This window comes from Hevea brasiliensis, chromosome 5, assembly GCF_030052815.1.
Source record: "Hevea brasiliensis isolate MT/VB/25A 57/8 chromosome 5, ASM3005281v1, whole genome shotgun sequence".
Taxonomy (NCBI): Eukaryota; Viridiplantae; Streptophyta; class Magnoliopsida; order Malpighiales; family Euphorbiaceae; genus Hevea; species Hevea brasiliensis.
Window position 1 is genome coordinate 13,639,660 of NC_079497.1, and position 54,345 is coordinate 13,694,004.

The window sequence follows — 54,345 nt, forward strand, 5'->3', positions numbered from 1 at the left end:
CCTCCTCCGCCCAGTTGACACAGTGACCTCGGTTCAAGTTTATGAGTAAAATATTAATTTTAATTGTAATTTTGATATTATTATATGTTCAAGCATGTCCATGCATCACTTATAAATATGTATCTATGTAGTTAAACACTAGGCACGTTTTATATTGCATTCATAATTGTTGAAGTGCCATGGATGTTGTTTGTAGTAATTTGGAGCAGTTTGTCTGCGTGGCGTGCGTGTGGTATGGTATTGGATATGGACAGGACGGGTAGACACGGTTTGAGAGACACTCGCTAAGACCCCGCATTTGGTTTATTAAGCGAAAGTCCGGCTTGAGAGACACTCGCTGGCAAAGGTTGGATTAAGAGGGCTGTATAGGGGATCAGCTCCTATATATGTATTGATTGACAGTGTTGAGTGTGTGAGTGATCCAAATTGCCTTTTTGCTGTTATGATATGAAAATTATGACGATGTTGCATTTCACTCCACATGGTGCATTAGCTTTAGATAGTTATAGAGATTATGATTAAAATTGATATTTTACTCTCTGAGTTGAACACTCACTCCTGTTTATCTATTTTTCTAGGCTACAGGAGGATTATTTGTTGTGGCTAACTTGCCCTTCTTCTTCGCAGGTCCATTAATAGTATTTAATGTATTTTGTACAATTGAGTTAAATTTTAAACTCTGCATATATTAGAAGCACTTATTTTTATTTTGAACCTGTATTATAAAAGTTATGTTGGACCTGTAAAATTATTAACTGTATGCATTATGAGATTGGATGAAGGAGCTAAGCTCCTATTTAAATTATGACATTTTCATCATGTGGAGTGTGAGCTGAGCTCCCCAATTTATTATATATTGTGTTTACAAATCAAACGAATCAAAAACTCTCCATTGAATTGTCCATTTTGTGATTGAACTCTGTCCGATTGAATTCTTGAAATTGAACCCAAATGGATCTTAGAGTTAAATTGAGAAATAGTTAGACTTACTACGGACCTCGGGAGCTTTAAACTGACCCAGATTCTAGTGCCAGTTCGGTTCATAGGTTGAGTCGTGACATATATTATTATTATTATTTAATTTTAATCCTATTCCCCTAATTACAAAAAAAAATGTTTATCTTATAAAACCCAAATTCTTTCCTCTAAATTTCCATTACCCGTACCAAACGCACAATAACATTTACAGAGCTCACACCCCCTGTGAAGACTTAATTTTACATCACTAAGGATTTCGTCCCACTCAACGGAATGCGAAGAATCGATTCAGACACGAGACCAAAAAAAGCAGCTATCAATTCTCATGCTAACACAAGCCGCTCCCCTTGCTAATGTAGCAAATATTGCTGAAACATATTTACAGAATGATAATCCTAATAATAATAGCAAAATAAAATAAAGAAAAGGAAGGTGGAAGCCAGGGATGGAATACAAGTTGTAAAAAAGCAAACAGAGCGACCATAGAGAGATCAAATAGGAACTTCCAAAATGATATTCACATTGAGAGGACAAAAAGTGAAAACATGCTCCAAAAATACTACGTTCTAATTCTAAAAAATGGCTAACTTTTAAAAGAACTAATCAATCACTACATGGAGGGGAAAAATAATAATAATAATAATAATAATATACATGGTGATTCTATTCCTAATTCTCTTTGATCTGGACAACTATCATTTAGACATAATTTTGGGTCTGATGTAGAAAACTATCCCGAGTGTACCCACCGGATCATAGAACTCACCAGCACAGTTCAAGCTATGAGGTTATAACAAGGTTGTAGCTAATTACACAACATCTCAGTGACCCAGTAGATGATATGCTCACCCAACTAAACCATCACATCATGAGCATCACAAGTCCATCAATGGGTTCTTTTACCTGAACCACTTATAAGTCTTTAACCATAGTGGTCTTTACAAACACTACCACCGCCATCACCTGCGTCGTGCTGAAGCTGTATGCTGGTGAGCTTTGCTATCATTTCTTATCCTATCGGCATACATGGGCAGGCGAATGATCTCATAAATTTCATTCAATAAGATGTCCTCTGTTATATTGTCCTTAATGCTTCGCATCACCTGTTTTAGATCAGCAAGCAGCTTATTTATTCCAACACACTTAAGCAGACAATATATGATGCAATGGGACCTCCCCTTTGCACTGGGGACACCCTTCTTTATATTTATATATATAACAAATGTGATGAGACTAACCTTCCTGTAGGTATTAAAATCATTTGGCGTGGATTTATCTGTCCGGACCCGCATGCAAACCCAAACCTGTTCATCTGAATCCCAAGAACACTCGATGATTTTCCCCGAGTATGAAGAGGGATCTGAACCATCTGCAAGTTTAGGAAGCCAAATAGGACACCAGACAATGAATCACGACAAACTAGATTTCAAAGCCATTACATACTGAAAAGCACTTTACAATAGCCAGACCATGCCCAGACATAGAAATATTATAACACTGAGAAATTACTTGTAATGAAGTATTATTAATTCCTTGTTACAAATGACTTCTTCTAGGGGTGTGCAAACGGTCGGTTCGGTTCCGAACCGAACTGAACCGATAAAACTGAAAATAGAAAATTTTAAAAACCGAACCGAACCGATTGATAAGAGAAAACCGAACCGAATCGAACCGATAAATTTCGGTTCGGTTCGGTTTTAAACCGATCAAACCGAAATTTATAAAATTTCATATTTTTAATATTAAATCTAAATAATAAAAACATAAAAACAAAAAAAAGAAGAAATCAAAACTAAAAAATCTTTAGGTTCGGTTCGGTTTTCTTTGATTTCGGTTCGATTCGATTCAGTTCGATTCAATTTGATTCGATTTTTTTTTATTTCCTATATATACTAATAATTTCGGTTCGGTTCGGTTTTTTTGATTTTTTTATGAAAATAACCGAACCGAACTGATTAACCGAAATTATCAAAATTATAAACCGAACCGAACCGATTAAATTTTAAAACCGAACCGATTGAACCGAATTAATCGGTTCGGTTCGGTTTAAACCGAAAACTGCACACCCCTAACTTCTTCAATAAAAAAACAGTGGAAAGTAATCCATGCCAAAATTACTTCCTGTAACAGGAGATGCAACAATCAACCATCTAAATGGCAAATTACAGCAGCTAGAATCCTAAACAGATTCCCTAGAAAGCTCTCTGCCAACATGATCAGTGAAGGATAGAAGAGAGAAACCAAGCATGCCAATGTGATCAAATTAAACCTACATGTTTTCTCCCTTGACTAAGGTTTGCATAAATGGTAAGTCCAGATTTAAGATTCTCAATTGCATGAATAAATTTTCAACATTCAGGAGTAGAGATGCAAGATAACTGAGAAATTCACAGCAACCTCTGAATACAACTGTATTCCCTTCCATCAGCTTCTTCTTTCCTCGTTCATGCAGATAAAGTAACTGGCGATCATCAGCATCCACCTGTCAACAAAATTAACCACATATCAGGATGAATTGTCAATAGAATTGGAGGTCAATAAAGCAAGGGATAGTAAGGGAAAGGCACCCAAAGCAACAGTTAAGTCTGTGGTTAAGTTGACAGAACCACCTCAAATAGAAAGTCAACTGAATTCATATCTGCATACTTCCACTTCAGAAGCCCTTCATGAGTGCGAGGAACATAGGGATCATCCCAACCCTGGAAAGCAAAAGAACGAGAAATCAGTTCTTCATACCTTAACAACAAAACAAAACTCAATAACATCAAGGTTTTTCTCCCTATGCCGTACGGACAATGCAACACAAGGTCTTTCACCCTGTTTTATGAAGTATGCAACAAACAAAACTATTGAATGATTGTAGATAGGAAACAGAATGGAAGAAAAAAATATTGTGGTGGGATTCTACCTCTTACTAGATTAGCTTTATATAATGACCAAGGACAATACAATAAAGCACCCAATTTTCTTACAGTATGTTTGGATGGAGTGTAGGAAGATTTTTAAAAGTAAGGTAACGGAAGGTAAGGTATCATAACCTCACTAACTTACAAATTTAGTGGGTTGAAAAAGTAAGGGTTTTGAAAATTTTGAAACCTTCAAAAACTTTACCTACATTAAAAAAACCTTTCTCCCAAACAAACTTATTAATTTAAAAACCCTTACTTTACCTCCAAAAACCTCTTTCCAAACATAGTGTTTAGGGGGGGAAAATCAACCATGCATGATTAGTACAAGAAATTCAAAAGTTGGACTAAAATGGTATTTTCTTTGATCCTAATCACCTGGAAAATAAGACCATCTGCATCATGAGAAAGCTTTGGAATAAATTCCTTTAAAAGCTTGGTAACAGTAGAAAGTAACCAGAAATCCTTTCTCCTGACCTGGTAAGCACTTAGAACAAATCATTAGCATAATTGAATACGAGGGGAGAACAAAGGGTCAGATGTGCTGCAGACGGAACATTCCTCATTCACATACCCTGAAGGGTTCCAAGTCATATCTATAATAAGGATTCCTACTCTGATAAATATGCTGCCGTTCATAATTCCGAGGTTCAATCACTTCTTTTTCAAGCATCTTCCATCGTTCATAAAAAGGCCTCTAGCAAATTTTGAATCACGAAACAATCAGCAGATTTGGTAACATAAAATTGAGTTGCATTATTACTTTTAATAACCAAAGACAATACACACTTCATAAATCCAAAAATGGACACAATTTCATCAAGACATCAACTGGATGATCCTAAACACTGAAAATAATATTTAAAAATTGAACACTAACCCACAGGGAAATTCATAGATTCATAGCACAAAAATACTGGTAATTTTGAACAGCATTTAAAACAAATGAAAAATTTTGTGGAACTAATTTTTATTTCCACACTCGCCATGTCTCTAAAAGAAATAAAAAATAATAAAAAAATCATGTAAAACAAAATAATGCCAACTCTATTACCACACCAAAAAAAGAAGATTTGTTGTTTGTACAAAGCAAAATTCACTCTCATAAATAATAGGTTGACAATGTTAGCCTACAACAAAGATGCATGCGTCCTACACTTCCACTTCAAATGACAAATTCATACATCTTTAAAACGTTTTAAAATTAGATATTTTAGACACGTTTTGCACCTGTAGGTGTTTTCAGCTAATCTTAAGAATATTGATTGACCTACAACTTTAAATAAACAGAATAAAGTTGTTCATGCTCACTATATATTAAGGCATAACATGATGCTTTCAGGTGGAAAAATTATAGTGCTAATATACAAAACCAAAAGCATGACATTTTCTTTGGTACAAAAAGCATCATATTTTTCATACAAACTTTACTGTAAATCTAACCTCTATAACAGACATGTGGTTAATTGCCATCACATCATAGATGAGGTATCTTCTCTCCTGCTTCTGCGATTCCGGCATAGTATCAATAATCATCTCCCCATCAAGCAAGGTATAGTGATGCGTCTTATCAGCTAAAACCTTACAAAAAAAAAAAAAGGAGAAAAAGGAATCATATTGGAAATCATCAATGAAAAGCTGCACCACCGGGCACCAAGGTTTCAATATCAGAAACCATTATAGAAAAAACAAATGCTTAGATACATACTTCATTTGTCCCTCTGCAAGGAAACCTCATCTGGACCCTTCGAAAATTAAAACTCCTATCAATCAAATAACAGCCATCCATCATAATTAGCATCATGTATCTTGTTCCATCAGCTTTCCACGTTGCATAATAATATCGCTGCCTTAACAGCTGTAGATTGTCCCTGCACCAAAAAATGGGAAATTCCAAAAATTAAAATTCCTATAAAATGAAAACTGAACAAAAATTGGCCATATTAGCTCCATGACTTTTCTATCATAAATTGGAATAAGCAAAAAGCAAGTTATTAATAAAATCAATCAACTTTTCCATTATAAGACAAAAAAAGGAACAAGATGCATCATCTTTTGTATTGGTTCTCCTATAAATTCAAACTTAGACAATCTCCTTGCAGTCACAACATACAAATTCCACATTTAGATACACAGAAAAGGTTTTTTGGATGGAGAGATTGCTTCACCTTAGTCCAGTCAATATGGCATCCCTCTCCAAATCCCCCCACCCCACCCCCACCACACACACACACACACACAGAGAGAGAGAGAGAGAGAGCATGGATCCCATCCTTTGGCTGTAGAATTTGAATATACATTAGGGAATTGCCTATGCTAATGCGTGTGGCAATCAATAATTTCAATTTATATATTTTTTGTATTTTAATATATAAAAATAACATAATGTTTTAAATTTTTTTACTAATTGTTTTTAATTTTCTTTTTATTACTTTTATCTCTCAAACTTTTTGATAAAGATTTCACAATAAAAATAATTAAAATCTATTTATATAGAATATAGATATAAATATATATAATTAACATATGTTAATATATTGTAAATTACCCTATAATAATGACTACTTATTATAATATTAATAAGGTAATTATTAAATAATTTATAACTTACGTATAATAGAGAATGCTATGTGGTGATACTATAAAAGAGAATGTCACTTGTTAGACAGGAATTACCCATACTAATGCACATGGCTATTAATAATTTTAATTTATATATTTTCTTTTAATTTTAATATATAAAAGTAATGTAATATTTTAAATTTTTTTAATTAATTATTTCAAATTTTATTTTTATTACTTTTATCTCTCAAACTTTTTAGTAAAGATCTCATAATAGAGATAATTAAAATCTATCTACATATAACATAAATACAAATATATGTAATTAACATATATATTAATATATTGTAAGTACTTTATATCAATGGCTACTTATTGTAGTACTAATAGGGTAACTATTAAATAATTTATAACTTACATTTAATAGAGAATACCACGTGGCATTCTCTTGAAAATACTTTTCCGCTTTATACACACACACACACACACACACACACACATCAAACCCTATTGCCACAAAAAGCATTGCTCGAATTAGGTCAACAAAAGAACCATGATTTTGGTGAGTTTATCCATGCTGTTACACAACATTGTCCAAGGTTTATTTGTCCATACTGGTTTTACCACATACCTCATTTCTACCACTTGTTTGCATGTGCCTCATCTCAGATAAAATTTAAATAAAAATCAGAAAAATGTCTCACATCATTTTCATTAAATGTATATGAATGTGTGCGTGTAAAAATGTCATATTTTGCCTACAAGCATATCCAGGGACATAATATGTTATCATATTTTGCCCTTTTTATGTAACTTACACCAGCCATTTTTCGCCCAACTTTTCTCAGAAGTAAATATCATAGGTTGTTTTCAGGGTTCAACAAGTTTTAGGAAATTGGCAGATACCTGAATTTCCTTCCCATTTTCAATGGGTCATCTATTTTTACTTAAAATGATAAAGAAAAGATAATTCATGCTTCTTAATGATAATGAGGTACTAAAGTATTTAAGATTTTCAAGCCGCTCATCCTGTTTGAAATGGTAGAGAAAAAATAAAAATTCAAAAAGCTTGTTTCATTTTGTTATAACAACTAAGCTTTACTCCCAAACTATTTGGAGTCGTCTATATGGATCATTTTTTGCCATTCAACTTTAAAAACAATTCCACATCAATATCTAAAAATTGTAAATCTTTTTATACTACTTCCCTCCACATCATTTTAAGTCTCTTCCTTTCCTTTCTCACTATTTCAACCACTAACTTATCACACCTTTGTATTGGAGCATTCAATATTCTATGTTGGACATAACCAAATCATCTTAATTAGCCCTCTCTCATTTTATTCTGAATGTAAGCTACATGCACTCTCTGACGGATACGGTCATTCCTAATGTTATCCATTATCATGTTATGAGATATTCATCTTAATATCAACATTTTTGCCACACTCCTCTTATGGTTATATTATACCTTAGATACCCAACATTCAGTATTATACAACACAGCTGGCCTGGCCATAGTTCTATAGAACTTACCTTTAGTTCTATAAAACTTACCTTTCACTTTTTCAAGGATCCTATAGTAGCATTGCACACCTGTCACACTCCATTTCATCCATCATACTTTCATCCTATGAGTTACATCCTCATCTATTACTTCATTCTTCTAAATGATAGAATCTAAATGCTTGAATTGATTACATTTTGGCACCAAAATTTCATCCAATCGAATCACCCCTCTATTCTTTCTACAAGAGATTTGCAATGCATATGTTCCATCTTACTTCTAAGCCTAAAAACCTTACTCTCGAGAGTCCTTTTCACAGCTCTTTAACTTTTGGTTAACTCCTTCACTAATTTCATCTAATATGACAACATCATCTGCAAATAACATGCATCACAATACATCGTCTTGAATACGACCGACTAGCTTGTCATAACTAAGGTAATAGGTACAAACTCAAAGCCAATCCCTGATGTCAACTTAATGTTATGGAAAACTCATTCGTATCCTCTCCCACTGTTCTCACACTTGTAACCACACCCCCATACATGTCCTTAATGACATTTATATATTTAAGATGGACCCCTTTCTTACTCCAACACTCATCAAAGAACTTCTCTCGGTACTCAATCATATACCTTTTTTGGATCAATGAACTCCATGTGGAGATCCTTCTTCTCTCCCTATAAATTTCCATTAATCTTCTTAAAATAGTGATAAGCTCTACTGTAAATCCACCAAACATAAAGCCAAACTGGTTTTTTGATACCTTAGTAGTGTCCCTAACTCTACATTCAATCACTCTTTCCCACAAATTGATTGTGTAACTCATCAGTTTAATGCCATTGTAGTTTGTACAACTTTAGATGTCTCCTTTATTCAAAAAGATAGGAAACAAAGTGCTCTTCCTCCACTCATTTGGCATTTTTTTAGAATCTATTATGTCATTGAATAATTAGTTAGCCAAGCTAGTCCAACCTCCATAAGGCACTTCCATACTTCTATAGGGATACCATTACCATCTAGCCCTCAAACTCTCCTTTCGTCATATTCTTCATTATCACTTTAATTTCAACAAATCTAATTCTAAAAGTGTAGTTATTCTCTATCAAAGGAATATCTATGTTACTCGGACTCGGATGCGAGTGTCGAAAATGGGTACATATCCATATGTCAAACTTGTGAACTTTCTAAATAGAAAATACAAGGCATAAATCTAAATTTAGAGACAGATGCTCAGATTATGTAAATAAAATAAAATAAAATTATATAATAATAACTATAGTCTAAATAGATCATCAAATACAACCAAACAAATCATCCCAAAAATAACCATATAACTATTGTCTAAATCGATCATCAAATACAACCAAACAAATCATCCCAAAAATAACCATATAACTATTGTCTAAATAGATCATCCAAAATGCAACCATATAAATTAACTAAATACAACCAAATAACTATTGTCCAGATAGATCATCCAAAATACAACCATGCCCTTCATCTTGAGAGAAAACAATGCTCTATTAACTATGTTTTTCATCTATAGAGATTTCTGTCACTCGAGTGTATGACTACATAAATGTGTCGAACACATATTCCATATTGTGTCGTGTCAACACTGGTACGGCATGGAAAAATGAAGAGTTGAAGTATCAGAGAGGAATATTAAGGATTGTAAAATCATCCTCATGACTCGCATTGAACAATTGATTAAAGTAGCATCTCCATTCTCTTTGATCTCACCATTTCCTAACAAAACATGTTGATTATCAACTTTAATGCACTAGAGCTGAAATAAATCTCTCATCTCTTTTCCTTCAGCCGTGCTAGTTAGTGCATCTTCTCCCCCTCCTATGTCCCCAATTTTTGATACAAATTGGCTAGAGATTTACCACGAGCTTTACTAATTGCTTTCTTAGCTTCCTTACTTACCAACTTATATTTCTCAAAGGCCTTCCATCTTTTGCCTTCGTTAACTTTCTATAACATTCTCTTTTCATCTTAATAGCCTTTTGAACATTCTCACTCCACCAAGGCTCTTGTAGGCATGGTCCTCTACCTTTGGATAAACCTAGTACATCCACTGCTACTTTCTTAATGTAGCTTGCTATCACCCTTCATGCGCTATCAATGTTATCATCTAAATTCCATATGCCTTTGATATAGCTTCTCCGTGAAAGTTATTTGATTTGTGCCTTTTGAGTTTCACCATTGAATTTTAATTTGCATAAATCTCTTTTCTTTCTTCACTTTGCTCTTTATCTTCACATCTAAATATCACTAGCATGTGATGAGTAGTCAAAGCCTCACCAAAAATAATTTGCAATTCTTACATAAAGCTTTGTCCCCTTTTCTTGTGAAGAAGAAGCCTATTTGTCTATAGTTACCTCAACTCTTAAAGATAATCAAGTGTGATTTCTTTTTGCTCAAAAAAGGGTTTGCCAAAACCATATCATAAGCCAAAGTAAATTCTAAAATGGTCTTCCCTTCCTTATTCCTAGTCCCATATTTGAATCCTCCATGAAACCATTCAAAATCGTTGTTACTATTACAAAAATCTTGCAATCATTGAGAATTCCTTGAACCAACACATCCATACCCTCCCTAGAACTTGTTTTTAGCTTCCTCATCAATATCTACTTGAGGAGCATAATAGTCTCCTTTCCCAACACTAATTTCAAAGAGATAATCACATCACTAGTTCTCTTCATTTGCACCACCTTATCTTTTAGTCCTGATTCTACTATGATTCCTACGCAATTTCTCAAAACACGAAGTAGCACAACATATAACCCGTGTAACAATCTCTCGCGCCTTTTCCTTCATCTACTTAGTTTCTTGAACACAAGCAATGACAACCCTCCTCCTCTTCATAGTATCCACAAGCTCATTGATTTTTTAATCAATGATCCTATGTTTTAACTACCGAGACAAATCCTACTCTCCCAGACTAACTTCTTTACCCGCACTCATCCATCAAGATGCTGAAATCGTTACCTCTTTTGCACCATATCTGAGCTTCGATGTGACAGGACTTAACTTCTTTACCTACACCCATCCATGATGTGGAAACCCTTGCCTATGCTCTATCACGCAAGCGGCAATGTGCCGAAACCCCATGCTTTTCAACACTACATATGATTGCCAATATAGAGTGTGTCTAGGTGACCATGTCCCCACTTTTGAATCAAAAGGATCCATACTTAATTATTTATGAGAATGTTCTCTCTTTATTTTCTTCCCTCTTCCAAAAAAGAGAACTGCGAAATATTGATAAATTTTTCATCCTTGGTTTTCTTTCTCCCGTCTCACACCCTTTCTATTATAGTGAAAATGGAAATATGCATTTATATGAAAGCTTGACATTTTTATCCTTTGCTTTCATTTCAAATTGTATGGTATACAACAACTTTGCTTCTAGCATCAACATTATTACATAAACTAAAATGCAATCTTTTGTTACTGTTCTAGTAACAGTGCCTTCTCTTTTTATTTTTATTCTTACTTTTGTGCCTTTTTTTCTTTTTCTAAGATTATTTTTTTTAACATTGTTTATTCCTTTTCACAAAAGTGTTAATCCATTCAACGTTCCAACCCATCTATGACTCCATCATGCACCTAAATAAAATACCCTTTTCCTTTAAAGTATTTTTTTAATTTTTCAACCACTTAAATATAACTTCTATAATGATTTATATTTTTTATATTTATTTAATTGTTTTTTAATTTATTTAACATTCAATTATTAGATTTATATTAATTAAATGACTTTATTTATATTGTAACAGTAATTGTTCCTATGAACTTTTCGTTTTAAACATTGTTAACTCTTTTTCACAAGAGTGTAAGCTCTCGCATTATCTCTTTCCCTCTATGACTACCACCGCCACACCACCCCCCCCCCCCCTCCCCGTTGCGCACCCCATCCCACTTTCAAGCACCCTTTTCATTTAAGTTCTTTAATTTTTTTTATATATAACTAAACCGCGTGCCATTGTTAATGCCACAATAATAGTAACCGTGGCAGTTTTCCTACGATATCAAGCTTTTTTTTAGATTGTTTAACCGTTTTGCACAATAATTCCAATCCATTTAGTGCTCCTCCTTTTCATATAAGCTAAAAAACACATCAGCCTATCATATTACTAAATAGTATTTCACTCTAAATGCTAATTGCTAATCCCTTCAAAATTAAGAATAATGTCTATTTTCAAGAGCACAAAAGTCAAAGATGATATTGACTAAAGTTGGCTCAATTTATTAAAATCAACCACTTTTAAAATCTACAAAAATTATATATATATAAAAAAAACTTTCCGCAAGAAACCTCATAAAAATCTTTTCAATAAATAAGTCATGAATTGACAAAACCACCATAGTGTGTTTTCAACAGAATCTTTCAATAATATATTTTAGAATTTAACATTTATTGTTGATCTTTTGTACTTTTTATTTTAAATACAAAGCTATTAGTAATCGTATATATATATATATATATATATATATATATATATATATATATATATATATATATATTACATACATATTCTCTCTCTCTCTCTCTCTCTCTCTCTCTCTCTCTCCCTCTCTCATAAAGATATGTCTACTTCTATTTTCACATAAATTAAGAAAATAAAGTTATGGTCCGTTAGCATTGTTGTTGGACCTGCTGTTGAGCAAAATATATTTTTTGAAAATTTTAGTTAGAGAGTATTAAAAATTAATTTAAATTTAAATTTGACATGTTTTAGTCATAAAAAATCTAAAACAACTTGACAAACTTTTTCAGACTTTTCTTTTACAAATGCATCTAAATATACCTTTTTTAAACGTGATTTCTTAGCCTCTGAAGTTCAATGCTAAACGGGATCTTAATATTCTAGAAGTAATAAATTTTGCTTAGTCTTTTTCTAATATAAATTCAACTAACATTAGATGACTCTGAATCAATAATAATTACCCTAACTACAATTAACAAATAGTATTATTTATTAATAAAAATGTACATTAAATATGGGCGTAGGTATATACATTACACTTATAATCTTTTACCATTCTCCTCAAACTAAAGCATTAAGATATGATAGATAATCATTTATTTATTTATGTCTTAATACATTAAAAAAGGAAATATATATGTATACATTTTTATTATGTAAAACAATGTAATAAAGATATATTGTTAGTAATAATTATATACATAATCTAATGAAAATAATATAAATATATTTTACTCATAATTTATATATGATTTATTAATGCGAAAAGAAACAGCAATACAGGACCGCTGCAAAGTGCTCCACATTTGCTTGTTTATAACTACCACAAGATACAAAATTATACTTGATAGATTTAATAATAAACAATAGCTACTTGCCATCACAAAGTGCATAGGAATTAGATTTTCTTTTAAATTCTTGCATGTTAATTCCAGGTTACAGCCAGAAAGGAGAGCCCATTCTGTTCCCAAATAGACCAAGCCTATTTCAACAAAGAAAAGAACCACAATTTTGTACATAATAACAAAGCATGTCGGGAACACACTAAAATTAACATTAAAGAGCCACATGGCTTTGCTCAAGTAGTTGGACCGTAGGGTGAGAAAAGATGTAGGGAAGGAAGGGCAGTTCACAAACTATCATAAAAGAAAAAGCATATTGAACCTGTTGAGAGATACTGGATGTGACCCTGGGAATTGTGGGTTTCTTCTTTCCTGAAATTCAAGGTAACAAATCATCACATGCCGCTGACTACCAAAATAGAAAATGGAGGACATAAAGTACAAGAGTTAGGAGCTCCAAATATCTCATATTCCATGCCTCATTCAAACATTCTGTAATGAAATTCAAAACTTTTTTATGCAAAACAATGAAAGACAACACATCATAGGTAGAACATCTAATGAGCCATTTATAAAAAAGAAACAAGAGGAAATATGGGATGTGAGACAAACCTATCCAAGGAGAATACATAATGATACTAGAATAATAAGCCTGTGAATGCGTATACACGCATGCATACACATGCAACTGGCAATACAACGAAACATAACTAATCCTTAATATCAAACTAATTGGAATTGGCTATATAGGTCCATTTCCCCCACTGCACTCGTTTTAGGGCTACAACTACAGAAAGATATAGAGTAGCCAAATCCACAGTGAAGCATAACGGCTACTACAAATCTAAGATGTCACATAATATAAGAAATGCAAGCAAACATCCAAGTGTTAAAAATGGTCATCCTTACAGGCATATTTAGCTTCAGTGTTTGGTAGCAAAACAGTCGCAAAGCATCCAACTGATCAACAGGTATTTCATCTCCCAGAATATCATCATTTGTCATTATAGCATCTGTCTCATGATTGTCCTGAAACAATATGAAGCACAACAACATACTATTATTTTTTGTAGGTACGTTTGAACAATAAATGAGCTACACAATGGGAGGCATCTCTTGCCCAACCCCAACCAATGAGAAGTAAACCTAAAATATCCAGATGGAGTTTCCAAGCCTATTACCAGAAGGTTGTTTCCCTCAGGACACCAGACATTATTTTTTCCTACAGGGAATCGCTAAAAGAGGTAATATTTAAAAGTTTAAAGCCAAATAAAATGGTCAATAATCCGTTAATATATGCTCAAAGCACAAAACAAATGTCATTTCAAATTATTACTAAGGATATATGTTAGCCCTATGAACATTCATGGTCAAACCACAAAAATATATAAATATATGAAATCAGTTAGAAACAGAAGTTCTGATGCACTGCTAGCACCGAATCTAGGTACAAAACCTCAATGCAATGCAATTTTTTCTTGCTCATAATAAATTAATACATACGAATAGTATCTACATAAGAACAGTTAAATAGAGTAACCAATATATCATATTTTTATTTTATTCTTTGTTAATTACTCCTATTAGTAATTCCAACATGCATCAATGGCTATTATTTCTACAAGGATACATCGTAGCGCAAAGTACAGCAAAATGTCCCATTTATCAACTTCAAGTATTTAACTATAAAGTGTACAACCATAATTTATAGGAAAAAAAGCCCACCAACGTATCTGGTATAAAGGGTACCAAACAGAATATGCCATGCAAATTGGTACCGCCAAAATCCCGGATTACAAAACCCTTGTATTTTTTCTCCTACTCCCAACAAAAACAAAAAGAAGAAAACTTCCTAACAAAAGGAAGAAAACAACTTCCTATGCAACTTCATTTTTGGATCTTCTTGTACACCCTCAGAGTAATTTTTTGGTTGTAAAATATTCCTTTTATTTTTCTTTTTCTGTATTAAAGAAATTTTATTAAGATAAACAAGAAATTAGAGTGTAAATAACTTGCCCAATTTCCTCGTACTGACAAGTGCTTCATCCACAATTCTGAAGTTCTTCATCATCACACCTTTCTTTCTGCTTTTTACCCCTTTTGATTTTTAAATAGTTGGTCCAGCACATGAGGCCATTTTTCACTCGTAGAAAGACATTAACCAGCTTCTATGTACCACCACCTCCAGAATTTGCCAGCAAATTTGATTGCATTTTCAATCATGTAGCCATAGCATTTGTTGCAAATGCTTTCTCTTTTTTTTGTCTCATTCCTATGTGTGCTACTTAAATCATCCCAGCATCCATGAATATGATGCAGGGATACCATTTTCTTCTAAATGCCATGATTCAGAAGTAGAGACCACAAGTGGCCTAAACACCTACTAGGTTATTCTATCACAATGGAAAGAGAATGATTTGCCTTACTTAGTATCTTCACCAATGCATTCAAAGCACAAGCCCAAGAAAAACAAAAGCACTTAGCACATATACCAAAGAAAAAAAATGCATTCAGAGCAAACTTTCAGATGGGATCATTGAGTAGATGAGAGGCCAACCACCTGACAATTACAAAAATTAACATTTACTGTTTCGAAAAGGACAAAAAATTCCTCTCAACTCAACTCAATTAAGCCTTGACTCCAAAATAGGGTCATCTCATACATATCCATTTCATCCATTCCACTTGGTTTAAGGCTACATCTTTTAGCAAATTTCCTTAGAGCCAATATTTCCTATATAATAATCAATTCTCCTATAGAATACGAGTCGCAAGAAAGTACACAAACTACTCTTTATCACTTCCACACATAACTAGCATGATGAAGAATATGAATAGCCAAAAGTTTATTTTGCTTCAGAGACAACACATACATGCAAAGGAGCAGTTGAACCTCCATCATCATCATCATCTGGCACTGCTTCACCATTAAGATCTAGATCAGAAGATCTCTTCCACTCTGGGGTTGGTGGGCAAACAACCATTTCTGGTTTTGTTTCATGATAAAATTCATATAATGTCTTAATATAGTCCGGTTTATAGATTCCTGGAGGACGTGCATCAGCAAATAATTTTATTCCCTGCAAAAGCAGCAAGCAAGAAGAAGTTTCGCAGTAAATAGCCTAAGAAGCAACACCTACTTGGTAACACAGAACAATATTGATTGAAAACAAACCTGTGTGACAGACATTGAAAGTGACCGCATTATGTAATGGACAATCATATATCCTGTGCGATTATGCCCATGCGTACAATGAACGAGAATATGCTTCTTAGATTTTTGACGAGCAAGAAATTGCGTAACCTAAAAAAAAAAAAAAAACAAGTTGACACACATCATATTCTTGCACAAACACAGAAATATATAAGCATCTTTTATTCCTATACAATGCACCACCCAAGAAATGATGAATATAATTGTGGTTCAACTCATCAAGAAGTAGATGAAGCCATACCACATCATTCTAAATGCAACATGCCAAGATGGTCGGAAAGGAGGCAGACCAGACATTCTAAGAAATCCACAGGAGAAAAGTCACAAAAGAAGGGTATCATAGAAGAAGCATACCTCATAAACAAAGTTATTTACAGATGCATTATCAGGTACAGAATCACGCCCTTTACATTGAATCTAGGCAAATAAATTAGGAAGTTAATTTTAATCAGTGGATACAGTACACTATCATCCAAAAGCTTAGCCCAAAAAAGAAACATAATATTGCAACTCACCTTAACATACTTAATACCCTCTTTTTTCAAATCTGTTGTTGAATAGTAGCGAGTGGTATTTGTCAAATCAATCACCAAACCAAGCTGAAAAATCAGAAAGTTAAACTTACATTTCATCCAAATATTATTCTCTGTTCAACAGAAAAGAACATGCTAGTTCATTTCTCCTCATTGTAGATTCATACATACATTAGGAAATAGAGAAAAGGCATAAACAAAACTTTCACAGTACTTACTTTTCTTCCTAGTACTCTTTGTTGATGAATCACTTGTTTAAAAGAGTATCTTTTTCCAGGAGGAATACAGTCATTATAGGCTTCACCAAGTGGAACCTTGGAGGGAATGATACCAAAGACTTCCTGACCAGATGCAGGGCAATCCAACCAGCCTACAATTTTTGAGAACAACTTGGTTGAACAACTCATAATATTTGGGATGATGCAATCAAATTCTCCTCAGATAATGGAAAACATAAATGAAAAATTTTCAACCTGGAATAAGCAATCAAATTCTGAGTGTTGTCGAATTATCTCAAAACATGATATGTTGTTTTCTATACATACCATAAACAGATTCATTATTGAGAAACGGCGAAAAATCCTCCACTACATAAGAGAGATCATTAACTGGCTTCCTCCAGGTGATCGCATTAAATTTACATCAACACATTCATCTAAAGCATTCTTACCTGACCAATCTCTGGCCTTAAACCATTTATGTAACAACCAACAATGATCAATAACAAGTGCTAGCCAAACAGTCCCTTGATTTGATCATGCAGCCAAACATTTTAGATTTACAAGTGGTGCATGATTGATTCATTATGCTTCTCACAGCTGGCATCCATAAGATTGGCATAGTGAAATTATATGATTCAGAATTACATAAGTCATCATAATTTAAGAAAATCACTTCACATTTATCATACAGATTCCCAGCCAACCGCCATCATTTTCAATATCAAGATAAAATTACTTTCTGGTTTAACCAAAAGAAAAAAGATAAAATTCAAATTTTAAAAAAGAAAAATTATAAAATGAAGAAAACCCGCTTTGGATCTTTTCCCCAAATGTAAGATCGACCACGAGACAAAAATTTGATAGAAAAATCAAATAATGCATTGATATCAGAAATATAGTGAAAACAAAAGGCTAGCGTCAAATGGCTGTTATAGACTCAATTCCATAGAATGAGAGTATGCAAACATTATCAATAATAATGTGAGTATAGTATTGCTACTCAACTCAACTCAACTCAACTCAACTCAACTAAGCCTTTATCCCAAAAATTTATTAGGGTTGGCTATATGAATTCTCTTTCTCCACTCTAAACGATTTTGGGTTAAATCCTCGGAAATGTGTAATGCTTCTGCTTTAGTAAAACTATTTCAGGTGAAAGCAATTAGACAAGAAACTCACCAGGAGGTAGCTTAGTTTTATCATAAGTTTTAAAGTGTTTGGTTGGATAGTATTGTTCATGCACTGGCTGCCTAGACACATGCACAGGTCTGTCGTCTGAACGCTCATTTCTCAAACGCTTACGTCTTTCTTCACGCTCCTAAACACAGATGCAAACAAGATCAACAGCCATGCATTAGCATAAATACACGTGCACACCCAACAATATCTCAGATATCACATAGAGAGACACATGCACACCCACACATACTGGGACACAAAAGAAATTAAGAGGCAGTAGCTACTACAGCCAGAGAACAAACTGTAATCTCAAAAGTGATTCTATGCACTCTTGCAAAGGCATCCAAAAGATATGTGTGGTTTTCTTTATCATCTTTAACATAGCTGTACAAACTCCTAGAAATTTTGGAATACCACATACATGGCTCAGTTTGATTGAGTACACCAACTAAAGAACCTATGTCAAGCACTAGTATTCTACAGATTAGTTTTCATTTCCCTTTTAGGATACCTGATCACCAGGAAGTCTTTGCAGAAATTTAAAGCTAAAACACTTATGATTTTTCACTTCATCTGCCAAACTAAGCACATATCGATCCATAATGAAACTACATTTTGCACACTTGTGAAGGCTCATTTTTTTAATTTACAGAAAGAGTTAAATTATAAACTGATAGCTTAGAAAGATTCTTAATCCAATCAGTTGGAACTTTTAAAATTTCGCATATAGAAAATAGAAAAGTATCACATTCTAAGGCTATATTTTTTTTTCCCCTCAGAAAATGTATTATGTAGCTCAGAAAAAATCCCCTTTTTCTAGCATATAGATAACATAAAAAAATTGGTTAATGACAACCATTTCCTAATTGAAATGGAAAATGAATTCCCATATTCAAAATAGACAATCATCTCATGCCAACCAAAAATAGGCAAATTAGTTCATCTACTGTTGCCAATCATTGTCATTACCACCAATAACTGTTGAAAATCACAGTTGATCCCCTTTTTTGTTTGATTTCCATATATATAGCCCTCATGCATCGAACTATTTCATGGTTTTCTCTAATGTAAGAAAATTTTCCCCATGTTTCTCCCATCCCAGAAAGAAACAAATAATTCTTGTTGATTTTTTCAGCATTACAACCAAACAACAGAATATCATTCTTTTTTTTTCTTTTTTGCAAGAAAAGACTTTTCAGGGAAAAAAATAACTATATTAGATAAACAAATCAATCTAATTTCTATTAATAAGGTACAACTCATTAAAGACGGGGATCCTTAATTTAATAGAATCTTAAAGGATGACCCTCAGTTATCACTGTAACCATTCCAATTGCAATGAAGTCCACAAACTCATATACAATCTGCACAACTCTCATGTTTTGAAACATAATGATATAATTCAGGCCAACAAATGCATTATTCTACTTCAAATTGCTCAGGGCATCAAAGAACAAAATATAAAAATACCCGTCGTGCAGTTTCAACAGCAGTTTCAAAACGTTCTTCTGGAGCACCTACATGCTCTCCAAAATTCTCTTCATCATCTTCAGGTACAGGTGAAACATTTAAGTCCATGGTAACAACCATTCAACATCCACCACACGGCATTTAACAACATGAAAATCTCAAATATTTTGTGCTCTTTCTTCTAGCACTAGTTGTTAGCTGCACCGAATAAAAAATAAGCAGCACTGTAATTTAAACCATTAGTATGCATAAATCCACTAAAGTTAAGATGTGAGAATAAACAAAAATAAGTGAAATATTGTCATTTCAGTTTCTAATAAAATTGAAAACACATTTACGTCCATTTCAATAAAATGAGCTCTGGGCCAAGAGGGAAAAGACAAAAGACTATAGATAAAGATATCAGAGGTTACCTAGACCTAATTCTATCAAGTCTAACCAAGAATCAGTCACAAATTTTGACTCATTTCATTAATTATTTTGCTTTTCCAAACGCTAACATGTGAAATTGAAAACTTAAATACATAGTCCTCACATTTTTTTTCCGCTCTAGCCCTAAAATGAAAATTAAACAACTAATGGCATGCTCTGGAGCTCTAAAAGAGCAAAAAGGAAAAGAATAGTAGAAAGCAAGCAAGAAAAGAGTCTCCCATGCACCATGCAACAGAAGAAAAATTCTAACCGAAACGAGGAAACACCATGCCTGCAGACTAACAGGGAGAAGCTGATTCTTTGCGTGACAGAGAAATTGAGACGCTTAAGATCAATAGAGACTATAAAGCTTCTTGTACTGCGCTGAGTAGAACCCAGCATCTGAAAATTATGGCACCGGGTCTTCTACGTTGTCGTCAGTTGAAATCCTCTTTGGAAACCCTAGAGCGAGAAAGAGAAGGTGAGAAGGTTTGTTAGTTTAGAGAGAGAAGTAAAGGTTTTATTCAATGATCAATCCATGTCAGGAGAGAGAGAACAGGGGAGGGGAAAATCCGCGAATCGGGGATTTGGAGCTCGACTCAAGTGAATATATGTTTATATTTAATTATTCATATATTTTTTTTAAAAAGTGAGATTATTAAAATGGAAATTTAATAATAATAAAAAAAATCAATTTTAAAAATGCTCTGGGGTGCGGGATGCGAACTTGGTGCGGTAGGATCACAGGGCAATATGGTCATTCAAGGGAAATTAAAAAAAAGGGTTTTAAATATCTTTGTTATTCCCTTATGAAAAATGGCGTATTTTGTCAAAAATTATGAAAAGGGGAAATAAAGATGAAACACACACGTGCATAATTACTTGAATTAAGTTAGATTTACTTTTTCAAACTTTATTTAAATTTCGTTTTGATTTTTTACATTTTGAAATAGTTTATATTTTCACTCTTTATTTGAAATAGTTTTTTTTATATATAATTGATTTCTACGAAAAATTTAATTCAAGACTTTAGAATATTTTTTAAAATTATATATTTTTATATCAACATTTTCTCTTTCTTTAGTTAATTTTTCAAAATTTTCTAATTTAACATGGATTAATTTTGAATTTGAAGTATTATTGCTTATAAATAATTCAAAGGGTTAATTGTTAAAAAAAAAACTGAAGTTTGTTGGTTTTTATAATTAAATTCTGAAATTTATATAATTGATAATTAAACTTTCACGTTTAATTAATGTTTCAAATTGACCATATTATCAATAAACCGTTAATTTACTTTTTCATGTCACTTATCATGTCATCACTGGGAAAATCATATCATAAACTCTAAATTAATATTAAATTAACCCAAACTTCTCCACTATAAAAGGTCATAACATATTTTAATTCTACGAATAAAATCGCTGAGAATACAAATTTGGAAAGTTAGAATCTCTCCACGTAAACAAAATCAGAACAATAATAGAATGCATTTTCAGATCAAACATTGTGACATTAAGATAATCAACTCCAAAAATTTGAATTTCAATCAAATTCTAGTCATACAGAAAAAACCCAAAAATTGAAATTTCGGTATAAATCCTAGATCAGCAAAAATCTTCAATCATAAGTTTCTTTTATATTTGGACAGATTCAAAAACCAAAAAGGAATTTAAAAAAAATTTAAAGTTAAATAAATTAAAAATCAGTAGCAATTAACCCAAAAGAGGAGTCTTGAAATCTTGATTTAGAGAAATATCTTCCCCTTCTTGATTATCTAATTCATTACCACACGCATACAAAAACCCAACAAGCCTTTATTAAATTCTAAATACCTCTGCAAATGTCTAACTTCCTTTTCGTCATCCATCAATTGATCGCAATAACAAAATCTTCATATCACTACAGCTATCCCTCATCGTTTACCTCCTTTTTCCTCTGGTTGCGACAATAAGTGTGGATGCAGAGCTCAAGTGCGCATAGAAGAGGGAAGGAAGCATAGAGGAAAAGGGGAAGAATAGGGGAAAAAGAGGAGAAAGATCTTGGATTCATGAGGCTGAACCTTCACTTTCAGACGTGGTAATCAATGGATGAAAGATTGAATCAGTGAATTAGAAGAAGTTTTGAAAAGAAAAAGCAACTTGCATGCATATTAGGATTGAATCGGTGCATGGAAAGAGTAGTAATCGATTTTGAAGAAAGATTTACTTAGGGATTTCTTATAATGGAGAAGTTAGGGTTAGTTTGGAGTTTCTAATGTAGCTTCCTCAATAATGATATGGCAACTGATATGAAACTTCTTTGAGTATACTAACGGTTTATTGAAAATCGAGTCATTTTGAGATATGAATTAAATATGATGGTTTAATTGATAATTATGCAAACTTCAGAGTTCAATTACAAAAAATGGCAAACTTCAGGATTTTTTTGGCAAGTAACCATAATTCTATTACTATAATTTAAAATTTATTAATTATTTTTAATTTTTAAGTATTATATATTATTTATTTATTTAACTTTTTATTTAGCATTGTCAAATAAATAAAATCGATCAAAAGTAATATTGGGATAATGGGGATGTTTAGTTCACCTATTGAGTGAAGTTGATAGCTGATAGACACTCAAATAAGTGAACTAAAGTGTCTGATAAACTTAAAAAAATAGAACTGATGGCTAATGAGTAACTGATATAATACCCATCAGCTGCAGTTTGTATCAGTTATATTTTTAGAGCTATTTCTCATCAGTTAATAGCTGATTTGATTTCATTTTTTATGTAGACCGTATTATCTTTTTTCATTTAACTAGAAAATTAATATTATTAATACTTTTATTTGTTTCATTTATAATTTCAACATCTTAATTAATTTATTGCAACATTATTAAAATATTTTTTATTAATAACATGAAATATAAAATATTTATTTATAATAAAAAATATGTTTTTTACGTCTAAAAACTTAAAATTAATTATAAGTTTTTTCTTTATCTATAATAATAATTACTTTATTATTTTATAACTATATTTTTAAAGTTATATAATAATTTTTTAAAAGAATTTAATTATTTTCTTATTTCAATGATAAAATAAATGATATAATATAATATAATAAATCAATAACATATATTTATTTTAATAATATAATAAATGATATAATATATTAAATTAATAAATATATATTTAATTTAATAATAAAATAAATAATATAATATAATAAATTTATAATTTTATATTTATTTCAGTAATAAAATAAATTATATGATATATACCCTTATTAGTTATCTTACATATTAATAGCAACAGTTAAATATAATTTTACCAAACACTTAACATAAATCAACTACCAGTTATTAGCTATCAGCTAACAGTAACAATTATTAGCTAATAGTTATCAATTATATTTAACAGTTAAACCAAATAGCCTAATATATTTAGACAAATTAAAAAATAGTTAATATATTATGAGCTTTAGTTATACTGAACTCGTCTTCAACATGTAAAAGTCTTAAATTTGAGTTTCAATAGAAAACATTAATAAATTCTTTGCATAATTAAGTAGCTAAAATGGAGGTCCGAAGACTCTTTTCACCAAAATATGTTAATTCAAACCTTTTTTCCTTTTACCTTTTTTTTAATGGTTTTGTAATCTCTCTCTCTCTTTTTTTTAAGTTAATTGGCAACAAAAAATCCTAAAGTTTGATCTTGTTGATCTCGAGACAGACTCAGGGTCCTTCTCGACCATGCATTCTCATCCCCCCATCGATCATGCAGCCTTACTGTGTTATGACATTTGTTGTTTTTGGGTGTCGCATCTACTCATTTCTCACTTGTCACATTTGCTCGATTCTCATCGTCAACTCTCATATCATGCCACAAGAATAACCTTCTCCATCGCATATCACAAATCGCTGCATCTCATATCAAAACAATAGTCGGTCCTCTTTCGCCTTCTTCATATTCTTCTTCTTCTTCTAAAACTTTGTAACTTGGACTGAGAAATTTTTATGTTTTGATTTTTTTATTTGTTGTATATTGTTTATTGATTGCTAGAGATTTGTGTTCTGATTTCTAATTTGTTTGTATATTGTTTATTGATTGTTAAAGATTTATTATAGAGATTTATTATCATCCCTTCATCCACTATTATTATTGACTCAGTTGTAATTTTGACGTATGGGCTTCATTTTTTTTTATTTATTTTAGTTATTGAGATTTAATTGAAAATATGAAATCTTACAAAATTCATTTTGATCGTTTTAGAATCAAGCTGAACCAACTTTTAGCGATTTGGTTCCCCTTTGGTGATCGATTCAGTTTGGTCTTCAAAATTCTTGATTTTCAGCTATTGATTTTATTAGTTTGGAACCAAAATGATCATTTACATTCTCTAATTTTGGGCATCGTTATTCAATTTCAAAAGGCATTGGGCTTTATTGTTCATTTTTAAAAAATTTAAGGGTCTCAATGGCTCAAAACATTTGACCAAGTTTTAAATGAGTATTTACCTTTTTGGTGTGCTAGCTGTGAAGTAGCTTCCGCAAGTGCACGGGTCACAGTAGTATAGTTTTAAAAATAATATCGTTCCCACAGGGAATTGTGCTTAAATTAGAAATAAAATGATAAGCTAATTAGAACGTTAAAATTTAAAGATATAAAATGAAATTTAAAATTTAAGATTGGTATTTGAGGAATTTAAGCTAAATCAAATAATTAACTAAAATTAATTAAACTAGATTACCAAAATTTAAATTGAAATTGCTATTTATGAAATTTAGAGGATTTAAATCTAAATTCAATAAAAATTAAAGTGATTCTAGAGATAGGATTTTCCATATTGTTTACATGTGGTTTATCCCTAATTTAGCCAAATATATGAGAACTGCAATTTTGAGGGAAATCAATTATTAGTTCTTTGAAACTTTTTTCAAGCATTTCAAAGTTGGTATTCATTAAATCAAACCCTGTTTTCACGGTATTTCAAACCTAACAAAAACCCAATTAAAGCTCTAATTGATTTTGGAAAGTCCCCTTAATCCTCTTAGCTTATCTCTAATACCAAGAAAATTAAGTTTATTGTAAGATTATCTATCCCAAACATTCACTTTTCAGTCCATCTATTAAGGATTAAAACTTAATTTAATGAGGGCCCATTCATCAAGTAAGGCAACAAGCTCACAAGCAATAAATCAAAATGCAACAAATCTCATTTAAATTACTAAATCAGTTCAAAACCACAATACAAAGCAATATTTACAAACCCATCTCTAGAATCTCAAATATCTACTCACAAATCATGATTTCAAGACAAACCCAAGTATAGAAATGAAGAGATATTGAAAAACTAAGCTAAGGAATAGAAAAACTCAGTAGAATGATGAAGTATCAGCTGCTGGAGAGTTGCAGAAATGTCCTCTGCTGCTGCTGCAAAATGATTCACGTGCTCCTCTTCCTCTCCTTCTTTCTTGCCAAAAATCTCTCCCTCCTTCTCCTTTTAGAAAGAAATAGATAAAGGAGCTTTTATATGATTCAGAGATCTGCCCTAGAATGGGTAAAAAGGTGGAAGATTCCAGAGAAAGTGAGGTATTAAATCAGAGGAACGAAAATGCCACATCATCCATTTTCAGTAAAAACGACACAAGCTGAATCGGTTGTGTCGCGAGTTGTGTCGCAGGTTGTGTCGCAGGTTGTGAAACTTACTGCCCGATAAAAATTACATATCTGACAATCGACACAACCTACGACATAAGCTGAATTGGTTGTGTTGCACGTTGTGTCACTTTCGGCCTTTTTTAACTCAACTTCAAAATTTTTGCAATTCATCTCTAATTTCTTCCAAATGGCTGCTCTGATCAAAATACATTAAATTTCTCTAAATTTAACCTACAAAACAAATAAATTCCAAAAATTAAACTAAGAAGTGTAAAATTATAAAATTGACTAAATATATGCTAATATCTATAGTAATAGCTATGAGCAAAGGTAAATTATATGCTAAAATTATACCTAAATAATGATATAAAATGCATGCATCAAATTCCCCCATACTCAAACTCTTGCTTGTCCCCAAGCAAAATTTCATTAAAACTCATTTGGAAGGGAATAGAATCAGTCTTTGAAAACACAAAAATCACTAATCCAAACCACCAACTTACTTCTAGCCATCAACATTCCAAATTCCCACCAGCGAAGCACAAAGAATGAAGCAATCACTCTCAACAATTACAGAATAGCTAAGAATTAACCAATTAACCCAAGCAACAAATACTAACCAGCTACAAGAGTCAATTATGCCAAAACAAACCTAAATGAAATAGATAGCCAATGTGTCTCAAATAGATGGTGAGTAATATATGGAAGATTATATTGCCAAACCCATATGCAAGCATAAAAGATCTAACTCCACTAATGTAACAAGTATTTTTCAAAGAATCATTAGGTATTTTTAAGGGTTGTAATGGGGTCAAATAGGGTAAAATTATGGTTAACAAAGAAAGGGAATAAGGTAAACAAAATATGAGAATAATATTAATTATGAAACTCAAAGTGCATCCAATATTCTTTTTTTATATATATATATATAATTTTTTTTTTAATTCAATAGGAAAGAAATTCACAATGAATCTCAAGTGCTATCACAATGATTATATAAAGGGACTACTTTTTATACCTTTTTTTTTTTATCAACTCTTCACAATTACTCTAGCACTTTTCAAGATGTTTCAATCCTCCAAGTTTTTTTTTATGCACTTAATTGCTGAAATATTATTCTCATAAATAGGTGGTAGTGTTTAGGTTTTATGGCTATGTAAATGATTTGGGTTCCAAAGAAATTAGGGAATTAAGGTTCAAGGGGGTTTGCAATGGTTGAAATGAAATTAAGGTAGGTTAAGGCTAAATGTGAGGTCTAAAATATGAAGGAATGCCTAAATCATATTCTTATTAAATGCAAGTTAAAAATTTCGCTTTGAAAGATCTAAGATGCTTGTTCTAGGAATGGTGAGACGACAAGGACTATTTTCTTCCTTAAAGGCTTATTCAGACACTCAAAACTCAAAATAACTAATCAGAATCTGCATACCTAGATAAATATATTAATTTTCAGCTATTAAGTAAGAGAAAGAATAATGCTTAAGACTTTGTACCCAGCTGTAACTTTCATTCCACTAACCATCTAAATGCAAGTTGGATTGCTTGAATAAGCAGCTTATGGAATTCAAAGACTGGTTTAAAAATTGAAAAATTTTAAATGAATAAATAAAATGCATGAATGTATAAATGTATAATCAACCTATATGTAACTAAGTATATGAAGCTATATGCAGTGTATAAAGTGAATATATATAAGTATAAAGTAATGAATGAGTATGTCACTATATGCAAATGAAAAAGGAAAAATAATTTTTGCAAAAAATTTACCCTCTCCCCCATACTCAGAATGAACATTGTCCTCAATGTTAAAAGATTGCAAGGAATGGAATAATTTGGCTATATGTGCAGAAAATGGGTGGCTCATATGTGTATAAAGAATTATTACCCTGTTTCATAAGTGATAGCACAACTTGGGCTGAAAGTGACACAAGCTGAGATAAGAATTGTTGCCTCATTGAAGGTGCAATCAATTTAATTAAATAAAATTTGGACAGCTGCTGCACTCATTGCAAAAGAAACAGTGGAATGGAATCCATTAAAGCAATTAAACTCAAAAAGTTGAAATAGGGAGGTTAAGCTCAAAAATATAACCATCAAGTGAAATTCCGAAGTGGCATATAAAAGCAAGTGAACAAAGCATTCAAGATTCAAAACAAAAATATACTTATGAGCAACTAAAAAAAAATATTGAATAAGCAAATGTTTCAAATAAAAGAAAAGCAACACAAGCAAAATATTAACTAAACAAGTCGCTAAAAACACTAATTAATTAAGTAACTAAAATAAAGATATGAAATATGTAAACTGAAAATAGAAGCGTGTCAGTCATAAATGATAACTCCTTTGCCCTTGCCATCTTGTGGAAGTGGTGGTGCTTTTGGTGGTTGCTGTGGAGAAATAATGCTCAAAATGAGTGCCTGGTTAGTTTCGATCTGCTCTAGCTTAGCTCGCATGGCTTTCAACTCGTCTTGCATTTCAGCACTTCTATCCAAATATATATCAGCTAAATCCCTTAATGTTTGAAAAGAGACATCCGTCATTTGCCGAAAGGAGTGGATCTCATCACTGATTCTCCATAAATGTCAGAAGGGTTGCCATGGAGGGTCCATAAGCTGTTGATGAAGCAGGTTGTGCAGCTGGTGGAGCCTGGCGTGGAGGTTGTGCATAAGGCTGCTCAGATGCTAAGGAGGAGCTAATTGCAGTAGGGGAGCCTGGTGGTGTTGCTGCTGGTGCCGGAATCTCATAAAGCTGTGTAGCCTCATTTTTAATACAAAATTTTTGGTTGGCCAAATGAGGTCCATCCAAATATAGCAAGCTAGTTGTGACGGCAGCACACCTATGAACTTGAGGGTCAAAACCAAAATAATGTGCAATGGGTGTGACCAAACCTTCAAACACAATCTTACCAGTACCCCTAGTAGTTTGACGGAGCACATGGCGGCAAAAGTAATAACCATGTGAAACCTTTTTACCAGTTTTGGCACACCACAAAAAAAATAAGTCATACTGAGACATTGTGCCAACACTTGTTCCTCTTCCTAAAATTGTATTTGCAATTAATCTTTGAAGCAATCGCAAGGAGTGACTCTCAATTTTAGAGGCCTTACTGTGCTCAGGTTTGAAAACACCTGCTAAGGGAGCTATTTGCTGCCAAAATTCATGCCCATTATAATCCCTTCTACTGGTAGGCATTTTAATCAAACCGTCATTGGGGAACCTGAATATATGATTAAAATCATCCATGGACAGTACCCTATCTTGACCGAGGCATCTAAAGTTGATTGTCAAGTTATTATCCAATTCATATTTATGCTTACTAGTGGACAGGGAGGCCATGAATTCCTGCACTAGAGTGGGGTAAACCAGTTCCTGTTTATGAACAAATCTCACTCAACCTAAAGCATCCAATAAATTTTGCATTTCATCATATATATATTCAAAGATTTAAGTGTAAACACATCCAAATACTGAGTCTGAACCATTTCTCTAGTTTCAATTCTTGTTTTATTTTTCTTCATTTCGGTAGTAGGCAATACCCATTGTCTGGCAGTAGGCATAGATGAAGGAATAGCGAAGTTACCTTTAGATTTCCCTGGGCGCTTTACCGATGATCTCGGGATTCCACGGCGAGTACCAGGTACGGCAGAAGTGGGCGGCTAGACTGGTTGAGGCTGTGTGGGCTGTTTGGATTTCTTTCTCTTGGTACCGCTTGTGGTTTTGTGTGGCTTGATACTCTTTGCTTTCTTCTTCTTGTATGAAGCAATGGGGGCATCACCAGAATGGGTTGCCAGAATTTTTCAATTTCAGGGTTGAACAACAATTCAGTATCACTTGTGCTTTTCGATCGTCTCATAAACAAGAAAAGTACCTGAAAAACACAAGGAACAGCAGTGAAAATAAAATAAAATAAAAATTCTAATCAACTTAAAACAATTAAAATCCAACTTAAAAACAAACAATTCCCCGACAACGGCGCCAAAAACTTGGTGTGCTAGCTGTGAAGTAGCTTCCGCAAGTGCACGAGTCACAATAGTATAGTTTTAAAAATAATATCGTTCCCACAGGAAATTGTGCTTAAATTGGAAATAAAAGGATAAGATAATTAGAATGTTAAATTTTAAAGATATAAAATGAAATTTAAAATTTAAGATTGGTATTTGAGGAATTTAAGCTAAATCAAACAATTAACTAAAATTAATTAAACTAGATTACCAAAATTTAAATTGAAATTGCTATTTATGAAATTTGGAGGATTTAAATCTAAATTCAATAAAAATTAAAGTGATTCTAGAGATAGGATTTTCCATATTGTTTGCATGTGGTTTATCCCTAATTTAGCCAAACATATGAGAATTGCAATTTTGAGGGAAATCAATTATTAGTTCTTTGAAACCTTTTTCAAACATTTCAAAGTTGGTATTCATTAAATCAAACCCTGTTTTCACGGTATTTCAAACCTAACAAAAACTCAATTAAAGCTCTAATTGATTTTGGAAAGTCCCCTTAATCCTCTTAGCTTATCTCTAATACTAAGAAAATTAAGTTTATTGCAAGATTATCTATCCCAAACATTCACTTTTCAGTCCATCTATTAAGGATTAAAACTTAACTTAATGAGGGCCCATTCATCAAGCAAGGCAACAAGCTCACAAGCAATAAATTAAAATGCAACAAATCTCATTTAAATGACTAAATTAGTTCAAAACCACAATACAAAGCAATATTTATAAACTCATCTCTAGAATCTCAAATATCTACTAACAAATCATGGTTTCAAGACAAACCCAAGTATAGAAATGAAGAATTATTGAAAAACTAAGTTAAGGAATAGAAAAACTTAGTAGAATGATGAAGTATCAGCTGCTGGAGAGTTGCAGAAATGTCCTTTGCTGTTGCTGCAAAATGATTCACGTGCTCCTCTTCCTCTCCTTCTTTCTTGCGAAAAATCTCTCCCTCCTTCTCTTTCTGGAAAGAAATAGTTAAAGAAGCTTTTATATGGTTCAGAGATCTGCCCTAGAATAGGTAAAAAGGTGGAAGATTCCAGAGAAAGTGAGGTATTAAATCAGAGAAACGAAAATGCCACGTCAGCCATTTTCAGTAAAAACGACACAAGCTGAATCGGTTGTGTCGCGGGTTGTGTCGCAGGTTGTGTCGCAGGTTGTGAAACCTGCTGCCCGAGAAAAATTGCATATCTGACAATCGATACAACCTACGACATAAGCTGAATTGGTTGTGTTGCGCGTTGTGTCACTTTCGGCCTTTTTTAACTCAACTTTAAAATTTTTGCAATTCAACTCTAATTTCTTCCAAATGGCTGCTCTGATCAAAATACACCAAATTTCTCCAAATTTAACCTACAAAACAAATAAATTCTAAAAATTAAACTAAGAAGTGTAAAATTGTAAAATTGACTAAATATATGCTAATATCTATAGTAATAGCTATGAACAAAGGTAAATTATGTGCAAAAATTATACCTAAATGATAATATAAAATGCATGCATCACTTTTCCTAAGGGCTTCAAAATGTCTTTTTCCAAAATGTATTATTAAGCATTTTGAAAAAAATTTGATATTGAAATTGTTATCTAATTAATAAAGATTTTATCACAAACTTAGAAAATAAAAACAATTTGTTAATAACCATCATAAGATAAATACAACACAATCTTCTTATAAGAAAAAAAACAAATATAGATAATTAAAATGTTTTATTCAAAGATTATCTAACTAAAGGAGAATAATCTTTTGGATAATAATTAGTTACTTTTTATTTTGGCCAATCAAATAAACCTTTTGCAATATTATCTTTCCAATAACTTGCTATCTTTATAGCCTGTAAAAGATTAAACCATCAAACGTCAATGAAAGAATAAGTTACATTACCAAACTCCATTGATTAAAAAAATCATTACTTTGAAGATCCAAATTCTCCAACTAAAAGAAATTAATAATCTATACTGTATTTTGAAATGCCAAATAACTCACCAAATATGGCAAAAAACAAGCAAAACCCTGCTAAAGGGAAGTAATAGGAAGAGCAGGATCATAATATTAGGGAGATAACCTCATATTTGTTCCTAACGGGTGACGGGGCCATTACCTGATGGATATAAATATGAGGAGATAAACCCAAATATGCTCTAAATAGACGCAAATATGAAAGTTTATTAGAGAAAAACTAACAAAAAAATGATAAATAAAATCAATCTAGGGTAGCCATCGATGAGAAACTCATCTGTAGCCGCTCAGGAAGGAGATTTAAAGAAGAAAAGGAAAAAAAAGGAGAGGAGAGGATAGAAAATTTTATTATTTTGAACTTCTTGAACTTATTCCATCTGAATATAGACCTAAAGAAAACTCATCCACTAAGTTATAGGGGAGAAAGAGCTAAAGGCCTTAAACATTTTACCGCATTTTTAGAGTTAATTTTTTTAACAAATGTATTGCGATACTATTCATTTTCATTCTTGGATGACGATAAGCTCTTAAGGGGGAGAGACTGGTCCCATTGGCCTCAACTCCTAATCAATGTAAAATTTTATATCATTATCTATTAGATGTACCCCACCCATTAAGGAAGCTTGAAGATATGGACTTTAACTTATTTGCATATTTGATTTGATAGAGGTGCGAGGTCATGTACCATTCTTTCTTCACTAAATGATGATGAATTAGTAATGATCAAACTGAATTGTATCTACATTAGGAGATCTGAAGTCCTCCATCCATCTTCCAACATCGACTAGTGACGAATTAATAGCAATCAAATTGAATATTGTATCTACATCAAGAGATATTGTACAATTTAACCTTGAAGCCTTACATTTTTATCCTTAAAGGTGGCCCTTAAGGGGGATTAAGTGTACTTAGCCTTATTATGCTCAATTCACATTGAATCCTAATCTATGTGGGATTTTATATTATCATTTATTGATGGGTATTTTATGAATATATCATTAATTTTATTTCGACATAGTTTATGGATTTAACTTTGACACAAACTATTAATTGTATACAAAAAAACTTTCCAAACTAGTATCCACATCAAGATGCTATTTAATTTAATTTAATCATATTAATCTCTATGTTTTCTAATAATTACTTTTAACAAATTTGTCTCTTGCTAAAGAAAAGTGATTATATCATATGCAATGTTAATTAGTCAAATGCGTATTTGTTTGCTCTTGAATTTTATCAAAAAAGTTTAATGACATTCTCACCTTTATTTTCATCTCATCACATATTGGAATTTTTAATTTTTGATATTATTGAACACTTGTTAGAGGCAGAAACTATAACATGTGAATCATGCATTCTGATGTGTAAAAATATGCTGATGTGGAAAGGAATAATTACAAAATTGCCCATATTTTATCTTATTCATATATATTTTCATCCTCTTTTCTCCTCCCTTTTCCCTTGTTTCTCATTTTGATTTCTCTTCTTCCCTGCCCATGTCTCTTATGACTTCTTTTACAAAATCCAATATAATTTTCAAGCTTAAAATCTCCCTTTGTATTCTAATTTAATATTACTCTTCTCCTCTATCTTTGTTGCTTCCTCCACCAATCACTAATCTATAAACTCTTTCATTCCAAAAATTTATGCTTTAGTACTGACTCATATAAATGGAACCATGTCTCATGCAACAACAACAATTGGGTGGGGTCTGCTCTCAATTTCTAGCTAAATTTGAGAAAATGTTTAGATTTTTTTTTTATTTTCTGATTCAAGTAGAGATCTTATAGAAACAAAAAAAAAAAAAAACCCTTTGATTATAAGGTAAATACTTTTTCTTTTTGTAATTTCTAATTCCCCACTTCATTTCTTGTTTGATTCTTGAGAAAATATGGGAAAACACACTTCTCCACTTGTAGATTCCTAATTTATTTCTCTTGCTTTTGCTTCCATTTGGTATGAAAAAGTTCTTGGCACAAATGTTGATTTATTTCATTTCCCATTATTGTTTACAACAATTAAAATGGTTGAATTAGAAGAATCTTATAAAAAGTTGTGAATTTGGTTTACTAAAGAACCTCCCAACATAAGGAATTGATTTATGGATAAATTTTGACAACTGTCCCTGAATTTATCTATTTATAACATTACGGTCCATCAACTTAAAAATGTAGCATAAAACCCCATCAATTTTCAAATTTTGCACAGTAAAATCCCTCTAACCTCCAATTACTAGTTTTTCAGTTAGACGCTGACCTAGACAGTTCCAGCATAGTATTTAGTCAGTATTTCTCTTTTCTCTCTCAAGCTATGTGTAAATTGAATCATTTTTCTCTTTATAGACAGAATAATTTTTCATGTGTAAAGAGAATAATTTTACATTTTGCATAAGAGAGGAGAGAGAAATATTGACTAAGCGCCATGCTGGAGCTATTCACATCAGTTTCTAACTAAAAAATTAGTAATTGAAAGTCAAAGAGATTTTACTGTGTAAAATTTGAAAGTTTATGGGGTTTTATGTTACATTTTAAAGTTAAAGGACTGTAGTGTTATAACTATATAAGTTCAAGGACAGTTATTGACATTTATCCATTGATTTATAGTTACACATATAAATCTTTTGTATTGGAAACTTACAAGTTTAAAGAAAGTGAATTTGAAAGATATGGGCTTTCTGTGGCTAAAGAAAGAATTAGACAAAATGAATGACATTCGGTGCATAAACACTAATTTTTTACTTCCTTGAATGCATGCTTTGTAGAGGAAGTGAGGATCTATATGATAAAAATACTATTGGATGGGGAAGAATCCTAAAGTACTTAAAGACTTATGGAATGACTAGAAAATTAATAAAATAAAATAAAATTTATATTTTAGGACATTAATTGCCTTGTTTTGAAAATAAAAAGCTTTTAAAGGCCATAAGCCTATATTATTTAATTACGCTTAATCTAATATTTTTTAAGGTTATAAATGACCTCGAAAATATTTAATTGAGATAGATTGAACAATGTAGCCCATTAAGCTTTTAATTTCAGCTATTAAATGAGTCTTAACTTGAATATTTTGGACTTTATTAAAAATGCCTTTTAGTTTACTAATAAAAAAAGAAAAAATAAAATAAAAAGAGTTCGCATGGTGAGGAAATTCTATTATTATTATTATTATTATCATTATTATTATTATTATTATTAAATAAAAATTAAAAAAAAAAGAAAAAAGATAAAACTTTCTACCAAGATTAGGAGATTAGGTTTTCTATTTATTTATTACTTTTTTATTTATCTTAGTTTTTTATCTTTTCAAATTCTAAAAACTAATAAGATAAAGCTAGTTTTATCCTATTTTATTATAAATATATCTTTATGATTAGGGTTTTGGAAGGAGGAAGATAGCCAAAATTAAACAATTTAGGGTATTCTTTTTACTGTATTTAAGCGTGAGGAGAGCTACTTCATAGTGGTTTTCTCTTCATTCTAAAGAAATTTGCTCAATCTCCCTATAATTACACACTAATCACCATATATTCATTTAGTACTAGGTTAATTAATTGAATAATCACCAAAATTATTTTCTTTGATTGTGTTCCTATGATTCTAAGCCTTCCAAAGTGTTAAGGAGACTCCATTATTCAAAAGAAATCACTACAAAAAGGTATGAATCTGATTTGAGCACCTAAAGTTTCTTAAAGTGCATTTTTGCAACTTTGATGTTTGTTGTGTTTTCATGATTTTTGTAGACCCCTATTTGTGTGACCTTGTGGGCATGTACATTGAGGTGTAAGAAACTCGATGATGAAAAAATTACATGATTGTGAGGTATATTTAAAGGCATTAAAAATAGATAATCATATATATGGCACGTTACTTAAAGAAAATAATTTTAAAAAGTAAAAACTATTTAATTAAATTTAAACAAATCAAATTTATTTTTGTTTAAATTTAATTTTAGGAATTTGTTTATTAAAAAATCTAATTGGACTCTTTAAGGTCAATAACGCCCAATAGAGAATTTTGATTAAATAACTAAAAGTCCATCATTCTTTTTTATTTTATTAAAGAAAAATAAAAATTAAATAGGAAGTTTTTCTTTTAAAAACTCCTTAAATCTTTTTATTTAGGAATTACATAAACCTCCTATATAATTTTTTGACTTAAACTCTATAAATATAGAACAGAAAAGAAGAAAAAGGGGACAGACAAGGGGGAACACGAGAGAACAATGCAACCCAAAAAAAAAAAAGCTCTCAGTCCATCTCTCTCATTCGGTAAGCTTTTTCCATCTCCCTTTTTCTTTCTTCTTCTTTCCTCTAGGAACATTCAAGAATTCTTCAAAATATATGTTCTAAATTATGAATATTTAAGAAATATGACATATATATATTCTTTTATATTTATATAATTTTAGATGGTCTTATATATTTATAACACTCATGTTCATGTGATAAATTTGAAGAAAACTTATAACTTTGCACATGTTGATTTTTTTATCTTTGCATTATTTATTATTTTTTATGTGTTTCTATTTCTTTAGAAATTGTATAAAAATTATATTTGTATTCTTCATGAAATTCTAATAATTTTAGCCTTAAGAATTGTGTAAAAAGCTTTTAAATTGAGAAAGCTATAACTATTTAAAGTTAGGGTGTCTTTGAAATGTGATTTGCAGGATAATGAATTTTGGAGCCAATATCTCTCTAAATTCTTCATCTTTGTCTGTGATTCTTGATTCTAAAATTAAGTTCTAGATCTTATTTAACTTTTTTCATTGGTTTTATGTAAATATCTTTCATGGTTTGTGAGATACATTAATTTTAAAAAAGTACTACAAATCTATCTCTGATACAAAATAGTAGTGAACCATGATTTTTGTAAATTATTTGGTAGATATTTAAGACTAGCTAATAAATTTCTAATTTGATATAATGTCTTGCCATGCTTTTAAAATTTTTGTATAATTTTTGTACATATTTAACTAATTTTAGAAATTTAAATAAAAAATACTGCTAATTTGTCAAAATTTGGAATTAGCATGTATGTTTGTATTCAATAGAAATTTATATTTGAATGTTAATTTAATGTTTTATATGATGTAAGTGGACATTATAAAGTGTTAGAATTAAGTTAGATAGACCCATGACCATTGTATAGTTTTTAGCCCACTAGATATCCATATTATAAGTGATTAAATTTTTAATTATAATGCTTATTTTATTTTAAGAATACATAGATAAGTAGCCCTAAGGTAAGTATCAAAAAAGATAATTGCGTAGAGCTTACATAGAGCTTAACGAGATTAAGACAGGGATTAACTTACTATATTAGAAGAGAATGCTCCTTTTTAATGGTGACTTGCCTTATTGGTAGCTGCAATAATAAAAAGATAAATACCCTTTAAACTTTCTTGAAATAATAAATATGTAGTAATAATAGAAATTTATTCGATAAATATTAAAATCAATTTTATTTGTATTTTAACCTATGTTTGACATGTAAATTAAGTTTAATTAAATACTTAGTAAATTATAAAATAAATTAACATATTAGAAATAATTTTTTAGGTTGTAATTGTTTGGAACTTTTGGGTATTTATTAGAATAAATGACACATGTATATAAATTATTTAGTTTAATTATCTTTATGGCAACTTGGTGAAAAAATAAAATGGGTTAATTAGAAACTTAGGGTTGTTTGTAAATTAAACTGGTGTGAAAATTAAATTATCTATAATAAATTAATTTTAGTCATTTAGTAAATTTTACTTAATTTAATTTAGCAACCATGTAGATGGGGAGTACCTGTATATGAAAATTGTTTGTAAACAACAAACAATGTTTGAATTACATTACTTGCGTGTGTAGGTTTAGAAATTGTATTTTTAGGCAAGAAGTTTAATAAATAAATAATAAATAAAACTTTTAGAAACATTAGCAAATGACTGGCACTTAAATTAATGAGGTTAGGACTGATATAACGGATGTCTAACACATTTCCCTTACGTACCCATTATCATGAACCTTGACATTGGGTTATAATGATGATGGGTATAGAATTTCTGTAAAGAGTAAGTTGCCATCCATGACCCTATTGAAAAATTAAGTGCATCAATCAAGTCCCTTCAATTGTCCCTTCGAAAATTGATGCCTCAATCAAATGTCCCTTGGAAGAAACAATGAATATGTGTCACACCTTACTCCTCCGTAAGACATAACATGATCTCGTAGTATACCTAATGAATTACCAAACTTCGTCTACTAATAACCCATTAAATACACTACAAGGGATTTTAAACCTTTTCTTATTTCTTTTTACAGTGGTGAGCACTTTAGACAGGTGTTTGAAATTTTTTTTTTAACTAAAGTGAAACCAAATAACAAATCTGAAGTATCAGTAATTTCTGTAAAAATTTCGGCAGAGTGCCGTCTGTATTTTGAATAAAACAGTTCTTCAAAAAACCTATAAAAAAGCACTTCCAATATATTTATTCAATCCCAAACTTCAATATGGCTCAACACAGATCAATTTTCTCAACATTTGTTAAACTTAATTCAACATCAATTTTTAGTATTTCCAAAAATAGACTACAAAATAACTGAGTAGTCCAAAAGCTGAGATAAAAGAAATATATTACAACTTTAGTTTACAACTGCTCAAGACCAAGTACAATATATACATACAGTGTACATACATTATAACAAAAATTACAAAAAGGTGGTATACTCAATATACCCGGCAGAATCCCAAAATGTAGCACAAGCAGCCTACTCTGCTGCTTTGTCTGTCTGTCTACTTATGACAGCAATGAAAAGGCTATCGCTGAGCCAATGTCTCAGTAGTGCACAACATTAAGAAAATGCAATTTAAAACCATAAACCATAAATCATATAAACTGTGGATACTTAAAATCATAGTTAAATTCAAAAGACAGAGAATGTCATAAAGAATTAAACTCCATTTCACAATGTCTCAATGAATATCAATAAATCACACACACAGCTTAATCATGATTTCAAAGTCCAATTCATCCCAAAAGCTAATGGCTAATGAGGAATAACATAACTAGCTAGCAATTAAATGAGTACTCATCCTATTCGTCCTCAACTGGCACACACCTCAACACTTCAGCCAGAGAGGGAATTCAAAGCCAATTCGTCTTACTAGACAAGCTAGCGAGGAATTCAATCAAATATACATGATAGCTATGGTTTCAAACCATTTGCAATATTTTTCAAGCAATAAGTATCTATCAAATTTAATTCAAACAAATTTTCCACAATTTAAGCAATAACATACAAATTGTCATAATTTATTTCAATTGAAAATTCAAAAGAAATAACTGTTGTGCACAAATCTCTGATGAGTAGCCTCTTGGCCTTGACTCAGTGGTTCTTTCCCTTTGTCTGAGTCTTTGCTAATTGAAACACACAATGTAAAGTGTTTCAGTACTTTTTTAAATTGTTTCTAATAATAAAGTTCAATAATTAAATTTATTTAGTACTATTACTTTCATTAGTCAACCTATAATATTGATCTTTGATGCACTCTAAATGAGTCAATTCTAATGTTACCAATGTCACATTTTATAGTCTTTTAGTGTTGGTATATGTTACTAATTTTATTTTCAAGTGTATTGTATTTTATTACAATTTGTCGGATTTTGGTATGCTATTTTGACCTAGCCGAATGACTAAGTTTCCTCAGTTTTTGAGTTCTGGTCAGAATTACAAACTTGTAGGTTTATGTCTTATTGAACTTTTGCCACAAATTTTAAGTCATTTGGAGTTTACTAGACCAAGTTATGGTCATTTTACCAATGCCGGATAGGTTGCACAAAAATGGCAAACTTAGGTCATTTCCAATTCTAACAGTTTTTATACCCCAATTTGTGCAAGCATTTTGACTTACTTATGGTCATTTTTGGCTTTTGTGATCTCTACAAAAGATGTAACCATATGTCTAAGCTTTCCAACCATATAAATTTCAGGTCATTTGGACATGTTTTGAGTGAGTTATGGCCAAAAGACTGACTGCTGTTCAAATGGTCAATTTTCAGGTTTGCAATGTTACCAATCCGGATTTGGTCAATTTTCATGTCACTTTCTGGATAGAATTTAGGTAGGCTTCCAACATGAAAGTTGGCACATTTAGTGCCTAGTTTCACCTCCAATTGGTCTTATACCAATTGGACTCACACAATTCCATTTATAGCCTAAAACACATGCTGCCCTTAACACATTTTTGAAGCATCAACCAATCACACATTCAACTAATTATACTTAACTTCCCAAACCTAATTATGCATTTGTATCATATCACAACCATTCATCACTTTACATTATAGTCATTTTGGGCAGAATATAATCAATTGACAATGCATCAATTACACTTCCATTTCACAATATCCAATTCTAAACAATATATCCACATAATACTTCTAACCATTACATATAACTTCCATCATCAAATTACATATATATTCACTACTAAATCACATATATATGCTGCCACTTTTAGTACCATAATTTAACAAACTTTTTATGAAATTAAACACTTTCAATCTTCACTATAAGGCTGCCCAAGTTACACATATACATCAAGCTTCCATTTTAAATTTTCAAACTTACAATTCAAACTATATACATGGTAAATCACTCTTATACATATAAGCACTTAAATCAACACCTCAAATCACCAAGTACATGAAGAAATAATTCATTAACCTTGATATTCCATGGCTGCCGAAAGGTACACCTCCCATAATTCATCAAACCTCAAAATTTCTTCCCTAAATCAACTTATCTCAACACCAAGACAAACATTAATGAAGAAAGGGAGAGGAAATGAGCACTTACTTAATTTAAAGCTTGTTAAAAACTCATCAAAACCTTTCTTTCTTGCTCCCTAAATACTGCCCAAGGTGTGGTAATCAACTTTAATGAAGAGAACTAGTGGAAACAATGGCTAAATGAGGCGTGCATGGAGGTTTGCGTGAGGTTTGGCTATGGAGGAATTCCTTTGAGAGGTTTTCGGCTGGTTTGAAGTGAGAGGTTAAAGATGAAGTTTCTGTCCACTAATGTTGCATTTTAATGTCCATTAACCTCACTTAGTGGAGCACTAAGTTGATTAAAGTATTAAATTAATCCAAGTTTCCAAATTTGCAATTTTGTCACAATTCTTCCACTATTTACATCATGTACCACAATTTTAATTTTTATGACTTTTTTAAAGTTTAATATCATTTATTTTTAATGGACATTTAGGTCAAAAGGTAGCTCGGGGTGTCAAATGATCAAAATGCCCCTCTTCGGGTTGCATTTCAAATTTTTCGGTAACACCGATTTTTATCGGTTTCTCGATTTTTCGTTTTTCTTTGTACTAATTTATTAATTTTTCTTTGACATTTTCTAAGTCAATTATACGTTAATAAATGTTTATTTAAGTCTTAAAAATATTTCTCAGGGTTCCCCGCAGTCTAGAGCTAGTCAAAGGTCCTCGCCGCAACTTCCTGGTGCAGTCACCCATTGCTACGGTTTTTTGCTCATTTAACTTAATCACATTTTATTACTCTTATTTTTTCTTTGTTTTTCTTGTATTTTCCTCTATTGTATTTCATTATTTTATTTCTCCTCACTAATATTTAAGTGGAGTTCCAGGCATTCTAGTTGTCCGGACAGACACTAATCACCGGAACAGTAGAATACACTATCGAATATAGGGGTGTTACAATATGTCTTGATTATTACTAGAGTGACAACTCCTGTCTATCTATGTCTTTACAGCATAAATCTTTAGTACCGTAGTAGTGTTATAGAAAGACGGTACTTACGAATAGACACGATTCTATTAAAATTGTATAAATTGCATATATAGGAAATATTATCTAAAAAGGTAGTACTTGAGTGAGATTGATGTGGCTCCACCATCTTTTCTAGGTTTTACCCAGTGCGCTTTATGCAATCCTAATAAATAATCTTTCGCTTCCAACTACATGACCCCCACAATGTTATTGTTAGATTTAGGGGCCTTTAAGTGTTTCATTGGTTCCATTGGGTTATTTCTATATGAAATAAGGGTAAATTTTAATAACTATCCCTGAACTTATATGATTGTAATATTACAGTCTTTTAACTTTAAAATGTAACATAAAACCCTATCAACTTTCAAATTTTGCACAGTAAAATCTCTCAAACCTCTAATTACCCATTTTCCAGTTAGACGCTGACCTAGACAGTTCCAGCATGGAGCTTAGTTAGTATTTCTCTTTTCTCTCTCAAGCCATGTGTAAATTGAATTATTTTTCTCTCTATAGACAGAATAATTTTTCACACGTAAAGAGAATAATTTTATAAGTTACATAAGAGAGGAGAGAGAAATGTTGACTAAGCGCTATGCGGGAGCTATTCACATCAGTTTCTAACTGAAAAATCAGTAATTGAAAGTCAGAGAAATTTTATTGTGTAAAATTTGAAAGTTTAAAGGGTTTTATGTTACATTTTAAAGTTAAAGCACTGTAGTGTTATAACTATATAAGTTCAGAGACGGTTGTTAAAATTTATCCTATGAAATAGCCTTTTGAATTACATCAAAAGTATTTTTCTTTAATTTTTTTATGAATTTTTAAAGTTTCAATATAATTCTAATTATATTTCCTCTCAACTTGATTTTGCAAAATTAATTTCCATATCATATATTGCTTTTGAGTTGTTATTTTTTCTGCTATACCAATTAGATCTGTAGTTTTAGATTTTTCAAATTAATTATAGATTAATATGAATAATTTATACAAAATCATTGCTTAAATCTGTCCATTTTTTATAACAACTGTTTTTTTTTTCATCATTTTTCTATACTAAATCTTACATTGATAAATGCGTTTCTTTTTACTATATTTTAATTTGATGTGTTAGCTAGCATGTGGTATATTTTTTGAATTTCCTAGCAAGTTTGTTATTTTTAATGAATTTTGTGAATTTATTGTCCAGTTTTATATTTCTTGCATCATGTTTGTTTTTGACTTTTTTTAGTTATTTTAATGCACAAATTTATGATTTTTTTTCCATATTTTTATTTCATGTCTTAGGAATCTCTAATATTTTTTTGCAAAATTTTAAAATTATCCTATTGTATGAAATAAATTCATTCTATTAAGTGCTCAATTTTGCTATTTTGGTAGAATTGGAGTTTTAGTGTAAATAAGCTTCTTTGATTTCCTAATTGAATTGTAACTTGTTTCTTTGTGTTTTGCATGAGTTGGGACCTAAAAGTGTTAGGAATGAGATAGAATTAAGAGTTTGGTTAATGAACAATTTTTTAGCTAAATTCAAAGTGTGGAAAAACACTAATTCTATTCTTTTATAAGTTGTATTTTAATTTTAATTTATTTTGATAATTATTATTTTTTTTTTTGCAGTTTTCAATTATTTAGACTTTTAATTATTATTTCATTATTTTTTTAATAATGAATAAATGTAAGAAAGTCCTAGCCCAAAATCGAATAATCATGGAAGAAGAGCAAATTGCACCCTTTGATGGATTTGATACAATCCAAGACGGAACTCTAAGGCCTCTTGCATGTGGTTAATGGGCCTAAGGCCTTGTAATGATTTTAGGATTAATTTTTTTTATTATAGGTTGTAAAGGCCATTTTAAGGTTTTAATTTCTATTCTCTTTCCTTTTTCTTCAATTTAGGACTTTATTTATTTTAATTATTTTGAATGTTTTCAAATTGACTTTTGGCATGTAATTGGATTTAGTAAAAATGCATGTAAGGAAACATAGTAATTAATTGACCTAAATACATAACTTATAAACATTAACATGCCTATGACCCTCCTCTCCTTCTTATACATGTACTTTAGATTGAAATACTTAGGATTGTTTTTTTTGTATGCTATGTATAACATGTAAAATGACTTGACATGTAATTAACTTAGTTAAATATATATGTAGGATAAGATGGTAGATAAGTTAATTCTTTTAATTTAGAAATATCATATAATAGGACTTTCTATGCACATATACCTACTTGTTTATTTTGAATGATTGAATTTAAATGTGTGTGTAACCTTAACTTGTATAAATGTTTGTTAGAAAAATTAATAAAGAAAATAATAAGATAGACTTTAGGAATCATTAGTAGATGCTGACCCTTATTCTAAGAGGATGTTTGGCTTAACTTATGAAAATCAACTTATAATCACATAGTACTTATAAACTAATTTGGTCTTATAAGTATTTAATATTTTATGTAGTTATGTGTTTAGTTAAAGTGCTTATAAATGACTGATAAATAGTTAATATGTTTGATAAAAAATAGTTTAAAGCACATTTATTATTAAAATGACTAAAGATGATATTAAATGAGATTTATGATGAAATTTAAAAATTAAATAAGGATAATATTGTAAAATACTTAGTCAAATTAGCATATAAGCGCATGACCTGTAAGATCCAAAATGAAAAGTTGGGTCCTCCGGCTTAGTTATTTATTTATAATTTATAAGCTCAACTTATGAGCCCAAAATTATTATAGACAAACAGGTCAACTTAGATTTAGAGCTTATAAGCTGGTTTGATTAACTTATAAGCTGGTTTAACCAACTTATAAGTTAAGACAAACACTTTCTAAAGTAAGTCTAGGCAGAGAGAGTACCTAACAACTTCCCTCTTTTGTACACACTATCTTAAATCTAGGCCATTGGGCTCATGGGAAAAGAAGGATAATGGACCTCTTCAAGGGTAAGTTGCCACCCACGTATCTTCTATGATTTTATCCCAGTTATTACTCGGGTAGTTTCCTCTGCCTTAGTAGCATTAAGTATCATGATAGTGTTACAAAAAGCGGATACTAAACCAGTTTGAGGGTCCCACAGGGTGATAATGGCTTAATATTCTGATAGCAACTCTCACTTGCACAATTTTCCTTTTGCCCTTATTTATTCTCTATTAATGGTGTCACCATGAAAATAAACATTAGCATTTGGTTATTCTATTGTCATTAATAGCTCAAACTAAAATCTCATCCATCTTTTATCTTCTTTAGTAACTGAAACTCATAAGTAAATTAAATTAAACCATGGTTATTTGATGGGAAGGCTTTGAATTTTAGTTTCAACTTCAGATACCAAGTGTTGATGTTTGGATTGTATTGGGATTGTATTACAAAATTAACTCCTATTTACAAGCACTAAGTATAGATAATAAAGGCAAAATAGTCTTTACAAAATGCACTTGGGCCATGAAATAAGAAAAACAAGTATGATTATTTTTAAAGTTTTCATGATGCTTAATAGAAAAATTGGTGTCTAATAATAATAAAAATTATAAGTTAAACGTATAATGCGATGAAAACAAAGGTTTGGGCACCATGAAACCTTTTTGGTAAAGTTCAAAAGGGAAATATGTAATCGGTCATTACTCTTAAATGACATAGAAAATGTTGCTATCACTAATTTTATAGGTACTAAGGCAAAATACATCTTTTGGCTTGAGCTTTCATATTTTATTGTAAGGCAAATAACCAAAACAAAAAAAACCCTAAACTTTTATGCTTTTAACAATTACACCCTAAATTAAAAATTTTAACAATTACACCCTTCTGTTAGTAGAATCGTTAATGATTAATGGAATTTCCAAACACTACCATTTTTCCTTGAACCCAATCCTTCCTTTTGTACATAGTAAGCCATCTTCCTCCCTTAATCACAGTCACCACCTACCTTTGATTTCCCTTTCAAGCTCACAATCATGAAGATGGCTTGTTAAGGAACTATGAAGAAAGTGAAAGAACTTAAATCTATCTATATATAAAAAAAGTGAACTATTCACTTTCATTCTTGCATAGAAAATCAAGAAACCAAGTGCTTAACAATAATCTCTCTTCTCTCTAGCAGTATGGATAATGGTCACATATGAGATGGGATCAGATATAACTCCATTGGAGACTATGATCCCTTACCCATGCAAGATATTTTCTAGCATTCAAAACCTAAGATTATAAATATTTCCTACAACATTCTTTCAAAAAACAAAGAAAAAAAAAATCTAATCTTGATTTCTTTGACTAGGAGAACTCAGTGGAAAAAGAGTTAAGAGCTCCGATGTCTTGCTTGTTATTGCCATAATTAACGATGATTGATGCAGGCAGAACCATTTCTCTGCTATCGCCTTCTCCTCCTCTTTGAAACTATAAGGGACGATGGTGACTCGGTGTAAAGGATTCAGAAAAACAGTGACTCTAAGGATAGTGGAGTTATAAGATTGGGGATCAGTAAGCCAAGTCGATCATGAGTTTGGCAAGGAAGGATTGGGTTCAAGGAACCACTTTCCTTACCTTTGTTTAAGACAGAAAGGTAACTTGGTCCAACTCAGGTGTGGCCAATTACACCAGGACTAGCTCGGCTTTCATACCTTCTCTTGTTTCACTCAGTCCAAAAGGTAACTTGGTCTAACTCAAATGAAGCCAAGTTTTTGATTTTGAGTTTTCTCATGGCATTTTTGTATTCTTGGAGCTTGAAACGTGGACAGTGTAATTGCAAGGTTTCGAAGGTTTGTGGTGGCTATAATTGAAGGAGAAATATGGCTACTTGTGTACAAAAGGAAGGATTGGGTTCAAGGAAAAAGGAAGCATTTGGCCATTTGTCATTAACATTTTACTAATAGGAGAGAGTAATTGTATTGATGTATAAAGTATAAGGTATAATTGTTAAAATTTTTAGTTTAGGGTATAATTGTAAAGGTAGAAAAGTTCAAGGTTTTCTGGCCATTTCCCCTTTATTATATTTTGTCTAATATACTTTCATTTAGTGATTTAACCTCTAAAACCATTATGCTTTTTGCTCATTGAGTCTTTCTATGATAGTATTTTAAGTGTGTACAATTCACATGTCATCGAAGGTGCGTGATACATTGAGGGTCAATAAGATTGAGAAAAGAGAAAGTGATATTTTGTTGAGAAAATTTTAAAAAACAAGGAGCCCCATTTCGCTTCTTGAAATAGGATTAATTTGTAGCTCCTACATTTCCCAAGATCTTGTCACATAGCTCCTTTGAATTATTTGTCGCGACCCAACCTATGGGCCGGACCGGCACTAGGACCTGGGCCAGCCTAAAACCCCCGAGGCCCATGGTAAGCCTAACTATTATTCAACCCAACTCTAAGGCCCATTTGGGCCCAATTTCAAGAATTCAACTGGACAGAGTCCGGTCATAAAATGAACCATTTAACGGGGAGTTTTTGACTCACCCAACCTGTAAACACAATATATAATAAATTGGAGAGCTCAGCTCACCCTCCACATAATCAAAACGTCATTACTCAAATGGGAGCTCAGCTCCCTCATCCAATCCCATCAAGCATACAGTTAATAATTTTACAGATCCAATATAACTTTTATAATACAGGCCCAAAATAAAAATAAGTGCTTCTAACACATGCGGAGTCTAAAAATTTAACTCAATTATACAGAATACATTAATTACTATCAATGGACTTGCGAAGAAGAAGAGCAGGTTAGCCACAATAATTAATCCTCCTGTAGCCTGAAAAAATAGATGAACAGGAGTGAGCGTTCGACTCAGAGAGTAAAATATCAATTTTAACCATAGTCTCTATAACTCTCTAAAGCTAATGGACCCTGTGGAGTGAAATGCAACATCGTCAATATTTTCATATCATAACAGCAAAAAGACAATTTGGAGCACTCACACACCCAACACTGTCAAACAATACATATATGGGAGCTGATCCCCTATATAGCCATCTTAATCCAACCTCTACTAGCGAGTGTCTCTCAAGCCGGACATTTGCTTAATAAACCAAATGCAGGGTCCCAGTGAGTGCCTCTCAAGCCGTGTCTATCCCGAAGGATCGGGTCCCAGCGAGTGCCTATCAGGCCGTGTCTACCCGTCTTGTCCATATCCAATACCATACCACACACACACTACGCACACACACTGCTCCAAATTACCATAAAAACCATCCATGGCACTTCAACAATTATGAATGCAATATAAAACGTGCCTAGTAATTAACTACATAGATACGTATTTATAAGTGATGCATGGACATGCTTGAACATATAACAATATTGAAATTACAATTAAAATTAATATTTTACTCACACACTTAACCGAAGTCACTGTAGCGGCTGGGCGGAGGAGGAAAGCTGTCCCGGCTCACCTGACAATTTTATTACAATTATCTAATGCATTTGACTCAATACAAACTAAGGAAAGATCAAAGATGTCTTAAGTTGTGCTGAAAATCCGACAGAGTCTCCCTTATACCTAGGACCTACCCAACCTGCAAAAGGGCTTAAAACGCACTTATATATCCACAAACCATACACCCACAACTCAATCACATCACACAGCCCCTCTTGGGCCCATCCAAAAAGTCAACAATCATAATATAAAAAATTACAATTTAGTCCTTATAATTAATCTTTTTGGAAAAACTACCCAAATGAGCTTTAAAAATTCTAAAACTTTGCCCCGCGGTCCTTAGCATTATTACTAAGCTAGTGCAAAAGGAATTATAATTTTCTAAGCTACCACGAATATTTTATGGATTTTTAATCCAATTCAAGCACTAGATAATTAAGAAAAAGTAAGGTTCGGGTTTACCTATGCCGATTCCGACCTCTGGAACGCACTCGGGACGTCTAACAATGGTGGGGTAGCTAAAATCTAGACCCAATTCCAAGACTTTTTCAGTACCCTGTCTGTCCGACCCGAAATTTACAGACCTGGACAACCATTGAATTTCCGCAAATTGAAGGTATCTACACGAAGCCCACAATACGAGGGTTAGTATATAATTTTTACTGAATTTTCTAAGCTCATTTAGTGCTTGGAAAAATACTACGAAGTTTCATGGGACCTACCAAAAAACGATATCGGAAAATTTTAAAATTGGCATTGCCACGAATCTCTGGACGTGTGGAGCACTCCGGTACTTTCGGTTTTCTCGTGGGGTTCACGGTTTGTGAGAAATCTAGCCCAAAAGTCGAAATGGGCTAAAACTTTCCGGACAAAAATTGGGCAAATCGCTCGATGGATTTTGGTGTTCTTAGTGTCTATGGAAAGCTCTCGAGATATAGAAGAGTTTTGACACAAGACCCAGTCCGATCAGTGGCCGGATCGGCCAGATTTTGGCCAGGAAGGCGAAACAATGCGCTACGCAAAGGGGAGGTTTCGCACGACTTTTTCGGCGGCCTGGAGTATTGGCCGATGGCGGGAAGGGGCTGGGCCGTCGCTCCGACGAGTGGGGAGGGCTGAGGTGAGAGGAAAGAGAAAACGGGAGAGGAATGAGGAGCGTCAGGCGCGTGCGCGAGGAAGGAAGAAAAGAGAAATGACTGGTCTGATTCGACCGGTTCGATCCAGTTCGGTTCGATTCAGCAGGTCCGATTCAGGATATAAAATTTTGAATTTTTACTCTGTCTTGGGACCGAAAACGAGGCTCAAAAATTTCGAAAAAATTCTAGAAAACTCAGAAAAATTCGTAGAGTCCAAATATATTTTTAGTTTTACCACTTGGTCTTTAAATTAATCTTTAAAAATCATCAAAGTTTTATATTTTCGAAAAATCAAACCCGATTTGTAAAATCCAAAAAATTTCAAATAATTTCTTAAAATTTAAATAAAATAAAATATTAATATTTACCTACAAAATAATAAATTTAAAAATTAGGGGTGTTACATTATTAATCTTATTGAAGAGTTTAAAGGCATTTATGGTTGTCTCAATGCTGGTGTCCAACATAGTTTATGCTCAACGTCTTTATCAATTATCTTGCATTTGTGTATGCCATGTCTCGATGGATATCAATTGCATCCTAAAGACCTTTGCATATAGGTGATAGCTGATAAGCATTCATAAATCCTTAAAAAAAATGGCTAATAACAAATAGGCATTTGATAGGATAACTATTAGCTTTATTTTGTATTAACTCTACAATTAGAGTTGTTCATGAACTGCAATGTCATTTTTTTATTTGACAAAAATAACCTTTACCAAATAGGTGGCTGGGTGACAAGATTGGTTGAGGGATTGGCTATCCTTGATGCCATCTTGCTAGATAACTTCTTTGATTTACATTCTGTTAAACAAAATGGATTGCTAGAGTTTGATTCAAGATCGCTACATGGTGCTAAAGTGATTATTGTTATTATTATTGTTGTTGTTGTTATTATTATTATTATTATTATTATTATTATTATTATTATTATTATTATTATATACTCATTAACTTAATAAGTTCTGAGTGAGTCCTAACACTAGAGTCTTGTCCATTTTTGTTACAATCAAATATGTTATTTAGTAATCCAATGTTTGGTTAAAATTTATTTATTATTATTATTTGATATTTTAGAAAATACAAACAATGAAAATAATTACATATTTATTTTAATAATAAAATTAGTTTGATATAATAAATAAATAATCACATATTTGTTTCGATAATAAAAGCAAAAATTATTATTTAGTCCTTACATTTTAATAAAATTAACAACTTGATTATTATATTTTGAAAAATACATAATTTAGTACTTATACTTTATTTCCGTTAAATTATCTAGTTCCTTCGTCAAATTTTTTACTAGTCAAAGATTTTAATTTCACTTAAACTACTATTTAGTCCATTTATTATAATAAAATTAATTAGTTAGTCATTATATCTTGAAAAAATATATTAGTTAGTCCTTAAAATAAAGGGCACTAGAACTTTGGAGTTTCTATCCTGGGATACTCATGTCATGACCCAACCTATGAGCTGGACCGGCACTAGGACCTGGGCCAGCCTCAAGCCCCCAAAACCCGTAGTAAGTCTAACTATTCGTCAACCGGGTCAACCCAACTCTAAGGCCCATTTGGGTCCAATTTCAAGAATTCAATCGGACAGAGTACGGCCATAATGGACTATTTAACAGGGAGTTTTTGACTCACCCGACCTGTAAACACAATATATAATCATCTGGAGAGCTTAGCTCACCCTCCATATAATCATGATGCTATAAAAATAAATGGAAGCTCGGCTCCCTCATCCAGTCTAACATACATTCTTTTAATAAGTTTACAGGTCCAATATGGCAATTATATTACAGACCCAAATCAAATAAATATTTCTAACACATGCGAAATTCTAGAAGTTAACAGAATTATACAAATATTACAGACATTAATAGACGACCTGTGAGGGAGAGAGGCTGGTTAGAACTCAACTAGAAATCTCCTGTATCCTGGAAAAATAGGTGAATAGGAGTGAGCGTTCGACTCAGAGAGTAAAATATCAATTTTAACCATAATCTCTATAGCTATCTAAATCTAATGCACCATGTGGAGTGAAATGCAATATCGTCATAAATTTCATATAAATCACATCAAAAAGGCAATTTGAAACACTCACACACCCGATAATGTCAAACAATACATATATGGGAGCTAATTCCCTATATAGCCCTCTTAATCCAACCTCTGCCAGCGAAGATCTCAAGCCGAACTTTCGCTTAATAAACCAAATACGGGGTCCTAGCGAAGATCTCAAGCCTTGTCTACCCCGAAGGACCGGGTACCAGCGAAGATCTCAAGCCGTGTCTACCCGTCTTGTCCATATCCAATACCATACCACATACACGCCAACGCACGCACACTACTCCAAATTACCACAAATAACACCCATGGCAATCCATCAATTAAGAATGCAATATAAAATGTTCCTAGTATTTAACTACATAGATATATACATATAAGTGATGCATGAGCATACCTGAACATATAATAATATTGAAATTATAATTAAAATTAATATTCTACTCACAGACTCAACCGAAACTGAAGTCACTGTGGCGACTGGGCGGAGGAGGAAGGCTGTCCCGGCTTACCTAACAATTTTATTACAATTATTTAATACATTTTACTCAATACAAATTGAGAAAAGACCAAAGATGTCCTAAGTCGTGCCAAAAATCCGGCAGAGTCTTTCCTACATTTAGGACCTACCCAACTTGCAAAAGGGCTTAAAACACACTTCTATATCCACAAACCATACACCCACAACTCAATCACATCACACAGCCCCTCTTGGGCCCATCCAAACAGTCATCAATCATAATATGTAAAATTATAATTTAGTCTTTATAATTGACTCTTTTGCAAAAACTACCCAAATAAACTCTAAAAATTCTAAAATTTTGTCCCGCGGTCCTTAGCTATATTACTAAGTTAATGCAAAAAGAATCATAATTTTCTAAGCTACCATAAATATTTTATGAAATTTTAATCCAATTCAAGCAATAGACAATTAAGAAAAAGTAAGGTTTGGGTATACGTATGCTGATTCTGACCTCGGGAACGCTCTCGGGACGTCTAACAACGGTGGGATAGCCAAAATCTCGACCCAATTTCGAGATTTTTTCGGTAGTCTGTCTATCTAGCCTGAAACTTACAAACCGGTGCATTCGTTGAATTTCAGCGAATTGAAGGTACCTACACGAAGCTCACAACATGGGGGTTAGTATATAATTTTTACGGAATTTTCTAAGCTCATTTAGTGTTTAGAAAATACTATGAAATTTTGTGGAACCCACTAAAAAACGGTGTCAGAAAATTTTGAAATTTATATTGCCGCAAAGCTCTCGACGAGTAGAGCGCTGCGGTACTCTCGGTTTTCTCATGGGATTCACGGTTTGCGAGAAATCTAGCCCAAAAGTCGAAATGGGCTAAAACTTCCTGGACAAAAATTGGGCAAACTGCTCGATGGATATTGGTATTCTTGATGTCTATGGAAAGCTCTCGAGGTGTAGATGTGTTTTGACACAAGACCCGGTCCGATTTGTGGCCGGATCGGCCGGATTTTGATCGGAAAAGTGAAGCGTCGCGCGCGCATGAGTGGACTTCACGCATCGTTTCTGCCTGCTTGGAGTGCTGGCAGGCGGTGGGGAAGGGCTGGGGCAGCGCGTTGGCGAGGTGGGGAGGCGGGGATGGCGGCGGCGCAACGTGGGGAGGAGGGAGGAGAGAGAAAACAGGAGAGAGAGGAAGAGCGACGAGAACACGAGGGGAGAAGAAAAAAAAGAAGAAGAAGGCCAGTCCGATTCGACCAGTCCGATCCAGTCCGGTTCGATTCCGCCAGTCCTATTCAGGATACAAAATTTTGAATTTTTACTCTGTCTTGGGACTGAAAACGAGGATCAAAAATTTTGAAAAAATTCTAGGAAACTTAGAAAAATTCGTAGAGTCCAAATATATTTTTAGTTTTGCCATGTGGTCTTTAAATTAATTTTTAAAAATCATCAAAATTTTATATTTTTGGAAAATCAAATCCGATTTCTAAAATCCGAAAAATTTCAAATAATTTCCTAAAATTTAAATAAAATAACATATTAATATTTATCTATAAAATAATAAATTTAAAAATTTGGGGTGTTACAACTCACCTATGAGTGGTAGAAATTGAAATGATTTAGTTATGGTTGTGACAATGTTTAGAGTTGATGTAAAAACTAGTGAGCTGTAGTTATATTGAAATTGTACCAACACTTAAAATCTTAATTCAAGTTTCATTCAAAAACTTCAATGAAGTCTTTACCAAATGATTAATTAGCAAAGTTGAGGTCCTAAGACCCCTTGGCCAAATCTGTTAATTCATACTCTTTTTTTTCCTCTTTGCTTTTTGTTTTGAAATAAAAAATTTCAATTCAATTTTTACACAATTATATTTCATTTCTATTTCTTTTAAAATATATTTTTTTAAAAATTAAAAATAATTGAATTCTTTGATTCAAAATATGAGAATTATAAAAAAAAAAACAATCAGTTGAATTAAATTTTTACAAAATTTTAGTTTTCAAATAGGTAAATAGTTTTGCAATCTTTTTTTTTTTTTAATAAGATGCAATATCTTTTTCTAGGTTGAATTTTTTGCATTATTATTATTTTTTTAGCTGCCTATGCAATCTCTAAATTTAATGTTGATAACGAAGATGATATATAAATAAGGTCCATCAAATTCTAAATAAAAGATACAAGCGATGATATTTATATAAAAGGTTTCATAAAATTGTAAAGAAAATAATCCAAATTTGAACTCTATTATATATATAATATATTCAAATTTATCCCAAACCTTATTAGAATATGCCTTTTACTGTTTTTACTTATTACAACCAGAGCCCATCTAAATCTGTTTATTTTTTTTTTATATATTTTCACTAAAAATTTAATGTATAAAAAATATATGGGTTGAATAGCTGAACTTGAATCTAAAATATTAAAAAAATAATGATAAAAATATAGACTTTAAGATAATTAAATAAATGATACTATAATTTCATTTCACATTGTTAATTTTGTTAAATATAACCATAAAAACAAATAATACTAAATTCAACGTAATTTACATAGTTTAAGA

General features: G+C 31.8%; 1 protein-coding gene across 4 annotated transcripts; it reads right to left on the reverse strand.

Annotated features, from left to right (window-relative positions):
- Positions 1-1,593: 1,593 nt before the first annotated feature.
- Positions 1,594-20,929, reverse strand: LOC110667973 (uncharacterized). 4 transcript variants are annotated; one of them, XM_021828981.2, is made up of 18 exons: positions 20,618-20,928; positions 19,915-20,112; positions 18,445-18,583; positions 17,263-17,414; positions 17,027-17,110; positions 16,866-16,928; positions 16,473-16,601; positions 16,171-16,377; positions 14,207-14,326; positions 13,620-13,669; positions 5,593-5,755; positions 5,328-5,465; positions 4,459-4,581; positions 4,263-4,361; positions 3,588-3,677; positions 3,358-3,460; positions 2,217-2,347; positions 1,594-2,081 (listed from the first exon to the last, which is right to left on the reverse strand). In XM_021828981.2, the coding sequence occupies exons 2-18, from the start codon at positions 20,032-20,034 to the stop codon at positions 1,938-1,940; spliced, it is 2,055 nt and encodes a 684-aa protein (XP_021684673.2). In that variant the 5' UTR covers positions 20,035-20,112; positions 20,618-20,928; the 3' UTR covers positions 1,594-1,937. The 4 variants fall into 4 exon arrangements, with proteins under 4 accessions (XP_021684673.2, XP_021684672.2, XP_021684674.2 ...); XM_021828980.2 differs by having other exon boundaries at positions 20,597-20,928; XM_021828982.2 differs by having other exon boundaries at positions 3,376-3,460; positions 20,618-20,927.
- Positions 20,930-54,345: the final 33,416 nt, after the last annotated feature.

What these genes read in the sequence shown, in the direction of transcription:
- LOC110667973 (XM_021828981.2), bottom strand. Translation starts at nt 20,034, where the DNA reads ATGGTTGTTACCATGGACTTAAATGTTTCACCTGTACCTGAAGATGAT. An exon ending in CATCCAGTATCTCTCAACAG is followed by an intron (nt 5,756 to 13,619) that starts GTTCAATATGCT and finishes TTTTTGGTGCAG; the next exon opens with GGACAATCTACAGCTGTTAA. An exon ending in AGGTTGCTGTGAATTTCTCA is followed by an intron (nt 2,348 to 3,357) that starts GTTATCTTGCAT and finishes CTAAACTTGCAG; the next exon opens with ATGGTTCAGATCCCTCTTCA.